General features: G+C 32.9%; 3 protein-coding genes, 1 long non-coding RNA gene and 1 pseudogene across 7 annotated transcripts; 3 read left to right on the forward strand and 2 right to left on the reverse strand.

Annotated features, from left to right (window-relative positions):
• The first annotated feature begins 6,167 nt into the window (after positions 1-6,167).
• On the forward strand, positions 6,168-15,476 carry LOC107855949 (annotated as a pseudogene).
• On the forward strand, positions 13,231-14,379 carry LOC124888916. The gene is made up of 3 exons (XM_047400200.1): positions 13,231-13,590; positions 13,681-13,727; positions 13,812-14,379. The coding sequence occupies exons 1-3, from the start codon at positions 13,231-13,233 to the stop codon at positions 14,377-14,379; spliced, it is 975 nt and encodes a 324-aa protein (XP_047256156.1).
• Positions 15,477-17,888: 2,412 nt separating the features above from the next.
• LOC107855951 (two-component response regulator ARR1) lies at positions 17,889-20,554 on the reverse strand. Its single transcript, XM_016700949.2, has 2 exons — positions 19,622-20,554; positions 17,889-19,498 (listed from the first exon to the last, which is right to left on the reverse strand). The coding sequence occupies exons 1-2, from the start codon at positions 19,724-19,726 to the stop codon at positions 19,310-19,312; spliced, it is 294 nt and encodes a 97-aa protein (XP_016556435.1). The 5' UTR covers positions 19,727-20,554; the 3' UTR covers positions 17,889-19,309.
• Positions 20,555-39,217: 18,663 nt separating this feature from the next.
• LOC107856855 (receptor-like protein 34) lies at positions 39,218-41,897 on the reverse strand. Its single transcript, XM_047400201.1, has 4 exons — positions 41,495-41,897; positions 41,213-41,395; positions 39,977-41,076; positions 39,218-39,895 (listed from the first exon to the last, which is right to left on the reverse strand). The coding sequence occupies exons 1-4, from the start codon at positions 41,895-41,897 to the stop codon at positions 39,218-39,220; spliced, it is 2,364 nt and encodes a 787-aa protein (XP_047256157.1).
• A 562-nt stretch (positions 41,898-42,459) lies between these two features.
• Positions 42,460-47,390, forward strand: LOC107856856. 4 transcript variants are annotated; one of them, XR_007047640.1, is made up of 7 exons: positions 42,460-42,511; positions 42,948-43,021; positions 44,372-44,409; positions 44,486-44,700; positions 45,149-45,300; positions 45,425-45,512; positions 45,957-46,298. It is a non-coding gene; the product is annotated as an uncharacterized LOC107856856 (long non-coding RNA). The 4 variants fall into 4 exon arrangements; XR_007047641.1 differs by lacking the exon at positions 42,460-42,511 and adding an exon at positions 47,251-47,390 and having other exon boundaries at positions 42,521-43,021; positions 45,957-46,081; XR_001670693.2 differs by lacking the exon at positions 42,460-42,511 and adding an exon at positions 44,822-44,873 and having other exon boundaries at positions 42,521-43,021.
• The last annotated feature ends 24,699 nt before the right edge of the window (positions 47,391-72,089 follow it).

The raw sequence follows: 72,089 nt of genomic DNA on the forward strand, positions 1-72,089 counted from the left end.
TCTCTATTATACCACTTTGTTACTTTAGCTTTAAGAGTTTGTTAAGGATTAGAATTTATTTAATAATTAATTGATTAGTATTACTTAAATAACCTATTTACGTTAGAAAAAACACATCTATTCTATTATTATTATTATTATTAATAATAATAATAATAATAATAATAATAATAATCTATATCTATATCTATACTATACTAAAAATATGAAGAGTTAATACATAAAAATGACCTTAAATTTGACACCAAATTATAACTTTGACCTTAAACTTTGACAATGCACAAATATAACATTTAACTATTCAAAACTGCACAAATATGACCTCTAATCCTACGTGGCAAAACGCGTATTCGACACGCAAAACAAGGCGCATCCATCTTAAAATCTAAGGGCATATACATAAATATGATCTTAAACTTTGACAGTGCACAAATATAACCTTTAACTATTCAAAACTGCACAAATATGACTTTTAAATGACTCTTCACTATTATTTTTTCATTCGGCTCAAAGATGAAAATGACATCTAATTTCTTTTGTCATTGCGGAAAAAGAACAATATTGAACATTTATTAATTAGGCGGGTTAGCCTCATACGAAAAAATTGAGCGGGTATGTATATATATTATAAAGCAGAGGACGAATTTAAGTTATATAATATATCTAAATATTACTTATTTAAATATTAAATTAAAGATGAAACTATACTAATAATAAGAAAAATTATAGTTTTAATAAAATGTTATTAAATTAATGTTATTAAGGATAGTAGTAGTATATTAAATTAACGTTATCAAACTAACGTAATTAAAAGATGTTATTAAATTAACGTTATTAAAACGTTATTAAATTAACGAGGGGCGGAACTGCGTGGTTGCCATGGGGTTCACCCGAACCCCCTCGGTAAAAAAATAACGTTGTATATATATAAGATAGAAAATGTATATTTATGTACGTATGTTAATGTTGAACCACATGAAACAAGACACTTAGATAGCCCAAGTGGTGTTATTTGCTCTTCTTCAGCCTACTGTGCGGGTTCGATCCCTGCTAGTGTTTTTTTTTTTTAATTAAAGAAAAGTTAGGTGTTGCTGCTATAGAAATAAATAAAATAATAATGATAATTTTTTAAAATTAAAAAAAAATTTAGGTACTGCTACAATAAAAATAAATAAAAAAATTATTATTATAATAATAACAACAACAACAACAACAACAATAATAATAATAATAATAATAAAACGACGCCGTTTTAACATAAAAAATGAAACTTTGACAGTGCATAAATATGACCTTTAACTATTCAAAACTACACAAATATGACCTCTCTCCAAGTCAGCCCTTTTAATGATGTGGCACCGTGTGATTGGATTACCTTTTCATGTAGGCGCGAGTGAGACTCACGTATGGGGTTGCAAAATCAAAGGTCATATTTGTTTAGGTTTTGAATAGTTAAAGATCCTATTTGTGCACTATCAAAGTTTAAGGTCAAAGTTATAATTTGGTATCAAGTTTAGGGTCATTTTTATGTATTAACTCAAATACGAAGGATCTTAGAAATATTCTTTGAATTTTTTGTCCTTCATTAAAAGTTTCTGTTTTAGACAAAATCGTCTTTTCACTATTTTTTAATATTTAAGAATAAAAATCAATTAAATATTTATAGTAAAACTTTTCCTTATTAGAAGTCATCGAAATTAAAGGCAACTACTATTTTTTTCATTTAAGAATTCTAAATTAACTAAAATTGATTCTAAGAATAAGAAAAATATAAGAAATACCAAATTTTTAAAAATTTTAAATTTCAAATTATAATCACATTTAAGTTTTATTGATTTGATCGCACCATAACTCTTAAGTTTTACAAAGATTATAATTTTCAGGTAACATTTATGAGTTCAAATATCTAATACATTCTTGATAATGGATTAATACATTTTTATAATACAAGTAGAAAGAAAAATTCCAGAAAAAGGCAAAAACTTAAAACTTTCAAATGACTATTTTTGTTCAAAGATAGAACTACTAATAGATGAAAGTTTCAAGTTCATGGAAGCAGTAAAGGAAAATTTGTTATTTTTCTACAAAATGTATGTGTTTACATTATTATATTAGTGTGAAAGATTATTGAAAAGTGATTTAAACTTTTTGGACTTTATTAAAACATTTCGTAACAAATAAAATCATCTAATTTTAAATAATTATAAATAACACGTGCGAAGCATGTGCGATTAAATTAGTATATTAAAAGTGTGAACCTTTAGAAAAGTGATTTGAACTTTTTACTCTTTTTATATAAAACTGTTTTTTCACTATTTTTTAATTTATTATTTTTATTATATTAAATAAACTTCCTAAAATATATGGTAGGAGAATTAATTAACATTTTTCTTTCTACTAGACTTCCTAAAATATATGGTAGTCCTAAATATATGACAAATATATTGCAGGAGAATTAATTAATATTTTTCTTTCTACTATTCAATTAGAAAAATACTCCTAAAATAGAACTCTATTAGGAAAATTCTTTTATAAATATTAAGATGTACGTTAAACTAGAGAACAAACCGATTTTTCTATTGAGAGAATATGATTGATGTCGATCTAACTTGATTTAATTGCATGTCAAGATGGTGGATGCTTGATTTTCTAACCCTCAACTTCTTCACTGTTTTTGTCAGTATAATAGAATTCAACATGTGTGTATATATATACCTTCCTTGTTTTTTATTCAAAATAATTTTTTAGGGTCAAAATTTTCACTTAAACAAAATTTGTTAGATCAAAATCGAAGTTAATTGTATTGTTTTGATATTTTTATTATCTTATTTTTTAATTTTAATTTACATATACTAGATGAATGTCAATCGACTTTGATTTTTTTTTTTAAGGTAAAGGTTAGGTTTAATTCTATTATCGTAATATCTCTATTAGTTTATTATTTTTTGGTAGTTTACAGTTAGTAGATGAATCTCGGTTGACTTTGAATTTTTTTGTGTGTAAAATTTAAGTTTAACTATATTGTTTTGATATCATTTTTATCGTATTATTTTGTTGCAGTTTATATGTGATAGATAAATGTTGGTCGACTTTGAGATTTTTTTTTATGTAAAGGTAGGTTTAGTTGTATTATTTTGATATCTCTATTATCGTATTATTTTATTATTGTTTATAAGTGGTGGATGAGTGTCGAACGACTTTGAGAAGATTTTTGTGTGTAAAGATTAGATTTAATTGTATTATTTTGATGTCGCTATCATTATACTGTTTTGTTGTATACATGTGGTAGATGAATGTCGATCCATTTTTAAAAAATATTTTTGGTAAAAATTTAAGTTTAATAAATAAATTCTCCATCTTTACATACTCAAAAGATATAAAATTTAATTATTATATTCATCTTTATTATTTAAACAAATATTCTATTTAATATAATGTTTAAACTCATTAAAGTGAGTATACGTGCAAGGCGCGTACACCTAAATTAGTATACCATAAATATGCAAAGATGTTTTACATAGAAATAATTTATTCACACACAGTAAAATCTTTCATGTATAAGAAAATTAAAGAAATAAATTAGCAGCACCCTAAAATTTAATAACAACTCATCATTTCCTATTTTTTAGGAACGAAAAATAAAGGAAATAAATTAAATAAATTCTTAAAAAAATAAATTTATTTGAAAAATAATATTTGTTACCTAAAAACAGAAAGCAGTGATCTGTTAATATAACATCCATATTTAAAAATTTTAAATATGAGAAAACGACTATTAATGTAAATATTATATATGTCATAATTGAAATTCATTAAATATGATCATGTATATGTAATTATTTTTATGATAGTGGCTAATTGTGTTCTTTTTCCATATAAATTTTAGTTAAGTGATTTTGATAGTTTATAAAAGTTAGAGCATAAAATCATATTTAAATTTTTTTTTTCAAAAATAAAAAAAAAGAAATAAAAAAAGATATGATAAAATACAACTTCAACTCTAATTTAACTCAAACTCCAAAAATTTTTAGTTTAATTTTAGTTTTCATTGCAAACGACTGCTTAAATGCGAACACTTCATATTAATTGTAACGGGAGCAGATGTTCAAGATATATGTAACGGGAGCAGATATATGTCCAAGACTAGATTAACGGGTTTGCAGATACATACAACGAGTTTGCAAATTTGTGTTCAAGATATATGTGACAATTCATAGGGATTTTGCAACAGGAGCTGATTTTCCAGGTATCAAGATATTTTAATGAAAGGGAATCTAAAAAAACATAACTAAAATGGGGGATCTTTGATTCTGAATCTTGGATCTCGGTCTTGGTAGCTTCTGATCTTCAATCTTTGGATTTTGTTTGTTAATGGTGGAGACTTGGGAGAGAGCCTTTTGAAGACGGCTTTTTTTTCTGTTTTTTGGAGAAAATTTGGCTAATCTCTCTTTCAATTTTCAATTAGCAAAATAATTATTTTTATTTTTTTATTTAAAAATAAAATAAAAATATAACTTTACGAAAGAATTGAATCATAATAACCTATTTAAAATTATAGAAGTTATTTATAAATATACTTAAAACGTAAAATCTTAACTCATTTTGTCAATTTTAAATTACTTTTTCTTCTCTCTTTAATTTTTTTCCTCTATTCTTACGAAAAATTTATTGTTTTTTCATTTTTTTTTAAGTTAATATTTTATTTCTAAATATTTTATCTTCTCCCAAATTTATAAATTTTTTATTATCTTTTAGTTTTAGTTCATTTTTTTCAAAAGGAAAATATTTGTGTATATATATATAATCAATTGGATTAATAATCGATTTGTCCATATATCAGTCGGATCGATAAATAATCTATCCTATATCGCTTGAATCGATAATTAATCTATCTGTATATCATTTGGATCGATAATCATTCTGTCGGTCGATCTGTTCTTCATATATCGTTCGAATCGATAATTGATCGGATCGATAATAGATTTGTTCATCACAAATCAGATTTTAGGGTAATTTATAAAATGTGGAAAAGATTTTAGTACAAGGGATTTTATTTAAATATTGTAAGTTGTATTTGTGGATTAATTTGTAACTTTTAAACCTTGTAAATAAATTTAAATTTTCAAAAGTGGGTCATTTCCACCTAAAAAAACTTTTAATCTATTTAATTAAAAAGTTGGACTTGAAGAGGCTATTTAAGAAAGAATCCCGGCGTTTGATTTGTTTCGTTTTATAACTCGAACTAAAATATTTCTACTTATAAAATATTAATTTTTTATAAGTTGGATATTTAATTTCGTTTTATAACCTGAAATATTATATTTCATTTTATATCAAATTTAACTATTCAACATGGTTAATGTATTCGTTGAAAAAGTTAAGTAAAACAAAATTAATTAGAGTTTAAGTTTTGTGCACTATTAATGTACAAAATATTTTATATTATCACATAAACTTAATCTGCTATTGCAGGCTATCAATCTTTTACATAAAAGTTAAAAAAGAAAAAAATGAATAACCTATTATACCAAGTCAAATTTATTTGATAGTCCTGAATATTTTTTATATTGATAATGCACTATAAAATTTAAATTCAGTTAATTGTTTCAACCAACTTGTTTTGATTTCACTTTAGAGCTGATCTTTTTATCTTTACACCTTTTATGGCTCATTTCAATCACGAATTCTAATTATTGTTTTTCTTTACACTTCCCACACTAATGGTGTAGGCTGAGGGCTTGACCGTCTTTTTCTTTTAAAATGTTATGTCAGTTCTTGTTGAATTTTGTATTAGTAGAACGCGGACTTTGTTTATAATTTACTTATGACAATGTGATATTTTACTAAGGAAAAATAATGTCAGCGTTGGGATTTATAGCTTCCACATTGTAGCAGATTTATCTTATGTTTATGATATTTTAATATGTTAGATTTGATTAATTGCTTCCGAGTATTTTATTTTTGATTATTACTTGGTTTCCCTGGCTTAGGACAGTGGTGCAAACAGAACTAGAGGGTAATTTGGATCGTGACACAAAGATGCAAAGAAAGGAAAGACATCCTTTAACAAAAAAAGTAAGTACTGGAGATGTCTTCAAACGTGTCTTTGTTTTCTCCCATCTTAAGTATGCTGAGACATTTTTGTACTTTTGGTGAGGATTATATTTCGATCGTTTACTATTGGTAGAAGCTAGTGATTGCCGATTGTATTAGAGTTTTTACGCTTATTTTCTTATAAAATTTAAATTTATTTTAAGATAAAAACAAAAAATAATACTATAATTACTTTTGCAACCCCTCTCTCTCAAAAATTCTCTCTCTTTTGTTCTCTCTAAGCCGACGATGCCGCCGCCTCACTGCCAGAACCAGCGGACCACCGAAATGGTCAGGCCAGCTGCGAATCAGCACCCCTTCCCTTCTTCGCCACTGATTTCACCGCCTCCGCCGTTTACTTCTTCTCCTCCACGAACCAACAACAATCATGCCACCACCTCACTGCCGGTCAGCGACCAGCGCAGCTACTCCGTTCTCCTCATTCCACCGCACGCAGATCCGACAACCTACAGCCGCCAGCCACGACCAACGCCGGCCATGTCGAAGAATCCGGCGAGCTTCCAGTCACCGGTCGCCGCTGCATAGTAGCCATTCAGCCGGAAAAATCAGTCCAGCCGCCACCGATGAATCCCCACCTGCGAGAACTCAACCAGCAAACCAGCCAGCCACCCTCCTGGCGGCGACACTAGTCGCTGGACAGAAACAATCAGCCACTCTTCCTTTCCCCTCCGTCGCGGGCCTGCCGGATGTGATTACCGGCAAGCTGTTGGCAAAGAACCTGCTACCATCCAACAAAACCTCAAACATATTGTCGCCGCCACCCATCAGACGCCGCTGCCTCCGCTATTTCCCGGCTACATTTTGCCATAAAGCATTGAAATGCATGACGGATTCTATGAATCCATCTCAGGTTTGTTTCCGTAATGCAATTTTCATATTGTGATCTTCTACCTATCCAATGATTTTTAGGTATTAAATTCGTGATATTCGTGACATGGGGTGAATTAATTCTATGCATATTTACATTTTACACTGCCCAACTGTGAAAGCCCCAATTTTACCCTTAATTTGTTTAGTTCTGCATATTACTATGTGTGACATATTGCGTGAATTTTTTAATGTTAGGGCTATATTTAGCAAATTTAATATGGGTACATTTTGTTTATCGATGTCACTCATTTACCCTGATTTTGTGCCTAATTCGATTTTGCCTTGATGTGAGGAACTATTTCACTAATTGATTTTCTGATTTCTCTTTGCCCTTATTTAGCGCGACAGATATTCATTTACGTAGTAATTATGGTAAATGTAGATGATATTGCAATTGATTGATACTAATGTCTTTTACCCCCTCTTGACTTCCTTTAATAACCAGGGAGGATTTTCTTTTCCTTATTTTGTTTATGAAGATTTCAATAGTAAGCTTTAGGCAGATTCTTATTTGTTTATTTGTGGCAACCATAGCATGATCGGTGGAGTTAACTGATTTACCTCATTGAATAATCTCCTTGATTGAATTATCAAATATTCTTCTTCCTTTAAATTTTGTGATCCTTTTGCTATATAAACAACCCCTCTTCAAACAATTAGGAGAGACAACTTACAACTTGCACACTCTCACTGTATAATAAGTTCACGTGAGTCCCTCTATTCTCAGCCAAGCATTTACTTTTACGCAGATTTAACTTATATACGCTGACAACTTAAATTTTTTTTTTTAGAGCAAGTGCTGATGTATTTTAATTTGTTGTAGCGGTGCGGTAACTTGTAAACTATTTATATAAGCATCTCATTTTCCTTTTCCTTTCTTCACATATACTATTCACTATGGAAAATTCCCAACAACCTCTTGCCACAGAGAGTTTTTCATATAGCTAGTTGTTGAATAGAAAACCATCCATTGATGGCTTAAATCCCCTAGACCCTCTTATAGTAGTTAGGATGATGCTGAGGAAGACTTAAAATTTATCGCTTATTCGAAAAGATTCTTAGAAGAAGCACAAAACTTCAACTTTGACGTTCATCCTGTTTCTGAATCTGTTTATGCTGATGAAATCTTCTCTGATGGACATATCATTCCTTGATATCTTGATAGATAAAAGATTGAATCTTTTTGCGAAGCCTTCAATAATTTCAACACAAATTCATCAGTACCCTCAGCTAGTACTCCTCCAACACCAATATCTAAACTTTCAAATTCCACAACTAGTCAAGTTGATTTTCTTGAAAAATGGAGGAAGTTTTCACGCAAAATCTTAGTTAAGTGGTTTCTATTCATCAGGCCATTCTATTCTCCAAAAGGATAGAAAGTTCAAGAAAAAGTACTGCAAAAGTAGATGACTTTCAAAGAAATGTAAGTGAAATTCAAAGCTACAAGAGTACTACTACTACTAGTGCTACTGAATACTTCATTTCAGGGATCTTCTCGTCGAATGTTGAAAAAATCTTATTCTGTTGTCAATTGGTATGGAAATGATAACAACTAAAGAAGTAGTAGTAGTACTAGAAGAGTTACGAGTTTGAGAAAGGTAAAAAACTGGAGCAATATTAACTCATCACATGAGGCTTATCCCCTGTAAAAAGTCCATCCAATGACCATTCTATCGATGTTTGGCGCGAGAACGCGATTTCTGATGCAATTCTGTACTGTAAGAGATCATCTGGTATGTCAACTGAGCCTGATTTCGGTCATGATGATCGTTTTGACCAGAAGAAGCAATTCTAGATGTTAAATTGCATCCTTAAATTCTTTTCTCAAATGTATATTTAGATTTTTGACTCTTCAAACAAATAATCTATCATGTATATCTCAAATTCAATATTTTGTTCATTCTGATGTGAAAATTTAAAACAAAAAAAAGTTGTAGTTAGGATTTATTTAACTGTTAGTATCTTCTTATTTTATGTAGACAATCTTAATAATCTTAGTTTATCCAAAAAAAATAAAAATTACTTTTAGTAGGAAAATAAAATTATTTTTCATATTTGGCTAATCTCTTTCTAAAAAAAAGATTTTGAAGCTCTATAAATAGAATATCCCGTCTCATACAACAACACATATAGTATTCGCAATGTAGACCTTTAAAAGTTTTGTTTAGGGGAGATTTCTCCCAACAGTTTATGTTTTCTTTAATATTAGTTTTTATGTGTAGGTCAATTGTTCAAATCATATCAATAATATTATATTTTAGTATACTTTTTATTTGTCATCTGAATTGTCATCATTTTGATTTGGAAATTTTAAGCTTCTGTATGACGCCCACTCAATTTCGAACCCAACAAGTGGTATCAAAGTCCATGATTCAATGGTTCGATAGTTCATATTGAGGACATATTGAGATAAAAATTGCAACCAATTTGATGATAATAAAGTTATTTGTCTAGTTAAAGTGGAGAAAAGTTTCAAACAAATTTTCAACAATCCTGATGCCAATTCATCTTTAAAACCAAATTAATTTTCAACCCATGTTTATGGGTTTTAACTTTCAACCCCGCTTACTTTCAATGCTTGAGTTCCTTTCAACTCGTGTATTTATTTTTAACGCATGAGCTCCACTCTTAACCTGTGCTCACTTTAATGCACAAAGCTCCACTTTCAATCATGTTTACTTATAACACAGAGCTCAAATAATATCAATTCGTACTTTTATTTTTAATGCATAGGGCTTCAATTTTTAACTCATATCAACTTTTAATCATGGTAGGTAATAGTGATATATGAAGATCGTGTGAAGAAGGAAGATCAAGATTATTTTGACAGAAAATTAAGTCAAAAAGCGGATATTTATTAGGATTTTTACTCAGATTTTCTTATCAAATTCAAGTTTTACTTTTTTCTTAGAAGAAAAATAAAAGTAATACTATAATTACTTTTACTTTTCCTTAGAGAAAAATATAATTCTTTTCTATATTTGGCTAACCTCTTTCTTGAGGAAAATATTTTAAAGCTCTATAAATAGAATATCCTTTATCATAAAACAACACATATAACATCCACAATATAGTCCTTTGAAAGTTTTGCTTAGGAGAGATTTTTTTGAATAGTTTTATGTTTTCTTTAATATTAATTTTTATGTGTGGCCAATTGGCCAAATCATATCAATAATATTATATTTTAGTATATTTTTTATTTATCATCTAAATTATCATTCTCTTAATCGTAAACTTTTAGCTTTCATAGACGCTTTCTCAATTTCGAACCCAACAGACTAGCCATGGATAATGATAGTGGTATATTTTCAAGATTGTCATAATTATACTTGTCCACAACATTTATTAATATTTATTACATTGATGGAACTCGTCAACGCGAAGGTCGGCGCAAGTTCTTACTTGCTAGCTAGCATATACTTCAATTATTACTTGTACTAGTATAACATGTAGCTCGATCATGCTCATTTATTCAAATGACATGGACCTACACTACTTGTTATGTTAAGATGATAATAAAATATTGCTTTTCTTCCAAGCTCGATTTTGACTTTTGAGCAGGAGTGGCATACAGGGTTGGGCCAGGCAGGGACAACACAAAGGGTGGAACGAGCAGGATGGGGCATAACGGAGCCTTAAACTGCTAAAACTTTTAATTTAACACATCGAGGATGAACCTCCACCCGTTATCGTAGGTCACAATTGTGAAAAAATTTTAATAGCCTTTTTTTTCAAAATAAATTAATTTATTTTTAAAAAAAATTAATTGAAGAGAGTTAAAGTTTTGTTATTTCCTAAACTTAAAATGTCAAAAGTTTATAGTGAATGAATCATAATTATAACTATCATTAATTATACAAGAAAATATTTAATTGATTTTACAAAAAAGGATAAAAAATATCCTGAATTATCCAAAATGAATCAAAAATATTCTTTATTAGATTTTTAGCTAAATAATATTCCTTCATTAAATATTTAATTTAAAAATACCCTTTTCTCTAATAAAATTTTACCAAACATGCCACCTAGAACATGTGACCATATCACATCACCATCCACGTTATTTTTAATTTCACAAATCAAATTAAAAATTTGACCATTCTATAATTAAAATTTGACCATTCTATAATTAAAATAACCCGACCAAAGTGAAATAACAAAGGTAAAAGAATCGGGTCTTTCTCTGTGCCTTATTCTTTCTCCCCTGGAAGAAAATTTTCATTCTAGGGTTCACCGCTGCTGCTATTTGAATTCATTCGAAAGGGAAAGATCGATTATCATATTCTAAGGTTCCCCACGACTGCTTATGGTATAAATCGCTTGTTGGATTCGTAGTTCTTATGTGGCAACTACGAGCTTTGCTTGTGAGTTCTTTTTCCTTTTGAAATTTTGCTATTAGGTTATAGATTTTTGAAGTTAGGGTTTGAAATCTCGAATTCTTGCATGTTTTGCTAATAGCAAACTTCTGAAATCTTGCATACAATTTGATTCTGGTCTTAAAGGTTCGGGCATGGTATAATATGATTTTGTATTCTTTAACAAAATTTGTCTTAGTATATTTTGGTACTATTTGATCATATTAAATTTAGTAGTATTTATGTAATTTTGGGTCAGAGTGATTGGGATATGAATATGAGTTAAGAGTTTTCTATTCCTTTGAGAATTTTGTCTTGTATATTGTGGTCCTATTTTATTATATGACATCTATCACGTCTAGAAATAGTATTTTCTTTGTCTATAAATGATCAATAACATAGTTTCTCGCAAATTTGAAGCTATCATTTGTTACCCACCTAACCTTATAAAACTCAACATTAGTTTACAATATTTATTTGTGTTGTTTTATATTATTCAAATTTGATTTTTGTGGTCCTAATGCCTCTTTTTTCATTTTTTATTACTGTGTTGTTAGTTGAAGGGTCTTATTCCTCTATTTTTGGGTAAAAATATGTGGTCCCTCTATGTTTGCTCGTCTTAGTATAAATTCCCTATAGTGCTTACTTTATTGATTTGAGATTATATGTGTTTGTTTTATGTTATCTAAATCTGATTACGTATGTATTGTATCAAGTAATTTGTGTGATCCCAATGTTCCTTTTTCATTGTTTATTATTTGCTTCTAGTTGAGAGCTTTCTTTTTCTCTATTTTTTAAGTGTAATAAATATGTGGTCCTCTATGTTTTTGTTGTTTTTTAAGTTTCAAAGTTCACCAGTAAACACTTCCTTTATGTTTACTGGTAAACAAATCTGAAGTTTTACTTTTATGATGCCACTCTCTAATATGATTTAGGTATTTTTTTTTTCCAGATAACTAAATATGAAAGATTTGTTTGTTGACTTTATGTTACACTATGGGGGTAAATGGATTAAAAATCCTCAACTAGTATATGAAGAGAACTATGATGTTGCTAGGAGAGATATTGCTTCTGATTTGATTGATTACTATAAGATAGAAGATGAATATATCAAAAACTTAGGATTTGTGGCTGTGAAACAATTACTTGTGAAAGGTTCATGTAAGAAACTTTTCTTGGTTGAAGGGTCTGATGGTATTAAAATACTCCAGTCACTACTAAATGAACAATTCAAAGTGATTCATTTTTTTGTTGTTGATGATTTTGAAGAATCTGTTTTTGCTCTAACTTTAGTCTATCATCCTGAAGCACACTTTATTGAGTGTGGAGATGGTATTGATGTTGAATCAGAAACTGATTCTACTGATAATGGTGAGTCAAATTATAAGGAGTATAACTTTGAGGAGTTAGAAGCCATTAAGATGCAACAGAATAGAAAAGTGAATGACAAACTTGATTATTACAAAGAACTTCATCTTTCAATGACCTTTAAGGACAAGAAAGAGGCTAAAAGAGTTGTGGATCTCTATGCCCTTGCAAATAAGAAACCACTTAGAGTGAAGCAAAGTGACAAACAAGACTGAGGTATATATGTGAGGATGGTTGCCCATTTGTCATTTTAGTTTCACTAGTAAGGGTCCAGGATTTAAGGTTAAAACCTTAATTGAAAAGCACACTTGTGATGATGCATTTACAAATCCTAGAGCCACCATATCTTCTTTATCTCAATATTTCCAGGGTAAAGTGCAGAATAATCCTAAGTTCAAAATCAAGGATATGAGACAAAACTTGGATGATCAATTTAATTTGAATGCTAACCCCAAGAGGATGATACTTCAAAAAATAGAAGGCAATTTCTTAGATGAGTACAACAAGTTAGAGGCTTACGCAAATGAGATTAGATTTGAGTAATCCAAACAGTGATGTAGTGATTAATTTATCGAAGGATGGATTGGAACAAGGCAAAATAAAGTTTCTTAGAATGTACATATGCTTCAATTCACCAAAATGGGGATGGAAAGAAGGATTGAGACCTTTTATTGGACTGGATGGGACCTTTTTGAAAGGCCATTGCAAGGGACAACTACTTGTGGCTATAGGACAAGATTGTGATAACTGCTTCTATCCTTTGGCATGGGCTACAGTTGATAAGAAAACATCATGGAGTTGGACATGGTTTCTACAATTGCTAGAGAAATCATTGACACTGAACAATGGTGAAAGTGTCACTTTCATGTCCGACATGCAAAAGGTAAATTTTAGTTTATAAATTTCAGTTTATTTGAATTTGTCCACTTATGTTTCTTATGTAACTGAATATTTATTTGTTTCACATGATCAGGGACTGGTAGATGCAGTGAAAAATATTCGTCTTTTAGCCCGACACAGGTACTTCAAGAAGCTGCAATATTTTTCTCTTTGTATTTTTTGGCCAAACATTCACTTTTTATGTTTTATAGGTATTGTGTTTAGGCATGTTGCGGCCTGGATGAAGAGGTTTAGGTTAGGAGAGATGAAAAAACTGCTTTGGTGTGCTGCTTGGAGTACCTATGAAGAAGATTTCAAGGAACAGTTAAGTGCACTTGGAGCATTATCAGAGGAAGCTGTCAAAGACTTGTTAAATTTCAATCCAGTGAGATGGTGCAGGGCATATATGGACACTGTTTGCAAAAATCAGATGGTGAATAATAATTTCACTGAGTCCTTCAACTCTTGGATATTGGAACTAAGGGGAAAGCCAATCTTAAAGATGCTTGAAGAAATAAGAGTCGAGATAATGAATAGACTGAAAGATAAGAAAATTGAGGTTAGCAAATGGAAGAAAATTTCTAGTCCTAAGTGCATGGAATTGTTCACTGCCCATGAGAAGATTGCTCAATTTTGTACTGTTAACTTCAATGGTGATATTGGTTATGAAGTGCCTGTAAGTGAAGATAGGCACATAGTGAACTTGGTGGAGAAGAAATGCACTTGTAGGTCTTGGCAGCCGATTGAAATTCCATGCCATCAAGGCTATGGAGTACAACACAATGAAACCTGATCTTATGGAAAAAAAGATGTGTGTGTGGTATAAGGAAGCTTACTTTAAGACATACAAGGCCAAGTTGCTGCCTTTAAGAGGTGAAAATTTCTGGAAGATTTTGCCAGAACATGCAGTGGATCCACCAAATTTAGTGAAAACTGTTGGAAGACCAAAAACCAAAAGAATAAAAGAAAAAGATGCAACAATTAAAAGAGCAGGAGAATGATCTCACTCAAGAAAGGGAACTAGAATGACTTATAGTAAGTGAGGTTCAGTAACACATAATGCAAAGACATGCAAGGTATCACCTTTATGCATATCTATATAAATGAATAATTTTATGAATATTTACATGAACTAATTTTATGCATTTTAATTTAGTTTGTTGAAGATGAACAAGGGGCAAGAATGAAGAGAAGAAAGGGTAGAACTAAAGAAGAAGAAGAAGAAGTTCAAGATGATGTGTATGACATTAATAGTTCAGCCCCTCAACCAACACAAGAAGGAGATGACCAATGGTATGAACCATTTGGTCCTGCTAGTGAACTCGAAAGTGATCCAGATTTAAGGCCTCAAATTATTCTTGAAGACACGAGGTTGTTGGTGAGGCAAACTCCCAGAATTTTAGCCCCTTCTGGGAGTAGATTGATAGGTTTTAGAGGTAATCTTGCTGGAGTTAGTGAGCCTACAGCTCTGCCTTATTCACTCTCTAAGCTTACTTGGAAAGGAAAAAAGCTATCACTAGCAATCAATTGGAAAATACAAGAGAGAAGAAGCTCGAAAAGTTGAAGGTTAAAAAGGCGAACCTAAATTTAATATGTTGTGACTAGTTCTAGGCATTGAATGATTTTATTTTGTTTTTAGTTAAAGCTGATGCAAAACATTAAAGTGCATCTGTGTTTATTTTGACTAAATTTGGGAAATGACCCACAATGAATACTTTTATTTTGGCTCGACTTGAAGTAGGTATTAAGTTATGAAGTCTGGTGAAGCAGGAGTACAAAGTCCTGTAATGCATTCTTATTATGAAAGCAGACTTTATTGGATTTGTTTATCCTGTAATGCACTGTTGGAGTTGATTTGTTTTTGAAAGCAAATTCCCTCAGTTTTTGTCCCCACTGCTTTTGGTTTGACTGGTATTTGTGTTCTGGTTGTTGTTGTTGTTGTTGGATGGTGAAACATTATTATTTGAACGGTCTTTTTGTTGCCGTGTTTTTCTGATTTATTATTACCAGAACCTGCTGCTTTAGCTGAAATGAAGCTCCTTTTGTGACAAGCTACAGTAGGAAGGGTTTTACTATGATTCAGAGCCCATTTTCAAGCTACAGTAGCAGGTCTTATAGTTGTTTTATTTGAGGTTTTCCCTATCATAAATTTTGAACTGTTGAGCTTAATAATCTCGTACGCTTTCTTTTTTTCATATGGAGACCTTGGTTCAGAAAATAAGTGTTTCCGTCCATATTTTTAAAAGATTCATTTGTCTTCCCTCCACAGTTCAACTCGCAAGTGCATTTATCTTGTTTCGTTCTTCTATGACATGGGAATGTCTGGCATCAGCAGTGTGTTAGGTAAAGTCTTCACTATTTGCTAAAGCCATATTTATTTCCTTTTAGGAAAAGTGTAATAACTTGAAACAAAACAAACTTACAGCCTTATCTTGTGATATTCTCGGTGTGCTCATCATTTTGGAGAAAATAAGGTGATGCTGCGATTTCTTCTCCAGCTTTTTTTGGGGTGGAAGGGGTGCGGTGGGGTGGGGGAGTTTAAAGCTTGTTTTTTTTTGCAAATGTTAAAATCAAGTGTGATTCAGTTTGTTTGGGTAATTACTGGTGAAATTTGTGATCATTCATTTGGCTTAATTTTCTTCTTGTGGCCTTGTAGACCTTTCAAGATATTGAAAAAATTGAGTGTGATTGATCTCATTTTACCTTGTTTAGTTAACACATTCAGTTTGGGATTAGGTAATGGTGGATCTAAGTGATAATAAAGTAAGTGTGAATCACTAGCTAGTTATCCTTATCTTGATTCTTGTTTTTTCGTTTACTTGATTAAGGTAAAAAATGTGAGTGTGATTTATCTTGTTTTGGGTTATTTTAGCCATTTTCTTAAATGGGTATCGAGTAATTGCTTTCTTATTGTTGTTTTTCTTACTCTATCAAGATCAATAATATAGCTTTAAAGTTTCTTACTTGATCAAGTTCAAAAATTAAGTGTGATTAAGCTCATTTTAGCTTTTTTTAAATGAGGTTTGCTTAATTATTGGGGAAGTTTACTCATTTTGATCTAAGATGGTGGATCGAAGTGATTACTAGCTGCCCTTCTTAGTACTTTATGAGAAGATCGAGTGTGTTCTAGCTTTGTTTTGAGTGTTTTTAACTTGATGGAAGGACAAAATGAAGTGTGATTCAGCATGTTTTTGAGTGTCTGTAGCTATTTCCTTTGGTGGTTTTCGAGTAATGTTTAGTTAATTGGGTGTCGAGTAATTCCTAGTGGAATTAACTCATTGTGATTTGGGATTGTTCTTGATTTGGTTGTGAGTGTTTAGTTGTAAATATTTTTACTTGATTTAGGTCAAAATCAAGTGTGATTCAGCTTGTTTTGGGCATTTTTAGCTGTTTCCTTTAATGGGTCTCGTGAAATCGCTTGTGAAATTTACTCGTTGTAATCATTCAGTAGGGATTCTTCGAATTAGCTACCTTCTTGGTGGTTCTGTATGTTTATTAGTGACTTGCGTTGATTGTGGTACCTCAAAAACACCTCTTTGGAGAGATGGACCTGCTGGTCCCAAGGTTAGTAATATTATCTAATTTACGATTTCAAGTCGAACATTGATGCAAGTTTCATAAAAGAATAAATTATGTCATAAAAATGGACGAACGATTGATTGTTTCATATATGAACGAACAGTTCTCATTTGTGTATAGTGATTTTGGCCATTTGTACTCAAAATTTGACGATATGATCATTACGAATGCATTCACTATGCAACGCATGTGGGATCAAAAGTCGGAAAAAGAGGAGATCCCTTCTGGGGTTGGACAAAGAAGACAAGAAGTCAAAGAAATCAGTGGCTTCTGGACATAAAAGCATTGGACTACAACATCATTCAAACCAAAGTTATTGTATCTATTTTTATTTACTAGCACACTAACACATTAATTAGAGGAATGTTGATGTCTTTTCTTCTTTCCCTTATTGATGGTGAAACACCACAATATATGGGTACAAAAGGTGGCTCGATATACAAAGCATCCTGGATTAGCAAGTCCAGAAAAAGGCCGCACCTCAAGGGGCGCAAGTACTCTAATGCAAGCACTAGTGGCTACTACCATAGGTCGAACCGGTGACCAATTGATCACACAAAGTCGACTTTACTATTGCTTCAACACTCCCCCTTCAAATATATATAAAATCATAGTAAATAGCTCAAAGACAAACCACAAAATCATCACTACATGGCAATTGTCTTTTTTTCCAACAATATCAAAATTACCACAGGAACAAAAATAAAACAAAACAGTAGTAAATAGATCAAAACACATTTTTAGTTTTATTAGCCTTTCAAATCAACTACTCATATAAAGAAGAAAGCATGAAAGTGCTACTAAAAGAATCCCAAAGACTAGCACATTATGGCAATCCAAATTTAATCTGTACATCAAGATCATCAACTTCAGAAAGTGAAGTAGAAGAAATTAAAACCAGGTTATTGCAGTTAGTAAATAACTCGAACGATTAAAGTCCTGAAGTTCACCTAGCTAAATAGAAGTCAAAACTTTACATGTACGCCTTTGCGATACCATGCAGAAGTATCATACACAAATTACTTGCTGTCAAATTCCACAAGAATCACGAATCAGATCAAAAGATGCAGCTAGACGAGAATCCAACATCAAGAACTGAATGATGAGCTGAAACTACACCATTTTTTGTTCGCAGAAGTCATTTTGCAGCTATAAAGACAACTATGTACACTAGTGACTCCGAATTATATGTCCAAAAGTGTAATGTACAACAACTACACTCTTTCCACGGATTACACAGGAAGATTGTCCAGTTGTGGATATCCATCAAAGGCAAACTCAGTTTCAACTTGTCCGACACAAATTTCCAGTAAGAAAATTTCCACCGGAGAATAAATTAAGTTGTTGTTCACCCATGGGAGAATTCCCATTTTGTCCAGTCTTCTTCATTGAAGAAATACCTTGTTGAACTTACATGGAGGGTGAGACATCCAGAGTTCCAGGTATACTTGAATGATCAGAGGCACCGAAAGCTGATCCGACATTTTGTAAACCCCAATCCTGCTATTTTTGTTGATGCACTTCTTCAAAAATATCATAACCAGCAGGGAATCCTCTAGATCCTTTAATATCAGAGTTAACCTCTTCTTGAAGCAATCATTTAAATGTCGGCGTTGACATACTGGAGTTACTACTCACAAGAGGAAAACTGTTGCTTTGCAACTCTGTAGTTTGATTTAGCGAGAAATTTACCATTGTAGATGCTTGGGAGACTCGATTGTATATCGTACCTCGTACACTGTCAACAATGCCATTTCGTGATAAGATTGCAGCAGGTATCCCGTTTGAGGACAAAGGTTGTGAAACGGACAATGGAGGCCATGAAACTTGACCATTATTGGATTCATTTAGCATTTGAGCCCTTGACAGTTGTTTTTGTTGTTGTTGAGACATATGCATTAGTAGAGCATTATTTTGTTGCATTCTAGTGTTCCATATTCATCGCCACAAAGGACTGCAAGGACTGGTGCAGATCTACTAGCTGCTTCGGTTCCATAGTCGTTGGGATCCCATAAAGTAAGTTAATATTGTTGCTGTCCCTCGGGAAATCTCAACTTGGGATTTTCAAAGATGAAAAGGTTTCCTTGATTTACTAGATGCATAGATGTGGCAGATTTTGTCGCAGACCTACCTAGTGCAGCTGCCTAGAGGGTAGCAAGACTTTGTATGGGAAGTTGACCAGTGGCAACTAAAGCTTGAAGCTCGAGCCCACTGAAAGAAGTCATTGTCCCATATGTTGCTTCCGGATGTCCCATGAACAAGTTATTTAATCCATTCTGATGCTGTGATACACCGCTCAACCTCCTGAGGTATAACCGGTATTTCTGCAGTACCTGATTACCATCAATAAGCACTTCACTAAGAAACTAAAGAAATATTATCAACTACTAAATTGTGCATGAAACCGTACATTCCTGTATATTCTTGAAAATGAAAGAAGTAAAATTGTTCAGTACCTGAAAGTAGCTGGCAACATTTTCTCTTGTTAGTCCGGGAACATTCATCAGTTCAAGAATTTTCTTGGGAACAGCCTCTGAAAGCATCGCCAGGATTGGCAACATTTCAACCAACGATTATAACATGAACAAGTTAATTTATTTTACTTCTTACTCCAAAATAAAGTATTGATTTTCAAGTTTCACATGATTTCTCCCTAGTTTTCAGTGATATGACACAATAATTCACTTTATGGACCCACATATACAGAATGAACTCAAAAGATACAGGCTCGAAGTAGGAAACGACAATAATCATCTGCAAGAGCAGTTACAAAAATATGGATATTGAGGAAAAAGTGTTGAAAGATGCAAATTCATAAAAAGCAACATATGAATCTTGAGAAATAAATTATGAAAGATCCAAATTCATCAGAACAATATAATCACATATGAATTTACAGCAAGAACTGTATGAACATCGTCGGAATCCTTAGAAACGTCAAAAGGGGAGCCAGCTCCAAGGGCGTATTATAATAAGTCGGAATCCCATAGCTTTTCTGAAAGGTAGGTGAAGACATCAATTTTAGGTGACTACAACTCCAAAAACGAACCCTATATTGATTTTATCAGAAGAACCCTAATGCATCAATTGAGCATCAAACAGTGAATGTGACAATCGATCCAACAAGCGATTTATACCATCGACAGTCGTGGGGAACCTTAGAAAATGACAATCAATCTTTCCCTTTCGAATGAATTCAAACAGCAGTAGCGGTGAACCCTAGAATGAAAATTTTCTTTCAGGAGAGAGAAAGAATAAGGCACAGAGAAAGACCCGATTCTTTTACCTTTGTTATTCCACTTTGGGTCGGGTTATTTTATTTATGGGTCGGGTTGAATTTTTAATTTGGGCTGTGAAATTAAAGATGACGTGAATGGTGATGTGGCATGACTACAAACCTTTTTTCACCTGGGTGACATGCTTTTAGAGGAAAGGATATTTTTTAGCCAGAAATATTTTTGAGCCAAAAAATTAATGAGAGATATTTTTAATTTATTTTAGATAGTTTGGGAGTATTTTTAACCTTTTCTGTTGATTTTATAAAGTGGATTCCACCATATCATTCCACTTCACCTTCTTCTCTTTCTCCTCAACTAACTATTTTTGTTTCTCTTGTTTTTAGCTCCTTCGTTTTCATCTGTTTTTATTAAATTGTAAAGCTAACTTTATAATATAAAAAAGAATAATTCATTAAGATGTTTTTGATTTAGTTATCTAATTTTAAATTTATAATATATTTTTTTTAATTATTATGTACACTTTATTCTATTATAAAATTTATAGTTTAATTATTATTATTATTATTATTATTATTATTATTTTAATTTATTTTACGTAGAAGTCATTCAAATTTAAAAATTTGTAACATAAAAGTATCTTTTTTCTTAATTTTTTGTCACTTAAAAGTCATTTAACTTTGATCAAGTTAATTAAGAAGTAAACTTCATTTGTATTTTGATATATCATAAAGAAAATACGACAAGGGTCAAAAATAAATTAATTATATTCAGGATGATATTAGAAGTATCTCTAATATTTTACTTTTTAACAAATAACTTGTTGGAGGTATACAATATTATACTTGCTTTCCTTAGTTTGATTTCTTTATAATAATTTTTATCTAATATTAGTAATATTGAAGAAATTGTAATTTGACTATTTTCTACACTGATATATGTATTTGTATAGTAAATTTTGTAAACACCTTTTGAAAAAATAAATAAATATTTGTACTAAATTTTAAAGATAGGATACTTTTATGTCACAAAATAAAAAAGTATTTTTTATATATCAATTTTTAAACTTAAATGACTTTTATATTAAAAAAATTGAAATCAATATTAATTTTTGTATGATAGACTAAATGTTAGGTGATCGTCGATAAATTTGACCTATTTTTGATTTCAGTTATTCAATTTTTCAATTCTTCTAATTTTCTTCTGCAACATGCTACGTGTAGTTCCACAACCTTTGCATACCTCAATTATTTTTAAAAAAATTATGAAAAAAAATTAATTGCTCATAAAAAATATTGATTTAATTTCATAATAATTTGAGAAAAAGACATAGAAGGAGTAAAAGTAGTAGAGAAAAATTATATATGTGAATCATTAACTACCTAAAAAGTGGAATCAACTCTTATCTTTTTATCAGTAAAAGGATGCTCTCGCATAAGTACAACTTCACATGTCTCTGACCTAATGAAATTACTGCAACAATACTAAATTTTTAGGTACAATAAAGTACCTCAAGCAAAATATTGTAACTAAATGAGTACTTTTTGTTTCATATTCTAAAAAATTATGGCAATTGTTAAGTTTTTGCTTCAAGTTCCATAACTATTTGTTATGGCGAAATGAATTTTGATAGAATTTTGTAACTAATAATCATTTTTTATCATGAATGAAAATTTGTTGTAGCAACACTAGATTAAAAAAAGGTTACATTTGAGAGCGGGATATTATATCTTGTCTATATAGTGACTGAACAATCTTTATTATAAAATCAAATGCCATCGATCTAAGATAATTAGATGTGTTAATCACTTAATTTGATTCGATCTTACCGAATTTTACTAGTACATTTGAAATATAGTTTAGATAAATAAGTGATTAAATATAATTTGATTTGATTCAGGCTTAACAGGTCTTACTAGCAAATTTGAGATATAATTAAATAAATAAGTAATTATAATATATTTACTTTCAATTTTCTATTTATAGCAATATAAACAAAATTTATCATGTCTCACTCAAGTTTTACCTTGATCAAGTGTTATGACAGTTGTTATTTTATTCAAAGTCTAGAACTTTATCTTTCTGAACAATTTTTTTATGGTCTACTATTAAATTATTAATTAATAATTATTATAAATGTAGTTATAATTAGTTGAACAAATGATTAATAATTGGATGTAGTTATCACAAAAGTGAATTTGTACAATAATTTATATCTAAATAAATAAGTGATTAAATTTAGTTATTTTTTTATTAACTAATTATAACAAATTTAAACAAATTAACTTACTAAATTTTACTTTAGACTTGTTTTATAGAAATAATATCTTTATCGGTCTAGTGTAATTAGTGTTGTCAATGATACGATTCAATTTTATAACTTGTAAGTTTCAAATATAATTGTTTTAAAAATAAATGATTATATCAACTTCAATTAACTTATTATAAAGAATTTAAACAAAATTTTATTATGTTGAACTTAAGCTTCATCATGATCAAGTGTTTTAAGAATTATCATTTGATTGAAGGTGTTTGTTATTCGACTCAATTCAAATTTACAGGATCTTATTTATAAGTTTCAAATATAATTTGAATAAATAAATTATTATATCTAAATATTTTATTAATTAATATACTTAATCTAACGAAAATTTTATAAATTCTCGCTAATTATATGAAGATAGATACAAATTATTTGTTATGGATATAATCACTTACAATACATATATATCTTGTAAAATAATTTTTTTTTTATAACTACAGACTGCAACATAGTAAAATTTCGTAGCAATAATTATAAATTCTTAGTCATGGGCCATATAAAATCTGTAGATAAATACCACACTTATTGCTACAAATGTTACGAAAAAGATATTGTGGTTAGATTATTTAGCAAAATAATTTTTTACGTTTAACCACGACGTATTTTGTTAGTATATCTATCCATAGAAAAATGTAAAATAACAAAATTTTAAGCATGTCAAAACATGTTATTATTAAAACTCTGAGTGAATTCCCTAAATAGTCACTCAAGTTTTGAGAATTTCTTTCAAATATCACTTATATTGCATTTAGGACCACAATATTACTGAACTATCACTCTTTTCGTAAAAAAAAATACCAAACACCTCAAGAGCATTCTTTTCTCTTAGTTGAGAAAATTGAAGGAAAGATGTCTTTTAAGTCTTGAATGAAGGATTGGTGATATTGACCAAATTAAAGGGTCAAACATAATTAGGAAATTTGATTAAGTTAATTGTGGACTTGATTAATATTTTCAAAACTTTCTAATCTTTTCAAAAATACAAATCAACCCACACCCCTCTCCTTTCCAAATCAACCGTCTCTCTCCTCTCTCTCGACAGTCTCTCTCAACTCTCTCCCAACCAACAGTTCTGTAAAATTTCTCCCTTCAATTCCTGACGACTTCAAGCTCTGGTGACAAATAGCTAGGAGCATTCCTTTTCGACTTTCAACTGTCAATCGACGCGACAGGAAGTGTTCTCCGGTGACAAAAACTTTGAGTTCTTTGTCGTCCCATTTCTTCTTTCACAGGTAAAAAAATTGTCTTTTTAGTTATGAAGAAACATAGGAACTTGAACCAACCTCTCTTCTAGTATTGATTAACAATTTCAATATTTCTTGCTTAAATTTGAAATGTGGACTGAATAAAACCCTAGTTTCTGACTTTTCTTCTCTACTCTTTTCAATGTGAAATATAATTTTTTGTTGTTATTGTAGTTCTTGTTGTCAAACTATTGATTCGATTTGTTGGTAATTTAGTGTGTGTGTTGTGTTGGTATTGCTGGGTTAATTTGTTGTTTTCTACTTGATAAAAATAGTGTTCAACAGATGAACCATGTAACACAACAAATGAAACATTTGATGCAACAAATGAAACATCTGATGCAACAGATGAAGAATCTAACAGATCATTCATCTGTTGCGACAGACGACTCTTCTATTTGGGAGAAATCTAAATAATATTGATCTAATAGATAACTCATTTTACAACAGATGGGTGATCTGCTTCAACAGAAGAGTGATCTATTTTTATCATTTCTAATGAATTACTCATCCGCTGCAACATGTTGGTTATATGTTGCAACAGATAAACTACCTGGTACAACATATGAGTGATCTGTTTTTATTATTTCCAACAAATTACTCATCCGCTGCAACAGGTTGGTTATAAGTTGCAACGGATAACCTACCTGACACAACAAATGAGTGATCTATTTTTATTCTTTCCAATGGATTACTCATCCGCTGCAACAGGTTAGTTATAAGTTGCAACAGATAACCTACCTGGTGCAACAAATGAGTGATCTATTTTTTATTGTTTACAATGGATTGCTCATCCTTGCAATAGGTTGGCTATAAGTATCAACAAATAACCTACCCGGTGCAACAGATATGTGATCTACTAGAATTGTTAATTTACTGTTATACATGTTAGATATACTATTATCCCTTTTTAATAATGCATTATTCAATTATAATCTATTTTATATTCCTATTTTTTTTTATTATATGGCTCCTAAAAGTCGAAGTAAAGAAACAAGTGAAGCAGCTAGGCTACATCCACCACTCTATGAGCTTGCTTTACAAGCGTTATCTTAATTAGGAGCAGAATATGATGAACATAGGGAGGAGAAATATTTCAAAAGAGATGATCTAAATGCTAATAGCCCTGCCACCGAAGAGTTGGTCAAAACCTTCAGTATTGATCGTTATTCTGTGAGAATGTTCTTCCTACGATCTTACCATCAAAACTCAAAATTATAAATCCATTCTCGAAGACAATACAACTAAAAGTCTTTTTTTCATCATTAACTTAAAAGCCCTAATTTTTAGAAAAAATATTAAATATAGAACTCTTCTTGAACTCTGTTACCTATGAAGACAGAGAAAACAACTAATACAAGCAAGAATGAAGTAAAAAATAACACCTATTTAGTCGAAAATAAGAAAAAAATCAATCTGTTGTGAAGGGTTGAGCAATTTGTTGAGTAGTTGTTGTCTGTATTGTTGAGAGAGAGAAAAGAGCGAGAACTCGAGATTTGAAATGATGAAATATTTTTCTTGCAAATGGATGATTTGTATGGGTTGATTTGTATTTTGGAAAAAATGACAAGTTTTGAAAATGTTAATTTGGTCCGAATTGATCTTAATTATTTTTTAAAATTTTAAAAGATATGCGTAATTTTTAACTGTCTCATCATGCAATTGCGAAAAGACTCAATTGAAGTTGTAGTTGACCCTCTGAATTCACCCCTAGTCCTAGATTAATCAATTTAGGTATTTGTTGAACATATGAACTCAATTGAAATTGTATAAAAACAAATGTTCAACCTGTTGCAACAGATGACTTAGCTGTTAGAATTTATCAAACAAATATATACATCTGTTGCAACAGATTAACTATCTGTTGTAAATTATCAAATAGGCGTTGCCATCTGCTTAGACATATGACTGAGCCATTGGAATTTTTCAAATCTAAATTATCATCTATTGCAAAGTATGACTTATATATTTTAAGATCTTTTTTAATTTATTTTAAAGCAATTAAGGTATTAGTTGAACATATTAGCTAACAAGAATCGCTTCAACTCAGAGTGATCGATCGACGACTCTGGTCGGGGGGAACACAATACCGTCTCATCATGCAATTGCCAAAAGACTCAATTGAAGTTGTAGTTGACCCTATAAGAACTCACCCCTAGTCCTAGATTAATCAATTAAGGTATTAGTTGAATATATAAGGTAATAAGAATTGCTTCAACTCAGAGTGATCGATTAACGACTCTGGTCGGGAGGAACGCTATACCGTCTCATCATGCAATTGCCAAAAGACTCAATTGAAGTTGTAGTTGAACCTATAAGAATTCACCCCTAGTCATAGATTAATCAATTAAGGTATTAGTTGAATATATTAGGTAATAAGAATTGCTTCAACTCAAAGTGATCGATCGACGACTCTGGGCGGGAGAAACGCAATACCGTCTCATCATGCAATTGCCAAAAGACTCAATTAAAGTTGTAGTTGACCCTATGAGAAATCACCTTTAGTCCTAGATTAATCAATTAAGGTATTATTTGAACATATAAGGTAATAAGAATCGCTTCAACTCAGAGTGATCAATCGACGACTTTAGTCGGGAAGAATGCAATACCGTCTCATTATGCAACTACCAAAAGACTTGATTGAATTTGTATTTGAACCTATAAGAACTCACCCCTAGTCCTAGATTAATCAATTAAGGTATTAGTTGAATATATTAGGTAATAAGAATTGCTTCAACTCATAGTGATCGATCGATGACTCTGATCGAAAGGAACACAATCATCATGCAATTGCCAAAAGAATCAATTAAAGTTGTAGTTGACCCTATGAGAACTAACCCTTAGTCCTAAATTAATCAATTAAGGTATTAGTTGAACATATAAGGTAATAAGAGTCGCTTCAACTCAGAGATTGATTGATCAACGACTCTGGTCGGGAGGAGCGCCATACCGTCTCATGATCCAATTGCCAAAAGACTCAATTAAAGTTGTAGTTGAACCTATAAGAACTCACCCTTAGTCCTAGATTAATCAATTAAGGTATTAGTTGAATATATTAGGTAATAAGAATCACTTTAACTCAAAGTGATCGATCAATGACTCTGGTCGGGAGGAACACAATACCGTCTTATCGTGCAATTACCAAAAGACTCAATTAAAGTTGTAGTTGAGCTTATGAGAACTCAACCCTAGTCCTAGATTAATCAATTAAGGTATTAGTTGAACATATGAACTTAATTAAAATTGTATAAAAACAAATGTTCAATATGTTGTGATAGATAACTTATCTGTTGGAATTTATCAAACAGATTAAGTCATCTGTTGCAACAGATTACCCATCTGTTGTAAATTATCAAATAGGCGCTGCCATCTGTTGCAGCAGATGACCGAGCCGTTGGAAATTTCCAAACAAAAATTGTCATCTGTTGGAAAATATGACACATATGTTTTAAAATCTTTTTTTATTATTTTAAAGCAATTTAGGTATTAGCTTGACAATAAGGTAATAAGATTTGTTTCAACTCAGAGTGATCGATCGAGGACTCTGTGACTGAGAAGAAACGCAATACCAATATCATGCAATTGCCAAAAGACTCAATTGAAGTTGTAGTTGACCCTATGAATTCACCTCTAGTTCAAGATTAATCAATTTAGGTATTAGCTTCATAATGAGTTAATAAGAATCATTTCAACTCGGAGTGATTGATCAATGACTTAGTTCGGGAGGAACGCAATACCAACATCATGGAATTTCCAAAAGACTCAATTAAAATTAAAGTTGTAGTTGACCCCATGAACTCACCCCTAGTTCTAGCTAAATCAATGGAAGTTGTAGTTGAACATATAAACTCAATTAAAATTGTATAAAAACAAATGTTCAACCTGTTGCAACAGATGACTTATCTATTGAAATTTATCAAATAGATTAAATCATCTGTTGCAACAGATTAACTATCTGTTGTAAATTATCAAATAGGTGTTGCCATATGTTGCTACAAATGACTGAGCCGTTGGAAATTTTCAAATAGAAATTGTAATCTGTTGCAAAGTATGACTTATATGTTTTAAGATTTTTTTTATTTTAAAACAATTTCCTTATTTTCTATCCGAGATAAAAAATATAAAATACTAAGGCGGTAAAAAATATTACTTGGATAACTCAAAAATCTCCTCCTTGAGTAGTCTTATCTTGTCTTTTCAATGTCACCGTCTCCTCATGCCCCTTAAAAGTTATTAATAAATATATAAAACCCATATCTAGAATTCTCTCTCCTTCAGTCATAAATTAACACAACTCATCTTTTTTTTTTAATTCAGATTCAAAAATTCTCTCTCTTCTCTTTAGGGTAATCACAACCACATTCTTTTCCCTTTCTTTTCTCTCCTCTTTCTCTTGAGGACCTTTTCAGATCTCAACCGATCCCCCTAATATCTTTGCTCGATTGAAATGAGTGTTCTGATCTCTTTGCTTTTTTAAAACAGGTATGGTTCACTATTTCTCTTTACTTCTTGTCCTCTTCCTTGTATGTTATTTAAATTAGATATTTATATCTGTTGTTATTATTGATTTACCCATTACCAGTTTTTTATTTATTGATAAATGGGTGTTGGTGTTGTTTGAACATGTGGTGTTTGTGTTGTTAATGGTGTTGGAACATATGATATTGTTTCTTTGTTGTTGATGTTTCAACAGTTTCCTCAACTTTTGGAACAGACGGAGCAACTGTTTGAAGAAATCAAACTAGTAGCAAGGTTGTGTTGATTTATTCCAACAAATGACCCATCTGTTGTAATATGTCATTCATCTGTTGCCGTAGATGCGTTGCCTGTTGCAAAGGATGACTCATCTGTTGAATGAATGGGGAATCTGTTGCATCAGATGGGTCATCTGTTGATTCATTCAATTTTGTGTTACCCTTTATAGTGCTCTTTTTATTCTTCTCTTGTTTGACATCAATTATTTTCTCTTTTTTGCAGATTAAAGAAAGTGAAATAGGATAAACTTTTGCCCAACCAGCATTAAAGGCTAGAGTAAAGATGGGTTCGGAGAAATAAGCTGCTTGCAGATGGAACCACTTTATATGTGGGAGGTATGTATTATTGATCAACCTATCGTGAACACACATGCAGTACACTGTTTTGTGAATGTAGGTTCTTTACCTGTTAGGCGTTAATCTTTCAAACAAGATATGACATTTTACAGCTAAGATTGTTAGGTTTGAACTGGTAAGGCTGAGGGACCAAGTAGGTGGTGTCAATACCCTGTTACGATTTATTGAAGATTTTACTAATGTTTATGTGTCAAGTTTTGAGAAGGGTTCAAGTTTTTGGTGGCTGTGTAAACATTTAAATAGTGATTGGACTGATTTTAAGGGTTCAATGGACTTTTGAAAGGCCTCCAAAGCCTCGCACTATAACAAACAAGAATGGAAAACCAATAGAAATTTCCCTGGTCCAAATTTATATGGATGGGTTGTTTGAGGAGACTATTATACAATAGAAAATGGTTGGAAAAATACCTGTACGAGAAGGGGGAGGTGGAGAAGACCATATATCAACTCAGACCTTATTTAAGAAGAAACACAGGGTAGGAAGAAAAGTGTAGCAAAACTGGCAGATGAAATTGACATGAAAAAAAAAAAAATAAATGAGCTGCAAATGTGAAAGTGTATCCAAAAATGAAAATCCATCAGTCCATTTTGAAAAGAAAAATGCTAAAGTGGACTGGAGTTATGTGCTCTGTTCGAGGACTGCAACTAGCTAGCATGGCCTGATTGAAGACCTATAAAATACAGGACCAGAACTCTAAGGTTGTAGCTTTGCGAGCACCGATGGTGGTAAGATTGTCTGTTATAATTGAAACCTGATCCAACAACTCCTGAAGTAAAAATAAAGGATCAAGCCAAGGTGGCGATTGAAGTTAAACTTGTATCCCATGCCTCTTGTTTATGGCTCTGTTCAGGTCAAAGGTAGTGGAAACAACAAGGCATGGGATTTCTGCCCAACTTTAGACCTTCTTGTTTCTACCGCCATTGACCTGATCAGAACCACAAACAGAAGGCATGAGATGCAAGTTAGACTTTAGATATTAACGCCTTGGCTTCTCTTATTTTTACTTATGGAGTTGTTGGTACAGGTTTCATTCTTGACTGAAAATCTTACCAATCATTTATGCTCGCCAATCTACTTCCTTAGAGTTCTGGTCTTATACTTTATGGGTCTTCATTGAGGCCACACTCGCTAGTTTCAGTCCCTAGCTAAGTGTCCAGCTCTAGTTCTCTTGAGCATTTTTCTTTTTCAAGAACGACTGACGAATTTTAATATTTGGATACACTTCTATATTTGAAGCTCATTCAGTTTTTTCATCTTTCAAGTCAATTTCATTGGCCAATTTGCTAGAAGTTCCTTACTTGCTTCCCTGTGTTTCCTCTTAAACAAGGTCTAAGATGATATATGGTCTTTTCTACCTCCCCCTTCCCGCACAGGTATTCTCCCAAGCACCTTCTATTGTAAATAGTCTCCTCGATCAACTCATCTATATAAATTTAGACCAGGGAAATTTCTATTGGTTTTCCATTCTTATTTGCAACAGTTTGAGGCTTAGGAGGCCTTTAAAAAGTCCATTGCACCATTAAAATCGATACACTCACTATTAGATATTTACACTGCCGCTAAAAACTTGAATCCTTCTCCAAACTTGACACATAAACATGAGCAAAATCATTATTAAATTGGAATAGGGTATAAACACCACCGTCTTGGAACCCTTTGGAGTTATCAGTTCGTACCTACCAAACTAAGCTATAAATGTAGGATCTTGTTTGAAGGATCAATGTCTAATTGATAAAAAACTGCATTCACAAGATCATTGTAATTTATGTGTGTCAGTCACGATAGCCTGATCAATAATACATAACTCCCATGCATGAAAGTGAATCTATTCATTTGCACACACCTTATTTTTTCTATTCCGTCAATGTCAGACAATGTTTATTCATATGATAGCTATTAAAAAGAGGTGAATAGTTATGACTTTTTGTCTAACACATTCAAAACATTTGGTGAATCAAATTCCTCATCTGTTGCAACTGATGAATCAACTATTAGAAGAAATCAAAACATCTCCTCCAACATATGGTCTATCTTTCACAACAGATAATCTATATATTATAATATATGTCTCATCTGTTGCATATACAGACCATTTGTTGCAACAGATGGTAAATCTACTACGACAGTGGGTTATCTGTTATGACAGATGGACGATCTGTTGCAATAGCTTAATAGTAACGGCTATTATTAAGTCTCAAACCATTTTGAAAAGGTGAGAAGTTTGAATGTAAAGGAAAAAGTTGCAAATTTTCACAAAAAATAAAAAGCCAGCAGTTTGAATATAATAAATACAATGGAGTTGAACAGTCGTGCATTTTATCCTAAAATATTCAAATTCAATCCTCTATAAATAGATCTCTCTTTAATCTTCATTCTATTCCACTTTTATTTATTTCTTACATTTTTTCTTTTCGTATTACATCTTCAACCACTTCTATTCAAAGAGCATATTCCTTTCTCGTTGAGGTAAGTTTTTTTCTATGTAAATCTACCAGTTGGTTATGTTGTATTATATTCAGACTCTTTTCTTTACTTTTGTGTTTACATTTTTTGTTAGGCTGATCCTGTTTGGGACATTGTTATTTTTTGCGACACCGTGAGGGAACTTCAGAGGCAGTTTAACGACCTGTAGAGTAAGTGGGTCACCATGAGAGCAAGGATGTTCAGAGAGATACAGAGGCTAATGAGGGCCCTTCTACTGCCGGTTGATTGGTCGGCTGGCAATAATAATGATGATGATAATAATAATAATAATAATTAGAACGTGTTTTATTCTTTTAGCATGTGTATTTTAACTTTCCTATATCGGATCTATTCCTAATGTGTTTTATTTTTTATTTAATGAAAAATTTATTTTTTGTCAACTTTGATTTTTTAATTCTTATTTAATTTTCATTCTATCTATTTCTTCTTCTAAACATAAATGTTAACATGTCGACGGTTGGAGGTAAAGAGCAATTTTGAATCCAGTGGCAATAGAAATTTAGGCTTTTGAGTTCTTTCAGCAAATGGACCATGTGTTGGAATAGATTGGTCATCGGTTGGGTTTTTGTCAACAGATTATCCATCTGTTGCGACAGATTTATCATTCGTTGGAGGAAAACATTCCAGTTTGATGATAAACTATATTGTGTTCTTCTAGCTAATGTCCATCTGTTGCAACAGATGGATATTCTGTTGATAATGATTGTGGTCTGCTGTATTTAGTTCATGTTTTTCCTCTTTTTATTAATGCACAAGTTATTAAAAAAGATATTTTGTATATAATTAATGATAACATTATGTTCACAACAATGAGTTATATATTTAAAAGTACACAATAAACAACAACACAAGTTTTTGCAATTACAACAATCATGGTGGATTACGATTCGAGCATGTAGTTCTTTTGTGGCCAGCACACTTACATACAGAGCACTTATTTCTTCTTGATGAAAATGATTCTCTGACTCCACACCTCTTCTTAGATGGATTTCTTCTTGGTTTTATAGTGCTTGGGTCAATATATGGAGGAGGTATTAATCTCCCCAAAAGCTCTACAAGAACAATCCAAGATTCTTCGGGAGACACCGGAGTATTATGCCCACGATATGCCATTGTATATTTTCCCACCGAATAATATGGACATGAGTGATCATAAATTTTAGGTCCATATTTTGAAACGTATTGAGCTCGAAGCGCTGTCATAGCATGTGGACATGGGTATTTGTCCAAGTTAAAAGCTCTGCATATACAAGATCTTGTTTGAAGATCGACCATGGCAACATCACCATCACTGGTGATACTAAATTTATGATATATTATTTGATGAGATAATAACCTATTCCCATGACCGATGTTCGTTGATATTATTTTTTCCACTTCTAGAACAAATGGGGTTCCCGCGTCATCGAACTGCACACGTCTTTCGTTAAAAAATTGGTCATACTTCTTGTTTATTTTTTCAAATAGAGCCTTGATGGGAAATTCTCTTTCATCATCAAATAATGAATTCATCAATTCAGCTATGTTTGACGTCATAATATTGTACCTATACAAAAGAATCACTTAGTACGACATCATACTAAATTTGTAACTCAAACGAGACATTAAATTCACAAGAATGTACCTATTTGCTAGACAAAATGCCCGAATCCATCTCTTGAAACTGACATGTATGAGATGTTCTGCTGCCTGGGGATGCATATCCGCTATTTGATTAAAATTATCTAAAAACTCCTCTTTACTATATGCTTTAGTTGCTCTATAAAAAAGGGTCACGACCCTTTTGTTGTGAAAGTTGGTCTGAATGTTCTCTCCAAGATGCCTGACGCAACAACCAAAGTTGAAGTAAAGAAAATTGAACTTATCTTGAATCAATATTCATTGGAGGTTATCATGGTGTATACACTTGGTAGTGTCGTAAATAGTGTACAATCTGAGGGAATACTTGGATGCCTATCCAAAGCAAAACATAACTCTTCAGTATCTTAGACGTATCTTTGCAGTTGTTCAAAAAAAAATCATAAGAGGCATTATATTCCTTTTTCGCTGCACAAAAAGCGATAGGAAAGATGTGATTCTCTACATCCTGCGTCACCGCCGCTAGTAGAACTCCATTATACCTGCTCCTTAAGAAGGTACCGTCGATGGCTATGCCTTTTCTCAAATATCGAAAACCTTGAATCCAAGCACCATAGGATACAAAAAAGTACTTGAACCTTTCATTTTCATCAACATGCAACACTGTCTTACTTTGGGGATTTGTGGACTCAAGCAAGTAACGTAGGCATCTATGACTGCATACCCATGCTCGTGTATCCCCTTAACCAAGTCCTTGTCAATCCCCATGGCCATATATATCTTTCAATAACTGACCAGGATACCAAATTTTGTAAGGAGTTGATTGGCCATAACCCTTGTAGAAGGGCCTTTGCCATCGAGGAAACTATTCTTAAAATATTCACCGAGGACCTTTGATGTGGCGTGAGGATTTTGGCCAGAGATATGCTCCGAACCACATGTGTGATACTTTTTATGTTTATGAATGATGAATCTGTAAGAACTTATGTACTTCACCGCTCTCAACCACCACTTGCAGTTTGGATTAGCATGTTTGTAGCAAAAGACACTACTCGAATTAATCACCTTATTTATTCTAAAATCTTTTTCAAGCAAGAAATAAACAAAGTGGTAGATAGTTCTTTTTTGTCCTTGAATGACATTCTATTAAAAAAGTTGGTCCCGTCGTCTTGAAGATTGCCAAACTGTGTCGATCGAGAAGAACTGCCCACCGTATTGGTCGCATCAACGGGCGTAGGTGTTTGATCATCATCTGGAATATTCATGTCTAGATCATCCAACCTATCATCAAAGTTGTCTTATTGTAGTTCTTCTTATACATTTTGGTTTTTATTCTCTCTCGTCTTTTCAACTATGTACACCCTTAACACTGGCTTGGATTAATCACATAGATAAGCATGCAACCGAACCTGATAGGTTATCTTGAAAGGTAGTACCCTCTGATTTTCAAAAGAGCTGTGCATGTAGCTGATGACAAGTTCTTCTGGTTGATAATTCAATCCACAATAGCTGATGATTAAGTTCACAAAATATCATATGAAACATTACTTTCGACTGTCACTGTTACCGTCTCTAGCATTTCACCCTCCTTTCAACACCATACATATCGATTGCTCTTCTCTATTCATTGACCATGACAATCCGCCCCTATTGTTATTGATCCCTCTATTAGTAGTACCTAAATTAAGTCATTTATTAAAAAAAGTTAATAGTGATTTCATAGTGTCGTACATGAATCCCAACAGATGAGTAATCTGTTATAATAGGTGAAAAATAAATTGCAATAGGTAAGTGATCAGTTGCAACAGATTACTTACCTGCTGGGATTTATGTTATGCTCCTGAAGCTGATTTTAACAGAAGAGTCATCTGTTGTAACAGGTGAATCATATATTGCAATAGGCTATATATCTGTTGCAACAGATGAAGCGCCTGTTGGGATATATGTTACAGTACTAAGGCACCTTTGAAGCTGATTTCAATAGTTGAGTAATATATTATAACAGATAATTAACCTATTGCGACAGAGGACTTACTTGTTATAACAAACGTCACGTCTATTAGAATTGAGTTCAGATTCTATTACAACAGGTTACTAATCTTTTGCAACAGATATTAACCCTGTTGCAACAGATGACACGTCTGTTAGAATCGAGTTCAGGTTCTGTTGCAACAGGTTACTAATCTGTTACAATAGATATTTATCATGTTGTACCAGATAACTAATATGATACAACATATTGGTCATATTTTACAATAGATGACCCATCTGTTCGATTCATGTTACGGTACTATAGAACCATAAACGTGAATCCAACATACGAGTCTTCCATTGAAACAGATGTTTCATCTTGCGGAATAGATGATTGATCTGTTTTAACAGATGACTCTGATGTTACATTCATGTCTGCGTGCTATTGTTGAAAAAATAGCACAATGGCAGTTACCCAAATAACAAATTCAGCTAAAATCATAATTTGACTTACCAAAGTCTCCTATAAAGTAATGCCAAAGTGGAAAGTAATGTACGAAATAAAATCTGACCTAAGAAATTGGTCAAATAACAGCAGTAGCGGTAACAACAATAACAATAATGGTCAACAAGAAGAAGATGAATATGATAATGAAGTAAAAGATGATGATAATGAAGCAGAAGATGATGAAAAAAGTAGCAGCAACAATGAACAACAAAAATTCTTAAGAGAGAGAAAACAACAATGGATGAGAAAAGAGAAAAATACACCTTTTCCCCCCTTCGTTTCTTGTTATATTAGGTAAATATTTTGATCAAAGTGTAAATTTAAAAACTTATGGGTTATTCTCAAACTTATCCAACTTTCTCAATCCATAATAAAATAATTATCACCTCCACTCAATTATTAAGACTTGTGTCATCTACACCTCATTTTCAAACTCTTTTGTCACTTTTAGCTCAAAGCCCCCTCTTAGTTGGCATGCCATGCCATTAAATCACATTTTTTAAATAATAAGTCATTTAATTCATCAAATTCCTTTACTAAAAATTATAACTTGTTTTTTCTAAAATGCATTAGTTTAATTTTCCTATTTAGGAATTTTTTACCAAAACTTAATCTTTACCTTATTAATTTACATGAAAATTAAAATCTTTAGATAACTTATTTACTTTAGTGATATTATTTTCTTTAGAAAACAACTGATCTTTGTAGGCAATTATATATAAAAATCTGAATGATCATCTAGGAAAATAGTATGAGAATTTCTTCTTAATAAATTAATATATTTTTTTAAATGAGATAAAATTATTATTTTGATTAAATGAGTTTGCTGAGTTAATATGTTTATTATTTCTTTTAAAATGATGGCTTATTGGTATGACATGCTAATTAGAAGAGGAGGGAACTTATGAGGTATTTAGTAATTTTTTGAGAAAAATATTAATAACTGAGTGACATTATTGTCTTAGCAAACACAAAGAGTGATTTTTATATGCGACTCCAAAAATATTGATAACAATCCAAGAAAATAACTTTAGAAAAAACTGAAAGTTTAAGTAATGATAAAAGATTTCTAAGCATAAAAAAATCTTCTTAATAAATTAACATATTTCTTTTAAAAAAATAATAAGAATATAATTTTGACTAAATAAGTTTGATGATTTAAATAGGTCTATTATTACAAAAATAATTTAATAACAAGACCTGCCAATTAGAAGAGAAAGAGACATATGAGATTTTTTTTTTTTTGAGGATAATAATGATAGTTGAGTCATATTATTATCTCTAAAAAGATAAAAATAATTTTTGTAGGAATTCAAAAAGTATGAGTGACCATTCAGAAAAATAACTTTTGAAAAAATATATGTCAAGTTTTAGTACCGATAAAATTTTTCTAAGTATAAAAATTTCTTTTTAATAAACTAATGTATTTCTTCAAAAATAAAATAAAATAGGATTATAGTTTAGTTATATGAGTTTAATGAGTTAAATAGGTTTAGTATTTTTTTGTAATTTTTTTTTTAATGCATGACATGCCAACTAAGAGATAAGAAGACTTTTGAGGTGTTTAGTATTTTTTTTAGGAAAAAAGTGATAGTTGATTGATATTGTGATCCTAAATGAAACATAAGTGATATTTGAAGAAAATTTTCAAAACTTGGGTAACTATTTAGGGAATTCACTTTTAGAACTCTATTTTCATACACTAATTTTCATATTCATTAAAAAAAAAAAAATCATAAAATTGAACTAGATAAAAAAATAAATAAAATAACCTAATTAAATTTCTCAAAATATGTACAAAGTATAAACTATACATAATTAAAAGTTGAACTAAAATTAAATAACTTCAAACGTAAAAAAGAAAAAAAAAACAATTAATAAGTAAATTTGTACTAATTAATATTTGTTTTCTCAATTACATACTACTACATTTGACAATTATTTAATTATGTAATTGCTAATAAAAAAATTAAATAATTAAAATAGAATACATAAATTGTCCATTCCCATGTGTTGGGGTAGTTTTCAATGTATTGAAAAATAGTTAAATAAAGTAATGTTAGAAACTCAAATTTAGGATGAAAAGGGCAAAAATATCTAAGAACTAACTAGTTTATAGTGTAAATAATTTTTTTTTTTTATTATTATTGTGGCCAAATTTGGGCCAATTTTTTGTGGCCAAATTTTTTTTTCCATAAAATATTATAGATGAGAACACATAAACAAAAAGAATGTTGACTTGATGACATGAAATGGATCCTTAAATTGCTTATTCGCATGACCATGGGATTGATCCATGCTGAGGTATTAATTTATTTTAGTGACAATTCACAAGTTTGAAATCCAATATCGCACACCCGGCAATAGCATATTTTTTTTTACTTTCAATCGTCCCTGACAACCTTGATTAAGTTTTCTGTGAATTTTTCCAAGTTGTGCTTTTTCACTTGAAGATATGCCATATACTTTTTCTCCTTCTCTTAGTAAAATGATGGTTGCTCATCTGATACGCCAAATCTCCGCTGTAAAATGTGTAATTCACAACATTTATATGAGAATTATCTCCATGTATATCTCGACCCAATTTTTTGATACTCCGCTGTAAAATGTGTAATTCACTACATTTATATGTAGAGAGAATTATCCCCATGTATATCTCGACCCAATTTTTGATACTCCTAATTTGGTAAGGAAAGATCACTTTTAACTTTCAGGCACATATAAATTTTGAACGAAAAAGTCAACAAGGTAATAGTAAAATATGAGAGCCATATATTGTTATATTCCTTCTACGGGTACGCAGAATCTATATAGTAGAAACAATAACTTCAACTAAATTTCAAGTGTATAAACAAGAACACAATGAAGTATATCAAATATTATTTTATTTTTCAGAAGATAGATGAAACAAAAATGAATAAAACCAAGTCGTCCGAATTCACGGACTTTCCTTAATGCATATAAATGGAGTATTCCAAAGCCAAGCAACAATGACAATGCTAGACATCTCTTATTTCTTGCTTCACTTATCATGTAGGGTAAGTATTCATCATTATAAACACTCCAAAGTTCCTTTCTCCCACCAATGTGGGAGAATTAGTAAACTTTTCAATTTTGGGAGTACACTTTCCAAATTGGTGTCTCCTCTTCTCCACCATTTTTTCTCCATTTTCCGTTCACACTTGTATGAACCCAACATATACACAATAGAGCATAGAATAGAGGTGCAACTTGTATACAGTTCAGAGCGGTATTATCAATGGAAATCAGTTTACTCAGGTAATCTTATTTTACATGCTGCAGGAAATAATGCATGAATTATCTATACAAAAACCAGAAGGGACTTGTGCTATTTCTTCATCCCTCTTCTCTTTTGACGTTTCCTCTGTACCTCAATTTTCATAATGATCATGTACAGTTGCTGGTTGAAAATTCTCAAAAACCATTTTGGTCTCCCTGTTAAGAAAATGACATCCCATCATCTCCGCAGTTTCTTAAGACAAAGGAAATCCACATAATACAGCATTTCTTGAATATGCATCATTTTCAAATGTATCAAGCTGTGGACCTCTGGGTATGCGTCCAATCAGGTGGTTCTATGAGAGATTCAGGACAGCAAGAGATTTCAGAGAAGCAAGTTGTTGAAGAATGTTCCCCGACAGTTGGTTCCATGATAGATCTAACGACTCAAGAACAGATAAATTTCCAAAGGACTGAGGAATAGGTCCAATAAGGCTGTTATGGGCCAAATTCAGCCCACGGAGTGAAGAAAGATTGCCAATGGATTTTGGTACATCACCTTTAAATTTGTTATTTGAGAAATCAATGGTTGTGAAGATAGAAAGAATCCTCACAAGTTCAATCTTTTTCCCTTTTATAGCCAATGTCAAGGAATCATGATATTGAATTCGTCCAATATACCTTAAAGGATTTCCTGTTCCTGTTCCTGTTCGATCTACGATTATCATGGATTTCAAGTTGTTGAAAAACCTTTCTGATAGATTTCCAGTGAAGTCATTATAAGAGAGATCAAGGATTTTCAGCTTTGAGAATAAGACTTGGTTTCGTGAAGTGGTAATCCGGCCATGTAACCCATTGGATCTCAAACTAAGAACTTGCAGCCTAGGAAGTGATCCCAACCATTTGGGAAATGTATCATTCAACAAGTTTTCTGCAAGATCAACTACTTCCAGCGCTTTGCAGTTTGCCAGTTTTCTTGGCAACATTCCTTCTAGTTTATTTTTCCGCAAATTGAAACTTCTCAGAGTACTTCCCTAACCAAAATTATTTGGAATTGTCCCACTAAAATGATTGTTGTGCAGGTCCAACACTGAGAGACTCGTGCTCATGTTTACCAAACATTTTGGAATTATTCCACTCAGGCTGTTATTAGACAAATCAAGAATCACAAGGGAACTCATTTTGCATAAGGACGAAGGTAACTTCCCAGTAAAGTTATTGTTTGAGACTATGAAGAGGAACATATTGGGAGGTGGAGCAGGTAGTTGTCCTTGAATCAAGTTAGATTTAATATCAAGATAAACAAGTTCCTTGAAGTGATGAAGCGGGTCAATAACCGTTAGAAAGTTGCTTGAAAGATTCAAATAAGACACTGACACTTGCCAATTAGACCATGCCCAATCCGGAATTTTTCCATACATCTTATTGTTGGAAAGATCTAAATTACCAATGTTTTTCACAGCTCGTAGGTAATTTAATTCCCTTATGTTGCAAGAAGATACATACAAACTTCCAATAGAATTTGGCAAGGTCACATCTTTTTGGCTGGAAAACACAGACAGATTGTTAAAAGAAAGACCAAGTCGTCTAAGTTGTTTGCAGTTTGAAAATATACCAATATCTAGACTGCCTGAAAGGCTGTTCGTAGAAAGATCTAGTGTTGTCAAGTTCATTAGTTTAGAAAATGTTGTGGGAATAGGTCCATGTAGCTTATTCTCACCCACATCAACAACTTCTAGCAAGTTGTATTTAAATTCCTTAAGTTGACCAGTAAGTTGATTGCCTCTCAAAACTAAGTACTTTAAGGAAGGAAGATCAAATATCCAAGATGGTATTTCTCCGCTAAGCGAGTTATCTGCTAGGAAGAGCAAGATGATATTGGGAAATCCGGTAGCGATAGAAGGAATAGGACCAGTTATAGAACAATTTGATATCTCTAAACTCTCCAGCTTTGTCAGGTTTGTAACTGAGGATGGAAAAAGCCCTGTAAAGAGGTTATATGATAGGGATAAAGATTTGAGATTGGTAGAGTTACCGAAAATATTTGGAATGTTGCCGGTAAGGTTGGTAGATGAGATTTCAAACTCAACAAGTTGCACAAGATTTGAGATTGTTGAAGGCAGTGGACCACTGAAATTGTTCGGAAAGAGTCGCAAAGTAGTGAGCTTTGTGAGATCCCCAATAGTTGGAGGAATGTTTCCAGAGAAGTAGCAGCCTGATAGATCTAAAAAACTTAAAGATTTAAGATGACCAATTGAGTATGGTATAATCCCAGAAAAACCGGACAAAGAAAGATCTAATTCCCTACTCCCTAAGTTAAAGTATTTGTAATCTAGGTAAATGGTAAACGCCATCAGGGATATTCCCAGATAATTCTGTGCTGAGAAGATTAAGAACTTGCAAGGAAGAGGAAAAGTTTGATGTGGGCAGTGACGAAGAAATGTATGTAGAGGTGAGGTAAAGCTCCCTTAATTGAGTTAAGTTCTGAAGGAGCAATTTGAAAGTGTGAGGTCCAAATCTCAACTCCTCAAGACCTGCAGAAAGATCAAGTGACATTAACTTAGATAGATATGAAACTTGTGAAGGTATTGTGCCTGAAAAACCCGAATGCGAGAGATTAAGATGTGTCAAACTTGGAAACCAGCCAAATTTAATTGAAATTTGGGAAGGGGAGAAATCATTGTAAGCTAAATTAAGCTTTTGCAAATGAGAAAGTTGGAAGAGTGTGCTGTTGGAATCAATTGTCCCATGAAGTTGGCTGCAACTAAGATCAAGCTCAGTTATTCGACCGGTAACACCATCACACGTTACTCCATCCCAAGTACAGCAATCAGTGCTTTTATTCCAAGAAAGTGTCTTTGGATAAGGGAAGTGATCATTGGATTCACAATCAGCAGAAGCATAGTCATCTATAGCCAATTTAAGCTTCAATAGTTGCAAAGCCAAATTCTGTTCTAGCTGACATAAATGACGTGAAAAGATAACAAGTGGATATTGTAACCTAAAAATAACAATAAGAAGAAATAGGCAGCCCATCTGCACAAAAACAAATTAAAAGTGGAGAGGATAATTCACACTAGGGCAAGAGCAAAGATTTTATACTTGAGAGTCGGAATATCTCCTTGACTCCTTCTAAGAAAAAAAAAAAGGCATTTTGGTACACTAGAACTCGCGCTATGTGGGGTGGGTGGGTGGGTGGGCTGTAGGTGATAAAAGAGTTTTAAAATAAGGTGTAAGTGACATAAGTTTTAATAATTGAGTAGAAGTGACAATTACTTTATTATGGATTAAGAAAGTTGGGTAAGTTTGAGAATGACCCAAAAATTTTTAAATTTGCACTTTGATCCAAATATTTACTTAATATAATGGGAAATGGAGGGAAAAAAGGCGCCCTTCTCTCTCTTCTCATCCATTGTTGTTTTCTCTCTCTCAGCGATTTTTGTTGTTCATTGTTGTTGCTGTTTTATTCACCATCTTCTGCTTCATTATCATCTTCTTCTACTTCATTATCATCTTCATCTTCTTCTTGTTAACCATTGTCATTGTTGTTGTTGTTGTTACAGCTACTGTTGCTATTTGACCAAATTCTTAGGTCAAATTTTATTTCGTACATCACTTTCTACTTTGGCATTACTTCATAAGAGACTTTGGTAAGTCAAATTAAGATTTTTAGTTGAATTTATCATATGGATAACTGCTATTGTTCTGTTTTTCCAACAATTGATAGAACCCGATCATGAATCCAACATAAGAGCTATTTGTTTAAACAGATAAATCATCTGTTGCGACATATCACTACAAAAAACAAGTCTAATTATGGAGGTTTATTTGCGGGGGTTATTTTAACCCCTGTAAAATTATATTAAATGTGGGGGTTAAAAATGTGCCACTAAAAATTATACATTTGCGGGGGTTTTAACCCTCACTATCCATCCAAAAAAATAGCGCCAACTCAAAAAGTATTTTCCATTTTCCCCTCAATATTCATTAATAATAGCCCCAAAACATTTCTCTCTCTCATTTTTCTCCAAAATAGCGCTAATTAGGGTACACCAGTCATTGATAGGCTGCTACTCTCTGCTCCAGCCATTGCTACTTCGGCGTCTCCGGTGGTCGGTCATTACCTTTTTCTCCGGTGTATTCAAACTCCCAACTTCTAGGTAATTATTTCTTATTTTTAATAACTATTTTTCTGCTAATTATACAACACTCAGTGTTAATCTGTGCTTCTTTGGGGTTTGCTAATGTATGTATGCTATGCTTATTCCAACTGGCAAGATTTTGTGATTTATGTATTTGATTGATTATTATAGTTTTGTATCTTTGATTTAGTTTGAGGGGGACTGGGTATTATAGTTTATGGGAATAAAGTTTGACTCTTTAAGTAGTGAAGTTAATTAGATTGAAAAGTTGGTGGAGAATGTCTTGGTTGAAGTGATTGAGTCAGCGATTTTGGGTATTATAGTTTATAAGAATGTCTTCGTACGTTCACCTTGTGTCATACTGGTAACTTTATATACTTGTATGCTTACTGATTCATTAAATTTATTTGACATTGTTTTTGCAACACTCTCTCGAACCAGGAAACCTGAGACAACTTTGTTTGCTGAACTGGATGGTACAGTTTCTTTAAGGGAGCAAAATAGCTTAAATACTATGAAACCGCCACTCTGGTCATTTAGCTCTGGGCCATCAATTTGTTCTTCTTATCAGGCTCCTATTAATTACAATAACAGCAGTGAGGTATCATCTGATATAGGAAGTGGTTATTTCATTGACTGTGGTCGTGGAGATGATTAGGAATTGTATGCACACAACAAGCTTGGTAAATTGATATTGTCATTAAATTTTATGCAAGTCTCTGTACATTCTTGGTGCTATACAACGAGAAATGACATTCACTTAACATTGATTGATAATAAGGCATAATACCATTTTTTTTGGGAGAAAGGTAACAGAGAAAAAGGTTCCAAATAATGAAGCGTGATACCAATTACTATAGTATTGTCAACTGAACCTCCAGCGAGGTTAACAAATGAAATGAATATTTCGTTAATTTGGGAAATACTTAAGACCTCCCCTCTTTAACGTCACAATGTGAAGGTGTTAATTCTGAGCATGGTTTAACCAATATACCTCCTTTCTACGTAGTGGTTGATCGAGGGCAATTTTGGAATTAGGTTAAGCTTACAGATGACATAACCCTTGATAGGACGGAGTGGAGGACGCGAATTAGGGTAGAGAGTTAGTGTGTAGGAGTACGTCTGTGGTGTTTTGGTGATACCTATGTAGAAGTAATTGAAAAGTTGGTGGGTAATGTCTTGGTCATTAACTTTTCTTGGTAAATAGTTTGCTTTCATATAACTGTTTGTTTGTTGTTATTCTTCACCTACTCTGTTAGGTGGCACTTTCCGAGCCTCTTGTTATCGGTTTTCGATTTTTTCATGATTGTATTTTTTTTCTTGACTTGAAAGCTATCAACTTAAGTACTTTTTGCTTGTCTTAATCAGGTTGAAGGCTCATTTTCAAGACAATCCAAAAAACCTAGGTAATTAAGCTATAATTTGTGGGATATACTTTGAATGAACATCATAGTACTCATCATATTCAAGTGTTCTGGGCAGATCTTTTGAAGCATGATAAGATGTTAAGCAAGAAGGCACCTGCCCCACACCTACGTGATGTACCTAATTACCTGTTGGATCCAACAACACAAGACGCTAATAAGATTGTGAAGTTGGCCAGAGCTGCAATGGGCAATACTAATCCATCTCGTGGCAAAGGATCAAAGAGAAGGTTCAAAAGAAGTAGAGACCCTCTTAAAACTTTTTCAACTGAGGTATATCTCTGCAACCTCTACTTGCACTAGCTGTATATGTTGGCGATCTTACATTTATGTTTTGTGTACCACTAGAAATTTAACTTTATTTGGTTTTTGTCTACTTCTACCGTTGTTGTAGTTATCAAAGGATTTTCTCAGATGATGTGAGCAATCATACTGATTCTAGATAGGTGAAGAAACCATGCTTTCTCTAAAGTTTCAGTTCCTGAGAATTTTTTCTTTAAGTAGTAATATTTTTAGTCACAAACTTTCTTTAAGTAAAAATTTCTTGATGAGGCAAAAGTTCATCTTCTTTTTCTGTCTGACACTAGGGGCTAGTTTTGTAACCAAAAAGATCACTTTTAGTTGGTCAAACAAAAACAATATCGTTGAAAGAAGCTGGAGTATAATTACAGTTAGTTTGAGCTAGTAAGTTGATTTACGTTGCAACTGCATATATATACAGGTAGTTAAGGTATACACGAAGGGATAACAAAAAGAGATAGTTAAAATTAAGGAGCTCGTACCAAGAGTTTTGAAGCAAATTCAAAACCAAGTAATTGAATTCAAGGACCTTCTAAAAGATGATGGTAGCCCCAACATTGAATCCATTAAAAGGTATGCAATATTCTCTCAAATTTTGAACCATATTTTTAATGAACTCAGAATCTTGAATATCTCAAAAAGTTCATAAGGATTAATATCTCACTAATCCTTATCATCTGATTGTGTTTTATTACAGGCTCTTCCGTAAGTTTGATGATGATCATAACAGTTATTTAACACCGCCAGAACTGGAGAAGCTAACGAGAAATGTCAACTTCAGAGAGGTACACCTGAATCAGAAAACCTCTATAGAGGAAAACCACATTATATTGTGTTCTTGTCGTTGATATTGAATTCGAGAGGAAAACCTCTGAAGAGGTACTTCTGGTCTCATGGCCTAATATCAGACTCCATGTACAAAATGTTCACTTCTTTTTACAATTATTCTTGCTATGTGAGTGAGTACTACAGAGACAATGTATTGCTAATGTGTTCAAGAGTCATGAGCTTAGTCAGTAGAGAAACCAACAAATTCATAGACAAGTATGATGTTACCCTCGATGTCTGTATGTCATCGGTGCTATCTCAGTTCAAAATTATAAGTCCATAAGTAAGTTATTGCTTCAACTGTGTTAATGTCCCAATACTGTCTCCCTTTTGTTTCATTAGGCTTCACCAACGTCTTATCCAACTAATACTGACTGTGTCTTACTGATACTAATTACTAGGAAAATGCTGAGAAGATATATGTTTGCATCGATGATGAAACCATCAATTACTTAAACCGACAAGATATGAGAAGGGCTCTTCATGCAAGGCTTATTGGTGTTCGCAGCTGGGATGTCTGCAACACGTGAGTCTATCCACAAGCTTGTCTCTTAAGTTCCCCTCCTAAGACAATTGATATTCTTCATGGTCAGCTAAATATAAATGAATTTGTTTCTCAACATCACTTGCTACAAATGAAATTAATACAAAGTTATAGCACAGTTACAAGCTGAAGTTGTACAAATTATTTTTTCCTTATGCTTCCACAACATTTTGGATTATCAATTGCTTGACGTAGAGATACCGACCATATCTATAGTAGGATTGCTTGTCAAGGAGAAAATTCCAGTCTTAATCTACAGGTACTTGACATCTATATGTATGTGTATGTGTGAGAGACTTATGTTGCTCGAATTCTCCAAAAATGCTGCCATACCCTGTCGGATACTCTAAAAATGCTTTAGTTGGATCCGACATGCGCCCATTTACGTTTTTAAAGAGTTCGATCAACACTAATGTGTATATGTATATTTGCATACGTACCAGTGGAAAGTCAAAGTGCAGGTAAGGTGACGCCACTATTACCAATAAAAATAAAAATATGAAAAGTATTTGTAGGCTTCTCGCTGAACCCCAGTCACTGTAAAGAACTTTCATTACACATTCCCACGTGTGGAACTGAGATGTTTAGTAGTTCAATATTCATGGCATAAGATACTTAGAGATTGTAGAGGGTGGAGAATGTATGCGAGTTTTCGCCTATTCAAGTCTCCAATAGCATGTAGGTGGGTTGGGCAATGGGAGGACAGGCAGAATATATGAAATTTTCTTGTGCTTGTATTAGGAGGATAGAACGAGAAACAATTGATATTAGACTGCATTTTTTAACTCTGAGAGGAGGTAATGTGAACAAAATAAAATGGCATAATATAGTATATGGTATGTGGGATGTTTGAAGAAATTCCTAGTGTAATTAGCTTTTAACAAAGACGAGTAGGTTTCCATATGACAAGAATTCACCTCTGTTTTAACTTCTATTTTTCCTATTTCTCTTCGATGCTATTATTGTTTTGAAGACACACAAAAGAGCGAACATAGTTATTTTACATTATTAAGTTCATTATTATCCCTTAAAGCACTTTTGATCAACTATTTGATTGCCCGTTTCATCCATTATTTAACTCATTTGTGATTGTATTCCTTGGAGACACCATTATACCATATTTGATTTTTATACTTTTCATTTTTATGTAGCCAAGTGATGAGGCTAGTGGACCCATTTCACCAATGGATTCAAGGAGATCACGCGATGATAATGATCCTAACGATATTCTTTGATTTCGTTGCATTTGTCTTGGATATTCAATTATGACGATGTAATTGTGTGGTTGGAGTGAATCTTAGAATATTGAAGGCTTCGTGTTTAAATTTGATTTTGGAGTTTGAAGATAATAGTTAATATTGAAAATTTGGAGTTTGAAGATGTTAATGTTTAAAATTTAATTTTGAAGTTTAATGTTCAATTTATTTTTGATATGCTTGTCAATTATAATGTTTAATTACTCATGTTGTATTAATGATATATGAATTAAACAAATATTGAATTGTAGGTTATGCCTAAAGGAACTATTAAATTTGAGCTAAAATTAGAATCTATAATTAGTTATGAAAATTGATGGGTCCTACTATTTTTTTTTAAAATAAAACAATTGCGGAGGTTTTAACCCCCGTAAGTTTTAAATAAAAATTTATTATAAAAAGAATTAAATTTAGAATAACGGGGGTCAATAGCTATCGCAAATTAATTACGGGGGTTGTAACTGCCGCAAAATAAACCCCCGCAAATTAATTATGGGGGTAAAAAAAAAACTGCCGCAACTCGTTTGTGACGGCTCGTATTTTGGGGGTTTTGGGAACCCCCGCAATTACATTTTGCAGGGATTTTAAACCCCCTTAAACCGCAAAATTAACCCCCACAATTTGACCTTTTTTTTTGTAGTAGATGAGACATCTGTTTCAACGGAAGACTGATATGTTGGATTCATGTGGCCGTAACATGAATTGAACAGATGGGTCATCTGTTGCAACAAATGATTTATCTGTTTAAACAAATTAGTTATCTGGTGCAACGTGATATATATCTATTGCAACAGATTATTAACTCGTTACAACAGAACCTGAACTTGATTCCAACAGACGTGTTGTCTGTTGCAACAGGGTAAATATCTATTACAATAGAACCTGAACTCGATTCCAACAGATGGTAAATATCTGTTGCAACATATTAGTAACCTGTTACAATAGAACCTGCCTTGATTCCAACAGATCATCGTCTGTTGCAACAGGTAAGTCATCTGTCGCAATAGGTTAATTATCTATTGCAATATGTCACTCATCTGTTGGAATTAGCTTCAAAGGTGCCTCATTACTGTAATATCAATCCCAACAGATATATATTCTATTACAACATATGATTTACCTATTACAACAAATGACTATTATGTTAAAATCAGCTTCATGAGCGTAACATGAATCCCAACAGGTAAGTAATCTGTTGCGATCGATTACACATCTGTTGGGGTCTATTTATGGCACTATGAAATCACTATTAACTTTTTTTAATCAATGACTTTATTTAGGTACCACTAATTGAGGGATCAATAATAATAGGGGTGGATTGTCATGGTCAATGGATCGAGAAGAGCAATCGATATGTATGGCGTTGGAACTAGGGTGAAATGGTAGAGACGATAGCTATTATAGTCCAAAGTGATGTTTCGTATAATGATTTTGTGAACTTAATCATCTGTTATTGTGGACTGAATTGTCAATCGAAAGAACTCGTCATCAGCTACATGGACAACTCCTTTAAAAATTAGAGGGTACTACCTTTCAAGATAACCGATCATGTTTGGTTCCTTACTTATCTTAGTGATTCATCAAGGCCGGTGTTAAGGGTGTACGTGGTTGAAAAGACCAGAGCGAATGAGAACCAGAACATAGAAGAACAACAACAACAAGACATCTTTTATGATAGGTTGGATGATCTAGATATGAATATTTCGGATGATGATCAAACACCTATGCCTGTTGATGCGACCAATTCATGGGTAGTTCTTCTCAATCAACACAGTCTGGAAATCTTTAAGACGACGGGACTGAATTTTTTTGGAATATCATTCAAGGACAAGAATGAACTATCTACCACTTTGTTTATTTCTTCCTTAAAAAAAGATTTTAGATTAAAGAAGTGATTAATTCTAGCAGTGTCTTTTGCTTCAAATGTGCTAATTCAAACTGCAAGTAGTAGTTGAGAGCGGTGAAGTATGCAAGTTCTGACAGATTCATCATTCATAAACATTAAAAGCATCACACTTATGGTTCGGAGCACATCTCGGGCCAAAATCCTCACACCACGACAAAGGTCCTCGGTGAATATTTCATGAGTAGTTTCCTCGAAGGCAAAGGCCCTTCAACAAGGGTTATAGCCAATCAAATCCTTACGAAATTGGGCGTCCTGGTAAGTTATTGGAAGATATATTTGGCAATGGGGATTAACAAGGACTTGGTTAGGAGGACACACGAGCATGGGTATTTAGTCCTGGAGGCCTACCGTTACATGATTGAGTCCACAAATCCTAAAAGTAAGAAGACATTACATGTTGATGAAAGCAGAAGGTTTAAGTAATTTTTTGTATCCTATGGAGCTTGGATTCAAGGTTTTCGACATATGAGATAAGGCATAGCCGTCGACGGTACCTTTTTGAGGAGTAGGTATAATGGAGTTCTGCTAGCGGCGATGGAGCAGGATGCGGAGAATCACATCTTTTCTATCGCTTTTTGTGTAGCCAACAAGGAATGTGATGCTTCCTATGGATTTTTTTTGAACAACTGCGAAGCTGCGTAGAAGATACCGAAGAGTTGTGTTTTGTTTCAGATAGGCATCCAAGTATTCCAAAGATGGGTTCAGTTTTCTTCACTTTAGCTTACTTTGATTATTGCATCAGGCATCTTGAAGAGAACATTCGGACCAACTATCACAATAAAAGGATCGTGGCCCTTTTTTGTAGAGCAGCTAAAACATATAGTAGAGAAGAGTTTTTAGACCATTTCAATCAAATAACGAATGTGAACCCCAAGGTAGCAGAATTTCTCGTACATGTCAATTTCGAGAGATAGAGCCAGGTATTCTATCTGGCAGATAGGTACATTCTTATTAATTTAGTGTCTTGTTTGAGTTACAAGTTTAGTAACTATAATGTCGTACTAAGTGATTCTTTTGTATATGTACAGTATTATGACATCAAACATAGCTGAATCGGTGAATTTATTGTTTGGAGATGAAAGAAAATTTTCCATTAAGGCTATGTTTAAAGTAATAAAGAAGAAGTATAGCCGATTTTTTAACGAAAGGCATGTGCAGTTCAAGGGCTCCAAAAAAACCCGATTTGTTCTCGAAATTGAAAAAATAATATCAACCAACGTCAGTTTGAGGAAAAGGTTATTGTCTCATATAATAGCAGATTACAAATTTAGTATCACCTGTCATGGTGATGTTTCTATGATTAATCTTCAAACAAGAACTTATACGTGCAGAGTTTTTGACTTGGAAAAAATACCCTGTACACATGCTATGGAAGCACTTTGAGCTCAATACGGTTATAAATATGGAGATGAAGTTTATGATCACTCCTCTCAATATTATTTAGTGGAAAAATATAAAATGGCATATAATGGGTATATTATTTTGGTGTCTCCCAAAGAATCTTGGGGTTGTTCCTGCATAGCTTATGGGGGGATTAGTACCTCCTCTATATATTGACCCAAGCAATATCAAATTGGGAAGAAAGCCATATAAGAGGAGGCGTGGAGTTGGACAATCATTTTTATCAAGAAGAAACAAGTGCTCCGTAAGTAAGCGTGCTAGCCACAAAAGAACTACATGCCTGAATCGTAATCCACCATGATCGTTGTAACTGTAAAAACTTATGTTGTTGTTTGTGGTGTACTTTTATATATTTAAATAATTATTGTGAACGTAATCTTATAATTTATTATATATAAAATATCCTTTTTAATAACTTGTGCATTAATAAAAAGAGGCAAAACATGAACTAAATAATACAACAGACCACAAGTATTTTCAACAGATTACCCAACTGTGGCAACAGATGGACATTAGCTGGAAGAACACAACACAGTTCCATAAAACTGGAATATTTTTCTCTAACAGATGATAAATCTGTCGCAACAGATGGATAATCTATTGACAGAAACCCAACAGATGACCAATCTATTCCAACATATGGTCCATCTATTAAAAGAACTCAAAAGCCAAAATTGCTATTGCTACTGGACTCAAAATTGCTCCTTACCTCCAAACGTCGACATGTTAACATATATGTTTAGAAGAAGAAATAGAAAGAATGAAAATTGAATAAGAATTAAAAAGCCAAAGTTGACTAAAAATAAAATTTTCATTAAACGAAAAATTAAATACATTAGGTATAGATCCGATATAGAAAAATAAAATCACATACGCTATAAGAAAAAATACATTCTAATTATTATTATTATCATCATCATCAACATTAATGATGGCCGACCAATCAACTCGCAGTAGAAGGACCCTCATCAGCCTCTGTATCTCTCTAAATATCGTCGCTCTCATGATGACCAACTCCCTCTGCAGGTCATTAACCTGCCTGTGAAGTTCCCATACTGTGTCGCGCAGAATAGCAATGTCCCAAACAGGATCAGCCATATCTAGAATACATATAAATTGATGAATGTAAAGAAAAGAGTCCAAATGTAATACAACGTATACTACAAATTGGTAGATTTACCTCGGAAAAAAACTTACCTCAATGATAAAGAAATATGCTCTTTGAAGAGAATTGGTTGAAGGTGTCACACTTAAAGAAAAAATGTAAGAAATAAATAAAGTTTAGTAGAATGAAGATTAAGGAGGGACCTATTTATAGAGGATTGAATCTGGACGTGTAAGGACAAAAGGCACGCTTGTTAAGCTCCATTGTATTGATTACATTCAAACTGGTGGCATTTTATTTTCTATGAAAAGTCGTGACTTTTTCGTTTACATTAATCCTTCTCATTTTTTCAAAATAATTTTAAGACTTGATAACAACTGTTATTATTGAGCCGTTGCAATAAATCGTCCATCTGTCTCAATAGATTTACCATCTGTTGTAACAGATTGTCTAAGACATCTATTGCAACATATGTATTAACGGTTGTGATAGATAGACCATATTTTATAGATGTTTTGATTTCTTCTAATAGCTGATTCATCAGTTGCATCAGATGGAGAATTCGATTCATCAGCTATTTTGAATGTGTTAAATAAAAAGCCTACTACCTCTTTTTTAATAGTCATCACATGCGTGCAGATGAATAAACACTATCTGAACTGTTGCAATAGATTTACCATCTATTGCAATATATAAATTATCTGTTGCGACAGATGGACCATATGTTGGAGGAGATATTTTGATTTCTTCTAACAGCTGATTCATCAGTTGCAACAGATGGAGAATTTGATTTATCAGCTATTTTGAATGTGTTAAATAAAAAGTCACGACTCTTTACATCTTTTTTAATAGTCATCACATGCGTGCAGATGAATAAATAATGTTTGGTCCATTACAATATATTTATAATCTATTGCAACATATGAATTATCTGTTACGACAGATGGACCATATATTTAGGAGATGTTTTGATTTTTTTCTACAGCTGATTTATCAGTTGCAATAGATATAGATTTTTATTCATCAGCTATTTTGAATGTGTTAAGATAAAAAAGTCATGACTCTTCACACCTCTTTTTTAATAGTCATCACATGTATCCAGATGAATAAACAACACTTCTTGATGGGGTAGGAAGAATAACGTACGTGAAATGGATCCACTTTCATACATGGGAGTTATGTAGTATTGACCATGCTACCGCGACAGACACACATAAAGTGCAATGATTTCGTGAATGTAGTTTTTTTACTGAATAGACACTAATCCTTCAAATAATATCCTGCATTATACAGTTTAGTTTGATAGGTGCAAACTGATAAGGCTGAAGGGTTCTAAAACGATGGTGTCAATACCCTGTTACAATTTAATGATGGTCTATGCTTATATTTTTGTATCAAGTTTGGGGAAGAGTTCAAGTTTTTAGCGGCAGTGTAAATATCCAATAGTGATTGAACTGATTTTAATGGCGCAATGGACTTCTTGATAGGCCTCCAAATCCTCGCACTGTAGCAAACAATGATGGAACCAATAAAAATTCCCCTGGTCTAAATTTATATGGATGGATTGCTGGAGGAGACTTTTATACAACAAAAGGTGCTTGAGAGAATACCTATGCGGGAAGGGGGAGGTAGAGAAAGCCATATATCATCTCAGACCTTGTTTAAGAGGAAACACAGAGAAGCAAGTAAGGAAATTATAGCGATCTGGCCACTGAAATTGACATGAAAAATGGAAAAACTGGATGTGCTTCAAATATGGAAGCATATCCAAATATAAAAATCCATCAGTCGTTGAAAAAAAAGAAGAATGGTCAACAGGACTGAAGCTGGACACTTTGCTCGAGAATGTAACTAGCGAGTGTGGCCTCAATGAAGACTCTCATAAAGTGCAGGACCAGAACTCTAAGGAAAATGTTTCGCGATCACAGAAAATTGATATGATTGTTGGTCAGAATTGAAACCTGAACCAACAACTCCCAAATTAAAAATAAGGGAAGCCAAGGTGTCAATTTCTGAAGTCTAACTTGCATGCCATGCCTTCTGTTTGTGGCTATCATTAGGTCAATAGCAGTAGAAACAAAAAGGTCTGAAGTTGGGCAGGTATAATGCCTTGTTGTTTCCACTGCCTTTGACCTGACCAGAGTTATAAATAGGAGGCAAGGGATGCAAGTTTAACTTGAGAAATTGCCACCTTGGCTTGATCCTGTATTTTTAATTTAGGAGTAGTTGGTTCAGGTTTCAATTCTGACCGACAATCTTACCACCTTCTATGCTCGCGAGGCTACTTTCTTAGAGTTTTGGTCCTGTATTTTGTGGGTCTTCATTGAATCCATACTCACTAGTTGCAGTCTCTAGAAAAGTGACCAGCTCATGTCCTCTTGACCATTCTTTTTTTCTTCAATAACTGATGGATTTTTATTTTTGGATACACTCTCATATTCGCAGCTCATCCAGTTTTTTCATTTTTCATGTCAATTTCATCAGCCAATTTTGCTACACTTTGTTTTCTACCCCGCGTTTCCTCTTAAACAAGGTCTAAGATGATATATGGCCTTCTCAACCTCCTCCTTCCCTTATAGGTATTCTCCCAAGAACTAGCTGTTTAATAGTCTTCTCCAACAACCCATCTATATAAATTTGGACCAGGAGAATTACTATTGGTTCCATTATTGTTTGTTGCAGTGCGAGGCTTCGGAGGCCTTTCAAGAAGTCCATTGAGCCACTAAAACTGGTCCAATCACTATTGGATATTTACACTGCCGCCAAAAACTTGAACCCTTTCCCAAACTTGACATAAAACATGAGCATAAATATTCATTAAATTATCATAGGATATCGATACCACCTACTTGGTCGCTTAGCCTTACCAGTTCAAACCTAACAATCTTAACTGTAAAATGCCATATCTTGTTTGAAGGATTAATGCCTAATAGGTAAAAAATAAACATTCACAAAATCATAGTACTGGATGTGTGATTTTACGATAGGTTGATCAGTAATACATACCTCCTACATATGAAGTGGTTCCATCTGTAAGCAGCTTATTCCTCCAAATCCATCTTTACTTTAGCCTTTAATGCTGGTTGGGTAAAAGTGAATCCAGTTTCATCTGAAAATAAGAGAAATATATTTAATGTCAAACAATAGAAGAACAAAAAGAACATTACAAAAGGGTAACAAAAAATTAAGTGAATCAATAGATGACCAATCTGATGTAATAGATTACCCATCTGCTCAACCGATGAGGCATCTATTGTAACAGATGGATAACATATTGAAACAGATGGGTCATTTGTTAGAATAAATCAAACTACCGATATAATCTTATTTTATTCTAAGGATTACAGTCCCAATTTTATTGGTCATGCTGATGTTGGGTACTTATTTGACCCACATAAAGCTTGGTCTTAAATAGGCTATGTGTTCATATGTGGTGGTTACTGCCATATCTTGGAGATCTATAAAGTTGTCTATCATAGCTTCTCCATCGAACCATGCTGAGGTAATAGTTATTCATGAAACAAGCCGAGAATGTGTGTAGTTGAGGTCCATGATACATCACCTTTGAGAAAAATGTGATTTAAAATGTGACAAAGTACCCATAATTTCATATGAAGATAATGCAACATGTATAACACAATTTATGGGAAGATTCATAAAAGTAGACAGAACAAAACACACTTCATTAAAGCTTTTCTATATATATGAGCTCCAAAAAAGGGTGATATTAACGTGTAACAGATTTGTTCAAGTGATAATGTTGCTGATTTATTCACCAAGTCTCTTCCAACTGCAACTTTCAAGAAGATGGTGCATAAGATCGGGATGCAAAGGTTCAAGAATGTTCTCATTAAGGGAAGTTAATACGTGTTGTACTCTTTTTCTCTTACGAGGTTTTGTCCCACTAGATTTTCCTTGTAAGTTTTTTAATGAGGTAGTTGAAATGCGTATTATTAGAGATGTGTACTCTTTTTCCTTCTCTAGATATTTTTCATTGAGTTTTTTCTTGTAAGGTTTTAACGAGGCACATAATCTATCAATTAGACATTCAAGGGGGGTGTTATAAATGTATTTACATTATAGTGAATGTCTATCAAGAATATAGATAAGATCTATCAAGATCTATTTGATATCTATCAGGATATGAAATATCTATCTTTTAGAGAGAAACTAGGAGTAATTTTCCTATAAATAGAAGGGTTTTTTCATTGTAAACGACCCCAAAAAAAAAGAATCCCTCCAGAGAAATAAGAATTACTTTCTCTTCTTTCTCTACTCTTCTTCTTTATACTTTATCATTTTATAACATGATTTGATTTTTTAAGGTAATATTTAACACTTCTAAATCAATTAGAATTCTGCTTCATATAAAACATAGTTTCTACAATTCTATTTACGTCATATTTTGGATTAAAATTTATAAGAAACACATGTTCTTATATTTTATTTTTTACTCTTATTTTAGTTTTGATGATTCAAGCAGTGTTCTTGCTTTCATTATAATCAGTTTCTTGCCTTTATCAATCTGTTTTAGTTCATAACTTTAAAGGTTATATATGAAGAATAAACAATCAATAATTGACAATGAATTCTCTCTTTTGATAATTTTTGAATTTCTCTTTCAGTTGAAAATTTCTGATCTAAAAATTGGACAAAATAAGTATGTTGTTGCCAAATGAAGTAGCCAAAAATCAAATATTTATCTATTTTTTTCTTTCATTGCTTAATTGTGACTTAATTTAATTATCTTACTCACATCAATGTAGAGGTCGTGTATTAGGATAAAAGGTTAAATTATTTTTGATTTATAAATCATGTTTTATGTAATGTGTAGCTTTTATGTGTAATTTAGTTGTAATATTGTTGCATACTTGTGGTATATTTGTTTTAAGAAATTTATATTTTTTTATATACGGGCATTAGATAAAAGGGTATGGAGGTTGCGGATTAGGGTAGAAGGTTAAATTCCTTTTGATTTATGAATCATGTTTTTTGTAATGTCGTAGCTTTTATGTGAAATTTAGTTCAAATATTGTTGCATGTCATATTATATTTATTTTTAGAAATTTGTGATTCTTTTTTATACAAGTGCATTAGATAGAAGGGTATGAGGATCACAAATTAGGGTAAAATATTAAATTCTTTTTGATTTATAAATCATGATTTTTGTAATGTCATAGTGTTTATGTGAAATTTATTTCTAATTTGTTTTAGAAGTTTGTTATTCTTTTTTATATAGGTGCATTAGATAGGAAGGTCCGGAGGTCACATATTAGGTGGAAGGCTAGCAGGTAGTTAGACTTTAACTTACTTTTTTGCAGGTTTAGGTTTGGTGGGAGTCTTAGAGCATAGTGTTTGTCGTAGTTTTAGAATTATATATGTATTTTTTGCTTTTGATGTTTATAACCATCTAATGTTTATTGTGTTTCAGTTACCACATTATTCATGCATTATTTGTTTGGATGTTATCAATGTTTTCCTTACTAATTGATGTGTTTTCTTACTATTGATTTTCTCTATGTGTTAGCTTCAGTTTAATTAGTTAGGATTTCTAAATAGCACAATTTAAAATTTTATTTTGCATTATATTAAAAGTAATATTTTGGTGATTATCAATTAAAATTTACGTGTAATGCACGTATCCTAAACTAGTATATGTATGTATGTATGTATGTGTGTGTGTGTGTTTGTGTGTATATATATACACACACACACACTAAAATATATATTTAGGTTTTACATTATTATATTTAAGTGTGAAGGATCTTTGGAAAGTGATTTGAACTGTTTTGCACTTTATTAAATTCTCCGCAATAGATAAAATTATTAAATTTAAATAATCAAATGTTACACGTGTGAGGCACGTGCGGTTAAACTAGTTATATTAAAAGTGAGAAGAATTTAGGAGCAAAGTTGTATTACCATTTTATCCTTACTAAATTAAAATATTTTAACTAATTAACTATTAAATACTCCCTCCATTTCAAAATAATAGAATTGATGAGGTATTTTTTTTAGTGTTCAAGATAAGTGAATTTTTCAAAGCCCAAGAGAATTGTTGGAACTTTTTTTCATATTTACCCAGGTTCTTAAGTACTTCACATTTTTTAGGAGAATAGGTTAACAATCATTAAAAGGGTAAAAGTGAAAAGTAGTCTACAGATTATGTCCTTATATATTTTTCTTAAAGGGCATGTCATATCTCAATAATTCAATTATTTTGGAATGAAGGGAGTATTAAATAAAATGAAATAATAGCTTTAATTCTTAAACATACCCAATTCAATGAATTTAGTGGGTTGAGGGGGCCTGGATCGATTATTGGGGAAAATGTACATCTTATGGTAGTGGCTTTCTTTTGTAGGTATGAATTACCAAGGTTTGTAACATACACAAACTTGGTTCTTCTACCTAAAAAGTTAGTGGTTAATACTTTTTCTGATATGAGGCCAATCTCTTTGAGTAATATTGTGAATAAGATTTTTTCCAAAATTATTCATGAGAGAATTAAGAAATATCTTCTGGACATCATATCGGAAGAACAAGCTGCTTTTGTACAAGGGAGGATCATTGCTGAGAATATCTTGGTGGTACAAGAAATTGTTTCATATCTAAGGAAGAGGGGTAAAATTCCTAATATGGTTATTAAATTAGATATGATAAAGGCTTATGACAAAGTGGATTAGTTGTTTAAGACTAAAGTATTGAGAAAAATGGGGTTTAGTGAGACTATTACTGATATGGTGTACAAGCTAGTTGGTAATAACTGGTATTCTATTGTGTTAAATGGTCAGCCAAAGGGATTTTTTAAATCATATAGGGGGTTAAAACAAGGTGATCCATTATCGCCTACCATCTTTAAACGGTAGCTGAGCTGATGTCAAGAGCATTAAAATCTTTAGCTCAAAAAAGGAGTTTAAGTCATTTGGTTTACCAAGGGGAAGTCCTAAGATTAACCATTTTGCCTTTGCAGATGACATGATTATACTATGTAAAGCTGATTTGGCCACTGTCAGGGGGTTGCAGAAACTTTAGAGAGGTGTGAAATAGTATCGGGCCAGAAGGTTAATAAAGAGAAAAGTGTAATTTATTGGCTCAAAGAAGTCTCTCAAGGTGTAGTTGTAATGGCAAAAGTGGCTACAGGAATCCTAAGGAAGGAATTTGATTTTACCTACCTTGGATGTTCTATATTTCATAGGAGAAAGAATATGTTATTTTATCAATCAATCATGCACAAAATAAGTAGTAGATTGCAAGGCTGGAAAGGGAAGCTATTATCTTATGGGGGAAGAACAGTTCTTATTAAGCATGTATTGCAGAGTATTCCAATTCACTGTTTATCAGTCATGAATACTCCTTTGAATGTTATGAATACAATTCATAAAATATTTGTACAATTCTTCTGGAGTAGTCATATAGGAGGCAAAAGTAGACATTAGCTAAAGTGAAAGTCTTTATGCTAACCAGAAGAAGAAGGAGGATTGGGTTTTCGAAGAGTGTAGGATGTGTCAATGGCTTTATTTTTTAAATTATTGTGGAATTTTAGGACTAAAAGGTCTATATGGAGCTCCCATATGTATAACAAGTATTGCAAAAAGGCTTATCCTAATGAAGCTATGTGGATGCTAGGAATAGGATCAAAGGTATACAAGAAGATGTTATAGGCTAGAGATTTAATAGAACATCAGATCTTATGTCAATTAAAAGATGGGGAAGAAATTTTGTGGTTTGATAATTGGATTGGCTTTGGGGATCAGTATAATTTTAGTCAGAATAGTAGAGAATGAGATAATAGGTATCAAAAGGTGAAGGATTTGGCTGTAGAAAGGGCATGGAATGTGTAGCTGATATCCCAGTTATTTAATCAGGAGACTAAAGATCATATTATTAATGGAATAAATCCACCAGTCTGTTCTTCAAGAAGTGATAGACCCATTTGGATGCTTGAAGCAAAAGGGTGTTTTACTGTTAAATTAGCATAGTAATACATTAGACAAAAGGAGGAAAAAAGAAGTATCTTTAAAAGTATTTGGATAAAAGGATTACCATTTAAGATGGCATTCCTAATGTGGAAAATATGGAGAAGAAACGTGCCAGTTGATGAAAATATGAGAAAATAGGGATAACAAGGGCCTACTAAGTATTGGTTTTGTACTGATCTGGATCAAGAAACTAGTTCACATATGTTTTGAAGATCCCAAATTGCTAACAGGACATGGTTCTATTTCTCTTATTTTGTGGGTATTAACATAGAGGGGCTCAAGTTCAGAGAGATTATATTAGTATGGTGGAATACTGACATCAAGAGAAAAACAAAGGTTAATTATAAAGCTATTTCTAGCATGACCATCTGGGAACTTTGGAAGAGAAGAAATAGTATAAATCATCAAGGAAGGGGCATTTCAGTGCAAAGAGTGATATTCAATGTAACAAGAAGCTTTGAAATGTTACTCAAAGTCAGAATTTCGAGTCAAGAATTTTCTTATACATGACTGGATATACTGATTAAGCTGGACCAAAGGAGATCTAAACTAAAGTTTACTAAAGTGTTGTGGAAATTTCTAAAGAAGGGATGGGTTAAATATAATGCAAATAGAGCTTCTAGAGGGAATCCAGGTATTAGCTCCTATGCATTTTGTGTAAGAAATGAGTAGAGAGATTTAATATATGCTCATGGATCCAGGATTAGGGATACTACAAATGTGGAAGCAAAGATAATTTCCATGTTACAAGCACTAACATATTGTAGCCATTCAAGTACACCAAGGTAGTGTTTCAAAATGGTTCCCTATTTATTCAGAAAATTTTAATTAAGGAATAGAGTTGTCCTTGGAATCTATCAGCTTCTATAGAGAAAATATGGAATCTACTCAGAAATAAGCAAGTACAATTTCATCATATCACGAGAGAGGGTAATCAGCTAGCTAACCATCTTACTAATCTAGCTATTGATAAAGGGAATTTCACAGTCACAATGTTTCAGCAATTGGAAATAACAGGCAAGAAGATCCTAAACAACGATAAATTACAATGTCCTTACATAAGAGTTTCACCAACAAATTTGTAAGACCCCGCAAAGTTTCCTCGTAGTCTGAGCCTTTAGAGTGTGTCAAGTGAAGTATAATTTCAGCCCTAAAAGATTAAACAGTGACATCCAAAGTGATTAGTGTTTAAACCTTGCTGAATTTTCCTAAAAATGACTTTTATCGTGTGGGAAATTGAATTATCTTTCCAATGATACCCATTTCAATGAAATCCGACATCAGAAGAGAAAGATATGGCCATTTTATAGAAAGTAGTAAAATTACCCAGGTGCGACAGAGAGGGCCGACAGACCGTTGAGTTTGCAACGGACCGTCGCCCAAACCGTCGCAGTGGAGGCAGTGAGGCCCCGTTCTTGTTGAGTGCAATGGTAAGGGTTGATGGACCGTCGAGCCCTCGAAAGACCATTGTACCCATCATCGCAGGTAAGGCAGTGAACTAAGTTCTGGCCTAGGTACGATGGGCAGGACAGACGACCGTCGGGCCCTCGACGGACTGTCGTACCCCACCATCGCACATCTCAATCAGTAATTTTAAGTCATTTTTAAAAGAGATTTTTGGTTTTTTCCCACCCTTTTAACACTTAGATATAGCCTAAAATGAAGAAGATGATTTCAGTTTCTCCAAAAACACCAAGATCTAGGGTTTTCTTCCCCAAGAACAAACCCAAATTCCTTCTCCAAGAAATTCAAGAACTCATCATAGATTTTACAAATTGAGTTATGATTCAAGGTTCCAAAGTCAAAGGCTTTAAGAATCCTCTCTCAAGAGTAAGACGAAGAGTCTCAAACAAGTTATTCATCCAAGTCATAATCTAAGGTATGTGGGGTTTAAACAAGGACACTTCTTTCGTCCTTGTGCCCAAAAGTTTTTTTAATTACGAGAATATATGATTTTCTATGTTTTCTTATGAAATTGAAGTAGGGGTTTGTACCCTATGTTGTTATCCCTTGAGATTTTACTAGTTTTAATGTTCTAGAAATTGAAGTACATGAGTATGTTGAGATTTTAAGGCAAAATGTTGAAAATTCCAAATTTTCTATATGATTTATGAATCTTTATGACGTCTAGTCTGCACTTTGATGAGTCTTAACTTGAGATTTGATTATGGGTCATTAAGTCCTACTTGAGATTTGTAATTTTGTGAACTTTTGTGCTATAAGCACCCATGAATTGAGTACTTTGATATTATCGAGAAAGATTTGGCCTTTCGATCATAATAAAGTTGAAATCCACATTGAGTATGATTTAAAGCAAATATAAATATGTTTTGGGCTTCATTATAGACCCTTAAGTTATTTTGAGGTGGATTTCCTAAGAGTTCTGAGCTGAGTATGGGAGTAGTATTTAGCATCGAGTTGGGTATGATTCCAAGGTCTCATACCTCAGAACTACGTGCCACCATAGGTTTGAGATTTATGGGCCCAAGGCTGAGATAGTGATCACTAAAGATGAGGTTCTACTCCGATGGCAAGGATAGAATAGCTCTCTCCAATGTGGTCAAGACTTTAGACTCCATATAGCTCACATGGTTTATGTCAATTAGAAGAAACTCCTGAGTTCCAAGTGTCCCGAGTCTAAAAGAGTTCTAGAGTTCCCAAGTGTTAAAAAATCTTAAAAGTTCTGAGTCCTTAAGTTTTAAAGAAGTTTTACTCTCCACAAGATAGAAGCATGAGTTTGAAAGTGTTGTTTAAAGCTTTCTTTAGCCTTCAAGTACTGAGAATAAGAGGAGAGTATAGATTTTAAAATTAAGTATAATGACTTACGAGATTTGTGTTACATGCTTCACTATTCATGATTTATGAGTTTTATATTTTAGACTTATTCAAGCTATGTGAGTCATTCTTATTTGCATGCATGATTTTATTAACGAGTATTGATATTGTTTTATGAAAATGCATACACCCTCATATACTTAGTACATTCCCAAAGTGCTGATCCACATATAAGTCTGTGTGCTACATTGTCTCATAATGTAGGTACAGGTGCTTAGTCCCAGTAGTGAAAGTGATCTCCGAGCATCTCATCTACATCCTTGTCCTTGGTGAGTCCTCATAGTTCGAGGACCTATATTTGCAGCTTTTCTTCTTTTATAGTGTTTTGAGTTTTACTTTCAGATCATTGTGAGTGAGTTGGGGGTCTGTCCCAACGACCCTCCAATTTGAGTAGTAGAGGCTTTGTCAGACTAGATTATCTGTTGAAGTTGTGTTCTAGACTATCAGTATTTTTGCTATCCAGATATTGTTTCCAGTTATTTTGGATTATAGTTGACAGAGTAAGGAATCATTGTTTAGCTTATTTATCCTAAAGCAAGTGTTAGAAGTAGTAACAAGCTTAAAGGGTTAGCTTAGGATTACTTGTAGCCTTAAGCATCGTATGACATCTCGGGATGAGATTTCACGGCTTTAGAAACTTGGTATCAAAGCTAAGGTTTAAGGAGTCCTAGGAAGTCTGACAAGCCGCGTTAAGTAGAGTCTTTATCATCGGTGTGTAGCGCGCCACATCTATGAGCAAGAGGCTAGAAGAAGTTTTAGGAAAAAAAGTTGCTCCTTTCTTTCAGATTCTATCGTGCCTACAGTTGTCCCTCTCATATAATAATTCATGCTCTCGTATTTCAGAAAATGCCTCCCCTAAGAGTGAACGCTCATAGAAATAATAATGAGCAACCTTAGCCTATTGATCCCTAGAATGAGACTGTGTCTCATGATGAGTTTCGGGCGGCCTTTCAGACGTTAGCCCAAGCAGTCACCTCCAATGTTCAGGCCAATAAACAGGATAATTCCACATCATCAGGGAGGTGACTTAGCTGCTGCTAGGATCCGTGATTTCTTATGGATGAATCCACCAGAGTTCTATGGGTCTAAGGCTAGTGAGGACCCATAGTTATATCTTCAGGAGGTGAGGAAGATCACCCAACTCATGTATATTTCTGAGTAACAGAGTGTAGAGTTGGATCTTATCATCTGAAAGATATTGCTTATAACTAGGTTGTTGCATGGAGGAAGAATAAAAGGGAAGATGTTGCTCTTGTTACTTGGCAGGTATACCAGGATGTATTCTTGGACAAGTTCTTCCCACTTGAGATGAGGGAAACAAGAGTGAGGAGTTTATGAACTTGAGACAGGGTTCCATGACCGTTAAGGAATACTTCCTTAAGTTCAATCAGTTGGCCAAGTATGCTCCTGATCTAATTGCCGACACCTGAACTAGTATGAGTAAGTTTGTGATTGGGGTGTCTGGGTTGGTGTTGAAAGAATGTAGGACTGCGATGCTAAACAGGGATATGGACCTATCCAGATTGATAATACATGTACAGTAAATAGAGGCAGACAAGATAAGGGAGAGAGATAAAGTGAGGGGTAACAAGAAGGATAGATCTAAGCAGCATGAGTATAGTCAGGATAGGTCCCGCCATTGCCTTCATCAGATAGTGCTCCCATGCCAAAAGGCAGGCAGGAATAAGGGAACAGGTCTTCTATGTCCCAATCCCAGAATAGTGTAAGTAACAGACCTTGCTATCCTCCATGTACCAAGTGTAGTAGGGAACATCCCGGTGAGTGCTTAGCATACCAGAGAGGTTGCTTTGGTTGTGGAAAGATGGGCCACAAACTTAGATAATGTTCGCATGCTAGGCAAGGGAACAGAGATGCCCGACCTCAGACACAGGATACTAGTGTACCAGCTCCTGTAGCCCATCCGGCCTCTGCTTAGGGTGCTTCATCTAGCACTATTGGCGGTCAGTGACAAAATAGATTCTATGCCTTACCATCCCTCCAGGAGCAGGAGGACTCTCCCAACGTTGTTAATGGTATGCTCCGCGTGTTTCACTTTAATGTTTATGTGTTGTTGGACACAGGGTCAAGTTTTTCTTATGTGACCCCACTTGTAGCTGTGAATTTTGAAGTGAATCCCAAAAAGATTCTTGAGCCTTTTCTAGTTTTTACTCCACTAGGGGAGCCAGTTGTTGCTAAGTAAGTGTATAAAATTATCTTATTACTATTCTTCATAGAGTTATACTTGATGATTTGATAGAGTTGGATATAGAGGATTTTGATGTTATTCTGGGCATGGACTGGCTTCACTCTTGTTATGCATCTATAGACTATCGTGCCCGTGTATTTATGTTTCAGTATCCTAATGATCCAATTTTCGGGTGTTTTGAAAGTTTGGTATCTCCCAAGAGTCATTTTATCTCCTATCACAAAGCTAAAAAGATAATATCCAAAAGTTGCATCTATCACATAGTTAGAGTTAAAGATACTAAGTTCGAGGCTCATACTATTCAATCAGTCAGCATTGTTAATAAGTTTCCTGATGTTTTTCTGAAAGATCTCCCAGAGGTACCTCCCGATAGAGAGATAGAATTTGGGATTGACCTTCTTCCTGACACTCGACCTATTTTTATTCCTCCCTACCATATGGCACCTGTAGAGCTTAAGAAGTTGAAAGAGCAACTCAAAGATCTTTTAGATAAAGGTTTCATAACTCTTCTTGGGGCACACCCATCCTGTTCGTGTGAAAGAAAGATGGTTCTTTGCGTATGTGCATTGACTATTGTCAGCTTAACAAGGTCATAATTAAGAATAAGTACCCTCTTCTGAAATTGATGACCTGTTTGATCAGTTGTAAGGTGCAAGTTATTTTTCCAAGATAGACCTTAGATCTGGCTATCACCAGCTTAAAGTAAGGGAGTGTGACATTCCGAGGACAGCCTTCTGAACCTATTATGGTTACTTTGAGTTTCTAGCTATGTTTTTCAGGCTAACCAATGCTCCATCAGCCTTTATGAACCTTATGAATTGAGTGTTCAAGAAATATCTTGATATGTTTTGTCATTGTTTTCATAGATGAAATCCTTGTGTACTCCCGTACTGAGAGTGACCATGCAGATCATCTTAGAATCGTCATGCAAACTCTTAGAGATCATCAGTTATTCGCCAAATTTTGTAAGTGTGAATTTTGGCTAAGGTTAGTAGCCTTTTTGGGTCATATAATTTTAGTCGAAGGCATTAAAGTTGATCCCTAAAAAGACAAAAGTTGTAATAAATTAGGCCTAGACCTATCTCTCCTTTTGACATTAGGAGTTTCTTGGGTCTAGCTGGCTATTATCGTTGTTTTATTGAAGGTTTCTCTTCTACTGCATCTCTCATAACCCAGTTGACCCAAAAGAAAGTTAAGTTCCAGTAGTCAGATTCCTGTGAGAAGAGTTTTCAGGAGTTGAAGACTCGGCTTACTTCAGTACGTATATTGACTTTGACTGATGGTACAGATGGTTTTGTGGTGTATTATAATGCCTCAAGAGTTGGTTTGGGTTGTGTGTTGATGTAAATAGGTAAGGTTATAGCCTATGCCTCTAGACAGTTGAAGCCGCATGAAAAGAATTCCCAACTTATGATCTTGAATTAGCTGTTGTGGTGTTTGCTTTGAAAATATGGAGACACTATCTGTATGGTGTTCATGTTGATGTGTTTACTGATCATAAGAGGCAACAATAAGTATTTACTCAGAGAGAGTTGAATCTTAGATAAAGGAGGTGGTTAGAGTTGCTAAAGTATTATAATATAAGTGTGCTATATCATCTTGGCAAGGCTAATATAGTAGAAGATACCCTTAGTAGGATGTCTATGGGTAGTGTGGCTCATGTAGAGAAAGGTAAGAAAGAGTTAGATCGTGATGTGCATCATTTGGCTAGACTGGGTGTTAGGTTGCTCGATTCCACTGAGGGGAATATCTTGGTGTAGAGTAGTTCCGAATCTTTTTTAGTTTCAGAAGTGAAGGAGAAGAAGACATGGATCCTAGTTTGGTCAGACTGAAGGAGTCAGTTAAGGACCAAAAGGTAGAGGTCTTTTCCTAAGAGGGAGATGGTGTGTTGAGATTGTAGGGTAAATTGTGTGTTCTGTGTGTTGATGATCTGAGGCAGAGAATTATGGCTGAAGTACATAGTGCACAGTATTTTATTCATCCCAGTGCTCCATGATGTACCGCGACTTGCGAGAAATCTATTGGTGGAGCGGTATGAAGAAGGATATAGCTGAGTTTGTAGCAAAGTGTGCAACGTGCCAACAGCTTAAGGTAGAGCACCAAAGACCTGATGGTGTGATTTAAGAGTTTGGTATACCCACTTGGAAGTGGGAAGAGGTGAATATGAATTTCGTGACTGGTTTACCTCTTTTGCGTCGTCATCATGATTCTACTTGGGTAGTTGTGGATAGGTTGACTAAGTCTACGCATTTCTTTCCTGTGCATACATCTTATACAGTTGAGGATTATGCTAGATGGTATATTCGGGAGTTAGTTAGGTTGTATGAAATCCCCTTGTCTATCATTTTAGATAGGGGTACTCAGTTCATTTTGCAGGTTTGGAGAGCTTTTCAGAAGGGTCTTGGTACCCAAGTTCACCTAAGTTCTGTTTTTCATTCGCAGATAGATGATCAAGCTGAAAGGACCATCCAGACTTTGGAGGATATGTTGAGAGCATATGCTTTTGACTTCAAAGGTAGTTGGAATGAGCATTTACCATTGATTGAGTTTGCCTATAACAACAGTTATCATGCTAGCATCAAGATGGCACTATTTGACGCTTTGTATGGTAGAAGATGTAGATCACCCATAGGTTGGTTTGAAGTGGGTGAGGCTATTGTGATTGGGCCTGACGCAGTGTTTGAGGCTATGGAGAAAGTTAAGTTGATTAGAGAAAGGTTGAAGACAACTCAAAGTCATCAAAGTCATACGCCGATGTGAGGAGAAGGGATCTTGAGTTTGAGGTGGGTGATTTGGTGTACTTAAAGATTTCACCCATGAAAGGGGTGAAAAGGTTTGGGAAAAAGGGAAAGCTTAGTCCCCGTTATATTAGACCTTATAGAGTTTTGAGCCGTGTTGGGAAAGTAGCCTATGAAGTTGAGTTGCCCGCAGAATTGTCAGCTATTCATCCTATTTTTAATGTATCCATGCTTAAGAAATATATTGGTGATTTCGTTGTAGTAGATCCTTCAGAGAGTACTGATATTCAGAATAGTCTTTCATTTGATGAGATTCCCGTTGAGATCCTAGATTTCTAGATCCGTATACTAAGGAACAAAGAGGTTCCCTAGGTCAAACTTTTATGGTAGAACTAGTCAGTTGAGGGCGCTACTTGGGAGGCAGAAGCAGACATGCAAGCCAAGTACCTGCACCTCTTCTCCGCGAGTTCAGATCAAGCCGAAAGTATTATTCTTCCTTAATACCAATTGTAGGGGGGTGCGGATAGTGCGGATAACACGGGTAATTTGCATGGTTGGTTAAATGTTGATATTCAATATATTTCATATCTTTTTTTCTATATATTTTATTAAATTCTTTTCCACGACTATTTCTAAATTTTATTCGGTCCATATCTATTCTCCAAGCTCTTAAGTATTCATAGTTTATCATTTTATCCTATAGTAGTTGTAATTTTACAAATTTTTGTGTAATAATTTATTCTAATTTTGCTATATTTGATATGTAATCCTATGTTATCTATGTGATCAATTAACATTTGTTTTTCATGTACAGATAATTTTCCATATGAATTATATAAACTATCATTTGTACCTTCTTTTTCTAAGGTTAACTTTATTCCAAGTAATCTTTCTTCTAATTGTCTTCTTTCTCTTCTAAGCTGATTTTTGTAATTAATTTCTTCATATACCCAACTTTGTCATTCTCTAATTCTTCTAATATATTCTAACATTTTTAATCTGTATAATATTCTTCTGAATAGTAATTATCTAGGTATGAATAGTAGCTATCGTCATTTAAGTGTATTTGTTCTAATTCATCTTCTATCCAATTTTCTAATTCTTCATCTTCAATATCAAATACCTTTTCTCATATAATTTTCTTTATATCTACTATCTCTATATTCTTAAGTACATATAAAACAAGTATCTTAAATTCGTCTATCATTTCATCAGGTAAGTAAGTATTCATTTTTCATATGATGCTATTTTTTAAAATATTCCCTCTAATCATATACATAACAAATATGATCATCTTAGATCACTATATACAAGATTATTCTTAAATAATATGTTCTTCGGTCACTATTAGCATAGTAATCTAGATACTTTTCCCCTAAACAACACTTCTACTCTGGTTACTCCCCTATCACGTCTTCTTCGGCTTACCGGTTTACCTTTAGGATGACATAGTTCTAGAAATTTTTCTCCTTTTCCTCTTTGCTAATAAACTTTGAAACATATTATTCCTCGAATAATTCTACTATAAAGTAACTAACATGAGCTTATTTTATTATACTGATGATTGTCAGGAATTTATGAATTTAGCTATTCATAATAGTAAATGAAAATACCTGTTCTGGTAGATTTGATAAATCTGTGCTTTGCTCATCCATAGCTTAATGTAAAACTGGATATCTTTATTGATTATATGAGAGAAAATTTTATTGTGTACAAGAAGGCTTGCTTTCCGTGTAGAAAGTCTTGCCTTAACTTAGCAAATGCTTCTGCTATTTATAACCTAAAAAGAAAAAATGCGTATACTATTCTAGACTATTCCTACTTTACACTTGTTATCTTTACAAAAGTAGAAAAGACTTAAAGTATCTTTTAAAGCTATTCTACAAAAAACAAAACTAATAAAGACACTTTTCTCAAAAAAGTCAAAAAGGCTAGTAAATGCTACATAATATTACATAATAATTTACGTACTCTAAGAATTCACATGTCACAAAATTATCTTACTAATTCATATGTCATTTTCATAACTTTAATGCTTTGTCTCCTTGTCTTTATTTCTCCATCGGTCCGTGTTGCTTAATATCTTTTGTCATATATCTTCCAGCTAGCGTCCTTATCTTCTTTTATTCTAGTTGAACTTCTGAAATAATGTTATCTTCTCCGTTACATCTCGAACATAGGTAGTCTGGATATTTATGCCCTATTAATTTACAGTATCTGGTCTCTTGAATAATAAATCTATATTGGATTTTCGTTTAGGTAGTTATTTGCTAATTCTTGGATAATTATAGATATTCCAATAATTCTTTTATTCGCATAAAAATCTGGTACATCTATTTTGGGTATTTTGACTTGTTGTTCAATATCTTTGGGTATGATCATATCTCGGGTCATTCCTATCTTCACAACTTGTATAGCTGGTTTAATTTCATCATGCAATGTCTCTGTTGGTGCCGTATAGAACTTTACAAAAAATAGGTTTCCCTTGGTTATCTTTTTGTAAGTGGTAATTGCTTTATATATTTCTGGTATAGCAGATAATTCACTTCCGTCTTGGGTATATACAATATTGAGTAGTCCATAACTGAAATAGGTTTTAACTTGATTTGGGTTAGTTTTTGGTAATGCTATTAACTTACTGTATCCTTGTAGTTTTTGGGTTATATAATTTGAATTTGGTTCTTGAATGCTTGTAGCTCTGGGTTTAAGGTTTAAATAAGTTTGTGTCTTGTGGATGTTTTCAATATATGATCTGCTTATATGGTTATAAGCTTTCTTGTCTTGGTTTAGGCTATCTAAATATGTAATACTTTGTGGGGGGTATAAATAAAGGGTCTTTTGGTATAAATGGCTTGTCAAATATTTTGTTCATGTTCATATTTAGGTCCCTTCTAACTCCTTTGCTTGTACTTGCAAAAGTTGATTGATAAAAGCTATGGATTTTTTGGAGTGTCCCAATGTCTTCTTTTATCTGTGGAATTTTATTGTCTTCCGATCGACATTTCTCTGCACATTGCTGAGTTATCTGAGTCATAGCTTCAGACTTCAGTTTAACTTCATTAGTCTTTAGTTTTTCTATCTCATTTCCCATACTATCCATTTTTATTGAAAGCATAGTTAGGGTTTTGAGTATTTCTTCTAGAGTATCATCTTCTGTAATATTAGTTTGGGTAGCTTTGTCTTGATATGTAATCTGCAATAATATTCTTGTTAGTCTTAATTACTTAAATTGTAAATGTAAAATTTAATATATTCAATACTAATCTCCGAATTTCCTTTGTTGTAAATGAATTTTATATTTTTCTTGTTAACTACCATTGTACCTGTGTATTATCTGTTCATACAATAAACTTGTTATTTAAAATATATGACTCAAATGCTAATAAACATTTATATAATGAGCATAATTCTTTTCTATTTATTTTTCATTTTATTTCTGTTTCATTAAACGTTCCTGAGTAGTATCTACGATGATGTTGTAATTTTTCTTCTTCATATCTATATTTAAGTGCTCCTCCATAACTATATTCACTTGCATTTGCTTCTACTATATATGTAAATTTTTTATTTCCTTCTAGAAATTGTAATTTTGGTAACTCTTTACAAAGTATTTTTATTTTATGTACTTGTTTTTTATCTTCTTCGTTGTAATTATATTCCACATCCTTTCTTAATTTTTTCTGTAATGGCTTTAGGTTTTATGCTAATTTTGGTATATATTCTCTTACTTGATTTACTAATCCTAAAAATGATTGTAATTTCTTTTTTGTATCTAATTTCTTCTTTTGAATTTATTATTTTTTGTACTATATGTTGTTGCATTTTTACTTCACTTTTATCTATTTGTATTCCTGAAAATTCTACCTGGTTTTTCATTATTTCTTCTTTCTTTTCACTTAGACTTATTCCTGAATTTTCTATTATGCCTGCAAATTATTCTAATAATTTTAAATATTCCTCTTTAGTTTTTGTATATAGTAGTATATAATCTATATATACTATATAATTAGGTAATTGTTTGAAATAACTATCCATAAAGTGTTGGTATCTACCTGGTGCATTTTTATATTCAAATTGTAACACATTTCATTCATAAAATCCTTGTGGAACTATAAACGCAGTTAGTTTCTTAGAATCCTCATCTAACTTTAGGTGGTAAAATCCTGATTTACAGTCAAATTTGCTAAAGTAATTATATCCTTGTATTTGTTTTACTTTTAAAATCTTATTTGGTATTGGGTAATTATATGTCATAGTTTTTGCATTTAGGTTTCTATAATCAATAACCATTCTACTTTTTCCTCTTTTTTGTTCACTATGTTTATTTACTATGAATGTTGGGCTAGTGTGTTTACTATTACTTTTTTATATATATTGTTTTTCTAATAATTCATCTATATGTATTTTAAATTCTTTTAAATCATCAAAGTTATATGTTAATGGTTTTTGGGTTATTATACTATTTTAATCTATTAGCTCAATTCTTACAGTAGTCTTATGTTTTTCCCATCCTTTTAATTGATCTTCACTGTATAGTTGTCTTAATTTTTTATTTATTATT

Source organism: Capsicum annuum, chromosome 11 (assembly GCF_002878395.1).
Source record: "Capsicum annuum cultivar UCD-10X-F1 chromosome 11, UCD10Xv1.1, whole genome shotgun sequence".
Classification (NCBI taxonomy): domain Eukaryota; kingdom Viridiplantae; phylum Streptophyta; class Magnoliopsida; order Solanales; family Solanaceae; genus Capsicum; species Capsicum annuum.

What these genes read in the sequence shown, in the direction of transcription:
- LOC107856855 (XM_047400201.1), bottom strand. Translation starts at nt 41,897, where the DNA reads ATGGGCTGCCTATTTCTTCTTATTGTTATTTTTAGGTTACAATATCCA. An exon ending in ATCTGGGAATATCCCTGATG is followed by an intron (nt 41,077 to 41,212) that starts GCGTTTACCATT and finishes TAGATCTATCAG; the next exon opens with GCTGCTACTTCTCTGGAAAC. An exon ending in GAATAATTCCAAAATGTTTG is followed by an intron (nt 39,896 to 39,976) that starts GTAAACATGAGC and finishes AATTTTGGTTAG; the next exon opens with GGAAGTACTCTGAGAAGTTT.
- LOC124888916 (XM_047400200.1), top strand. Translation starts at nt 13,231, where the DNA reads ATGAGATTAGATTTGAGTAATCCAAACAGTGATGTAGTGATTAATTTA. An exon ending in TCATGTCCGACATGCAAAAG is followed by an intron (nt 13,591 to 13,680) that starts GTAAATTTTAGT and finishes TCACATGATCAG; the next exon opens with GGACTGGTAGATGCAGTGAA. An exon ending in CGTCTTTTAGCCCGACACAG is followed by an intron (nt 13,728 to 13,811) that starts GTACTTCAAGAA and finishes TATTGTGTTTAG; the next exon opens with GCATGTTGCGGCCTGGATGA.
- LOC107855951 (XM_016700949.2), bottom strand. Translation starts at nt 19,726, where the DNA reads ATGTTGCCAATCCTGGCGATGCTTTCAGAGGCTGTTCCCAAGAAAATT. An exon ending in ATGTTGCCAGCTACTTTCAG is followed by an intron (nt 19,499 to 19,621) that starts GTACTGAACAAT and finishes GATGGTAATCAG; the next exon opens with GTACTGCAGAAATACCGGTT.